The sequence below is a fragment of the Gossypium hirsutum genome, chromosome A11 (genome assembly GCF_007990345.1).
Source record: "Gossypium hirsutum isolate 1008001.06 chromosome A11, Gossypium_hirsutum_v2.1, whole genome shotgun sequence".
NCBI classification, from domain to species: Eukaryota; Viridiplantae; Streptophyta; class Magnoliopsida; order Malvales; family Malvaceae; genus Gossypium; species Gossypium hirsutum.
The window spans coordinates 112,047,286-112,119,374 of NC_053434.1; the positions used below are offsets into that span (position 1 = coordinate 112,047,286).

General features: G+C 32.6%; 5 protein-coding genes and 1 long non-coding RNA gene across 7 annotated transcripts; 5 read left to right on the forward strand and 1 right to left on the reverse strand.

Annotated features, from left to right (window-relative positions):
• Window positions 1-14,936: 14,936 nt before the first annotated feature.
• On the forward strand, window positions 14,937-18,262 carry LOC107887612 (zinc finger protein GAI-ASSOCIATED FACTOR 1). Of its 2 annotated transcripts, XM_016811865.2 has the most exons (4): window positions 14,937-15,496; window positions 16,219-16,615; window positions 17,079-17,572; window positions 17,756-18,262. In XM_016811865.2, the coding sequence occupies exons 1-4, from the start codon at window positions 15,322-15,324 to the stop codon at window positions 18,040-18,042; spliced, it is 1,353 nt and encodes a 450-aa protein (XP_016667354.1). In that variant the 5' UTR covers window positions 14,937-15,321; the 3' UTR covers window positions 18,043-18,262. The 2 variants fall into 2 exon arrangements, with proteins under 2 accessions (XP_016667354.1, XP_016667350.1); XM_016811861.2 differs by having other exon boundaries at window positions 14,943-15,496; window positions 17,079-18,262.
• Window positions 18,263-19,931: 1,669 nt separating this feature from the next.
• LOC107887623 (psbP domain-containing protein 7, chloroplastic) lies at window positions 19,932-21,892 on the forward strand. The gene is made up of 3 exons (XM_016811869.2): window positions 19,932-20,460; window positions 20,572-20,791; window positions 21,531-21,892. The coding sequence occupies exons 1-3, from the start codon at window positions 20,154-20,156 to the stop codon at window positions 21,835-21,837; spliced, it is 834 nt and encodes a 277-aa protein (XP_016667358.1). The 5' UTR covers window positions 19,932-20,153; the 3' UTR covers window positions 21,838-21,892.
• Window positions 21,893-23,239: 1,347 nt separating this feature from the next.
• Window positions 23,240-29,875, forward strand: LOC107887632 (acyl-CoA-binding domain-containing protein 4). Its single transcript, XM_016811880.2, has 18 exons — window positions 23,240-23,565; window positions 23,892-23,962; window positions 24,394-24,457; window positions 24,565-24,633; window positions 24,926-25,120; window positions 25,208-25,285; window positions 25,524-25,634; window positions 25,819-25,885; window positions 25,985-26,046; window positions 26,365-26,504; window positions 27,163-27,289; window positions 27,368-27,482; window positions 27,697-27,785; window positions 28,048-28,131; window positions 28,209-28,397; window positions 28,738-28,893; window positions 29,021-29,080; window positions 29,315-29,875. The coding sequence occupies exons 1-18, from the start codon at window positions 23,401-23,403 to the stop codon at window positions 29,498-29,500; spliced, it is 2,028 nt and encodes a 675-aa protein (XP_016667369.1). The 5' UTR covers window positions 23,240-23,400; the 3' UTR covers window positions 29,501-29,875.
• Window positions 29,876-31,731: 1,856 nt separating this feature from the next.
• Window positions 31,732-33,116, forward strand: LOC107955661 (protein SRC2). The gene is made up of 2 exons (XM_041079870.1): window positions 31,732-32,753; window positions 32,887-33,116. Exon 1 carries the CDS (start codon window positions 31,869-31,871, stop codon window positions 32,715-32,717), a length of 849 nt encoding a protein of 282 aa, XP_040935804.1. The 5' UTR covers window positions 31,732-31,868; the 3' UTR covers window positions 32,718-32,753; window positions 32,887-33,116.
• A 5,047-nt stretch (window positions 33,117-38,163) lies between these two features.
• Window positions 38,164-39,294, forward strand: LOC107904526 (uncharacterized). The gene is made up of 2 exons (XR_001686244.2): window positions 38,164-38,714; window positions 38,971-39,294. It is a non-coding gene; the product is annotated as an uncharacterized lncRNA (long non-coding RNA).
• A 270-nt stretch (window positions 39,295-39,564) lies between these two features.
• On the reverse strand, window positions 39,565-40,907 carry LOC107904532 (probable histone H2A.5). Its single transcript, XM_016830938.2, has 2 exons — window positions 40,296-40,907; window positions 39,565-40,000 (listed from the first exon to the last, which is right to left on the reverse strand). The coding sequence occupies exons 1-2, from the start codon at window positions 40,491-40,493 to the stop codon at window positions 39,767-39,769; spliced, it is 432 nt and encodes a 143-aa protein (XP_016686427.1). The 5' UTR covers window positions 40,494-40,907; the 3' UTR covers window positions 39,565-39,766.
• Between the last annotated feature and the right edge of the window lie 31,182 nt (window positions 40,908-72,089).

Here is a 72,089-nt window from a genome sequence, read left to right on the forward strand (position 1 = left end):
ACAAAAACATCACCTTATAAAATGTTTTGTTTTAAAACATTAATTTTGGTCTACGAAAGTCGAGAAAACAGATTCGGGAGTCGGTTACGTACGAGGAAGGGTTAGCACCCTCGTAACGCCCAAAATTGGTACCTAATTGATTATCAAATGTCTTTAATGTCGGAAATTTAAAAGTTTTAAGATGCAATCCTCTTTAAAATATTTTAGTTGTTTTAAAATTAGGGTCCACTTGTATCAAATGAATCAAAACATTACATCCAATAAGTTAGGAAGCAATATTTTTAAGACATTCGAAGCTAAACTAGCCCTTTTAGAAAATCCCTACCTTACAACGACAAGACGCCATATCCAGTAAGTTAGGACACAACGCTTTGAAGCTCTAAGACAGTTGCTCATATTTTGAAAACCTTAAAAACTTAGAAGGATGCTTGACTATTCGAACTCAACGAGAAAAGTTGCAACCCAATAAGTTATGACACTACTTTTCTCGAAATTTCCTTTATTTTGAAAACTTTAGAGTCTCGTTTTTAAAATCGATGCATTAGGAGCACATTAACATTATAGAACATCATACAAGATACCATATTATCTTAATAGGCAAGTAAAAGCATGAACTTAAACAAATTTTAAACAACAAACAAGGCAGATTTAAAGCATGTAAAACATACATACAAATATATACGACATACATTAAAAATGAATAAGTAAGCATATAAACATATAAGGTATACTCTATATATAGTTTAAAAAATAATAGACAAAAGATGATGCATGGCATACAATTTAACATAAACATGCCTAAAATAATACCAACATACATGTCAATTCTAAAATACAACTCTTAACAATAATTATAAATGATATGTAAGATTTAATCAACTAAACAATATCAAAAATAAGAGAAATACAAAGACAAAAAAAATGTATAAAAATAATTAGAAATAAGACATTTAAAAGTATAATATAAGAATGATAAAAGAGAACCCCTTTTTTAAAAAATACTTATATATAGATTATGTTATAAGGTATAATAGCTATACATAAAAATGTTCTAAGTATTAACAATACATTTATTTATAAGGTTTTGGAAATATATCATTAATAAATAATAATGCATGCTTTATAATAAAATAAAGGTAATGTAAAGTAATATAGCATAACATACAGTGTATAACCCAATTTACAAATAAAAATATATAATGATATAAATTATGAAAATATATAATACAATGTATATAATATAATACATAAAAAAATATCTTGAAATATAGTAAAATATAATATGTGATGAATATATAAATAGAATATAATATGATGAGGGATATATAAAATAATAATAATAATAATAATAAGTATTTTATATATAAAAATATAGTAACATAAACAATATATAAAACATATAAAAAACGGAATGAATATATATATAACAAAATAAAAATTTTAAAAAAAGTATAATAATAATCTAATGAATAATATATATACTATTTATATTACTAATAAATTTTTTAAAACAAAAAAAATATAAAATAAAAAGGATTAAAATTGAATTTAATTAAGAGATCCGTGGGTTAATTTTCGAAATAATAAATATTCTGGGCCTGATTGAAATGCGCGCTAAATTCAGAGGACTCATTGGGCAATTTCGCCCTAATCCTAAAACGACGCCGTTTCTCAAATACCATTTTAAAACTACCGTGAGGATTAAATTGAAACAAAATTAAATCCTTAGGGCTAAATTTGAAATAAATAAAAATGGAATTATAAATATTAAAAAATGCAAGAGGACCAATTGAGTAATTAACCCAATCCCCAAAAACACGTGGATCCTCCCCGGGTAATCGGGTCAGCGCGCAGATCCTTAAACTAAAAACGATGCCGTTTTAAGCTTATTGGGTTAAACCAAAACGGCACCATTTCGTTGGGGCTATATAAACCAAAACTTAAGCCCAAAATTCATTTTACACCGGTTTTTTTAAAAAAGGGTTTGAAACTCTCTGCAGATGGGAAGAGAGGGGTTCTGATCTTCAGCCTTCGGCCTCCGAGCAACTCAGGCTCGTGTGCCTCACGCGCCACCATACACGGTGATCGGAGGGTTAAACCCTCGCCCTTTTCGATGCAGATTTCGGTATATCATCTCTCCCTCTTTATTTTTATCTGTAAACTAAGCAAACTACATGTAAAATCATAAATAATAAAGTAGATCTGAAGAGGAAAATCACCTTTCTCAAAAAGAAAACTACTTTTTGTATATATCAGTAGTAAATTTTTACAATTGTTCGTAGAATCCTTGTGTACAAGTTTGAAGTTTCTCTCTATCCCTCGTGTATTTTTACTCTCTGTGTTTGTGTGTAAAAATCCCCCCTTTTACAAATTTGGAGAAAGGCTTTATAGCCTTAGGCTGTTATGTTTTAAGAAAGAAATCAAAGATTTCTTTCCATTTTTGCCTTGGTTTTCTGTCTTTGTTTCCTCTTTTGTTTGCAGGTAATCCACGAGAATCTCGTTCGATCACTGATGTTTGCGCGCTGATAGAGCCAACGCCGGATTCTAGCGTGTCTTGCGCGTCGATGGTGGCGTGACATCTGATCACGACGTGCTTGGTGGCATTGATTGGGCCATCGAATTTGCGAGAGATGAAAGGTCGTGTCGCTTAGAGTGCCTGAAGCTTCCAGAATTTCTTTGCGGCGCTGAGTTCCCAGGAAACCCTAGCTTCTGATTTGGAGTCCATGTGTTTGGGGCTCATTTGGGCCTGCTAAGATTTGGGTCACGATTTGACTTTGGGTTGGTGTATGTGTTGGGCCTCGGGTGTATTTGGGTCGGTCTGTTATGTTTAGACATTGGGCCCCACTGTTTGGGCTTTGTAACCTGGACTTTTATGGACTGTTAAAAATAAATATTTATTTATTTATTTTCTTTTGTTTTATTTAAGCCCGGTCAAATTTGGGCTATTACAAAAGTAATTCCTAAAATATCAATTTTATTCATTTTTGCCCAAAAATGTTCACCATTCAATTAGAATTTGACATGTGCCACAATTTTTTTTATTGATATCATTTTTCTATAAGGGTGCCTTTGTAAAACACTATAATTAAAACACTTCAACTTTATTGTTTCATCAAAGCTTTATTTTACTTTTACATAAATATTTAATAAAAATAGTTTTTACATGAATTTTCTTCTACCTGCGTCATGGGTGTGCCATAATATAATTATGTATGATTGTCTTCAAAATTATATAACCATGTAGATTAGGCCCATCTATAAGAATTACACTTTATCAAAAGAGATCCTTAATGATGATCAACCAAAACTTACTTATTAAATACGAGCTTAGTCCATTTATAACAATAGATTAATACTCAACTAATCAGTTTTGTTGCACAATAACATCTTCTAACTGCTTAACCAATTTCAACTAACAACTAGATGTTAATTTAATTACAGTTGAGACTTAGTGGCTTAAGCTCACTTGCTAACATTCTCTCGATTCCTGATGCAACACTCCACAATTGACCTGGTCGCCTGATTCGAGATGTGATACATCACATTCGTTGTTGAAGTAACTATGATCTTATTTCAATATTCAAAAGATGAATCATATGAACAAATTAAGTTTAATAATGCACTCAATGAGGTAAATGAGTTTTTAAACTTCTAAAAGCATTATTAATTCAAGTTTGGGTTCTAAGTAAGCTTACGAAAGCAATAACAAATAAGGGACCAAAATGTAAAATGGCTAAAATAGGGATCATGGCGCGACATTAAAGAATGCATGTTGCGACATTGAAGACAATTAACTTCTCGTGTCGCGACTTTATCAAAGAATTCTGCGACCTTGGAGACAATAGTTTGATGTCGCGACTTCAGCAGGGGAATGTTGCGACCATGGAGACAGTTTGCTCAAGATTGCATCATTTCTTACAAGATTACCAAGCATCAGTTCCATTTGGTTTAAAGTGACCCAAAAACTCGTCTAATCACATTATAGGGAAACACGAATTCCAAACACCATCATCGACAACCTAAACATTTATAAACACATGATTACAAATATATACACATTCATACTACATTCATGCATATACTCATTTACTTAGCATACAAGTAATCTCTCAATGATAACATATCATAACCAAAATGAGCAAGCATATCATCTTATCACTAGATTAATACATATACATATCACCAAACATATATGGTACATTCAAAATGCAAACTTTTCCTACAATAAGTACCAAAACAACAAGATGAACATAAGATACGACACTAGGTACATGTCACTTACTACAAGTATATCAAAAACTGCACAAACTTTGTTGGTTCGAGAATTGAGTCCTATATGCTTTCGTACACCTCGAGTTCTCGAGATCTAATGTTACTTGTGCACGAAAATAAACAAAACTGTACACTAAGGAATAGGGCTCAGCGGTACTAACATGATTTAAAGCAATAATCAAATATAAGAAAAATACAAAATATATTTAATATGAAGTCCAACTACTATCTAAACCATAAATAAGCTATCTTTGTTTCTTGGAATCAGCATATTACATTTGGACAATGCCTTAGATAACACATCTTGATGATGACCGATATACCATAATCTCATTAAGTTGCATTTGGACTAGACTTGGGCCTTAAACTACACTTCTTTTGATATTTTGAGTATCAAGCATTATCAAAATTAGCACATGAGACTTAGAATAGGAATATTACATCTGGACAAGGCCATGTAGCTACATTGCACTTTACATCAGAACTACTATTAAGGTTAGAAGAACTATAAGTTACTACCATATAACTTTTTATCTTAGCAGAATCTTTAATAACAACTAATTTGTAAAACCCATCACACTTTAGCCCTTTAAGCGACACTTTTTTGGAAACTATATCTTGCACTTGACAATGGGAGGGATAGAACTCAAATACCATTTGGTTGAAAAATAATGATTTAGATATAGAAATTAAAAAAGACTACCTACTATGTAAAATAGGTAAAATGTAACATCCTGAATAATTTATTTCTATTTCTGTAAATATCTGACATTAGTGTGTATCGGCTTTAGTGGTCAAGTGTTTTGGGTGTGTGTGTGAGGTCTTGGGTTCAAGTCTTATTTTTGCTAAATTTTGTTATTTTTGATCCAAGTATTACTCTTGTTAGAAGGGCTTATTTTAAATTATCTGTTAATTTATATTAGAATGAGCCTACTGGTTCGAGTGGTAAGAGGTTGGTGTGCTGGGGGTCTTGTGTTTGAATCTCTGCGTTAGCAAAAGTATTTATTTTTTCTCGGTTGTCTGATAGAGTTTCGGTTGAACTAAAATTCTCAGGGACTTATTAGTAGTGGGTTAGTGGGAGAGAAATAAGGGATATTGGTAATATCTTTTATTTTTTATTTTTTCTTTTGTTCAAAAATTCTCTCTCTCTTCCTAAAAAAATTGACGTCAATTCTTCTCCCTTTTTCTCTGTATTCCGTTCGTTTTCCTAGTCTGTTGAACTACTGACGAATCTTAGCATCTTGCTATTTTGTTTTCTTTTAATCATTCAGTAAGTCTTGGATTGTTAGAATCTTAACGCTTTTTGGCTAAGTGTTTAATGAGAGGGTTGTTTTGTTACTCTCGGTTTAGGCGAAGGACAGTAATTGGCTGGGGCTCCTACAGCGATTTGAGTGTTCGGGGTTTCTGTTCGCTAACGGTAAGTATTCGCATGTGTTGATTGATGTTGTAAGGCTTCGTTTGTGAAATAATCTCGATTGAGTTTTCGTAAGTGTTACTAAACTTAGACTTTGGAATGTCGATTTTTAGGTTCTGGAAGGCTCATGTTTGCAGTAACATCAAAACCGAACCAAGTACATACTTAAAATGTAAAAAATTAAGCTTCGAAGAAAGTTGAAAAACCACACTGTCGATGCTTCACGGGCGTCTGCCTAGCCGTGTGGTTGGCCGTGTGGGAGACACAGCTGTGTGTTTGACGAGGGCATGGCAGTGCGCAAGACACAGCCGTGTGGTGGCTGGAGTGCAGTTGTGTGGGCCACACGGGCTAGGCCAAGTTGGGCGTGTGGGCCACACAGGCATGCCACATGGGCGTGTGAGTTTTAGGCCAGGCCGTGTGGGTCGCACGGGCAAGGCCAATCTGGGCGTGTGCGCCATACGGGCATGTGGGCCTATATTTCTGAAATTTTCTCTAGGGTTGCACGGGTCATTCCAATCGACTGTGGGCCTATCGTAGGGTCAGTAACGGCTAACCAAACCCTATATTGTATGCTATGAGATTCTGATTGACTGATCTAAGTAGGATACTAAATGTATGTCTGACGGTATTGTTTAAGTATGTTTGTTATCTGTATATAAGCATATTGAGCATGTTTAATCTGTTATTTTTGTATCTGATTTCTGCATCCGTTTTGGGGTGGGATTTGTATATATGGAGTAAGTGTTCTGAAAGGCAACCTTCGCCTATATTTTGGCAGCATGGCTGCATATTATTTGATATGTGTCATAATGGCACAATATGGTATGTAGGGATAGGTGGGTGTTGTTAACCCCACATGGTGTGATAGGATGATCGGAGTTGGTGTGTAGGGGATGGAGGTAGGATTCCGTATATCTGTTCTGTATACCTATTCCTATTATCTGTATCTGAAAAGGGCGTAAATCCAAATCTGTATCTGATTGTATATGAGATTAATGTATGTATTGCATGTGTATTTTTATTGGGTTACACACTGAGTTTACAAAATCTCACATTCGTCAGTCTATTTTGTACATGTAATCGACAAACTTAAGCAGATCGGTGCGATTGAGCCTCTTAGTGAGCACGAGTTTATAAATGGTTTATGATTATGATTTTATTTTGATTTTAAGGATTATTTCTGAAGTTTTGTAATAATTGGACTCACCGGACTTTTTGGTTTAACTTTGGAATTTGGATTTTTAGTTTAACTTTTTACTTGCAACGGGTTTTTAAAACCATGGTTTTTATGAAATCAAGGGTTTTCCAAAATTGTGACAATTGATATAAGTGAATATGAGATATAAAACTGAAATGATTTATCAGATCGACTTTGTTTTCAAAACCTTTCTTTGTGACATCTCCAGATTCGGCCATAACGTCTAGGTCGAGTTTGGGGTGTTACGTAAAAACATTACCATTCACACATACATCTTACTAATGTGATTTATAGCACCTAAACCTAGGTACTAAGAATTATTGGACCATTTCAAGAGTTTAGGTGTAACACCTTTAACCCGTATTCTTCGCCAGAATAGGGTCATGAAGCATTACCGAATAAAACACATCATTCACATACATTTATGCATTTATAATCAATATTCATTCAACACATCCACATTGTCCCTTATAAGGTCCTCCGAGACCCTAAAACATTCTTAAAAGTGGTTCGTCACTAAACCCATAATATATGCAAACTTTGAGAAACTTATAAAATTTTCTAACATTTAAGGGTCACACGCCCGTGTGAACAGGCCGTGTGCCTCACATGGCTACTAGACACGCCGGTGTCACAAGTCGTGTGAAAACAGAGAATACATACTGACTTGCACCACACGGCCGGAAACATGCTCGTGTGCCTTGGCCATGGAAAAACTGGAAGGGTTACTAACTTGGGTCACACGGCCGGCCACACGCCCATGTGCCATCCCGTGTGCTACACACGGCCAGTAGACACGCCCGTGTGTCTAGGCCATGCCAAACTTATAGGGTATACTGACTTAATTCGAAAGGGTACCTCAGGGGACACACGGTCGTGTAACATGACTGTGTATCACACATGGCTAAGACACAAGCCCGTGTCTTTGCCCGCGTGGAAAAAAATATGCCATTTGTAAAGCCAATTTGCCACCCTTCTCTCATACACACATAGCAATCAAATTGGTGCCATTTCAATACATATTTTACCAACCAAAACATGCTATTCCATACACATAACATGCCATCTATTCACAACCATTTCAACTACTCAATTCCATATTCAAAAACATACCAATTCAATATGCCTAAATCATCAAACTCATATAACTTCTAAATATATTTTTATCACCTTTCCATCAACTAAATCATGCCTCTCAAACATATCAATTCCTCGTCTATAAATCATACCATAATATACCATTCCTTAAGCACTAATAACTAACCAAATAAGTAACCATTTAGTCATATGAACAACCATAGCAAACAATGCCAAAAACATAAAGCATTATATACATTACTTATATCACTTAACAAACACATAATTTAAGCCAGCTTAAATAGCCAAATACATACCAACATTTACAAGCCAAATCCCATGGCTCAAAATCATAACTTAAAAACACTAGCCTATAAATGTCATATTCCATATATACAAAGCTCTAAAAGTACCAACGAGATGATCGATAGTGTGATAATGTTTCCCGATGATCTCCGAGTCCGAGCTAGCTTCGATAATCTATAAAATATGGAAGAACACACAAAGTAAGCTTCAAAAGCTTAGTAATCCATATACAAATAAAGTCAACACATGAATAATTGCATATCAATTCAAATATGTTAAACATAGCTAATCACAATCAAATTCACAAACCTTTCTCATTGAACATATATTCAATGTCTTAATCAAGTTCATCAAATATTTCCCCTTTCCAATACTCTTATGAATTTTGTACGTACCTGAGTCACTTAGCTCTTTCACATATTCTTTCTTGACTTGACTTTGCCCGTTGAACCGTTCGGAATCATTAAGGATACTCGGAAATCACATAAGCTTGTACAATGCCATATCCCAAGTATGGTCTTACATGTTATCACATATTGATGCCACTGTCCCGAACATGGTCTTACACGAAATCGATTAACGATGCCAATGTCCTAGACATGGTCTTATACGTAATCACAATAAAATGCCAATGTCCAAGACATGGTCTTACATGTAATCACATCTCAATAACCTAATGTCACGACATTCGTATCCTATACTATTCCTAAGGTTTGTACGAGACTTTCGGATATCGTAACTTTATTGATTCTTGCTCGTAATTGCTCGTTCAACATTCATAACATTTCAATGACAAATAAACACATATAATTCAATTTAAAGGATTTATTAGCATATGAACTTACCTCGTAGTCAGAATAGAGGGACTGGATTGACTATTCAATAACTTTTGATTTCCCTCAATCTAAATCTGATTTCTTTCGTTCTTGATCTATATATATATTCAAAATTAATCCATTTAATCACTAACTCAATCAATTTCATCCACAAAACACATATTTAAGTAAATTTGCACTTTGGCCCTAAACTTTCAAATTTCTTACAATTTAGTCCCTATTTCATAAAAACACAAGTTACAACAATTTCAATTAAACCCAAGTTAGCTGAATTTCTATAGTCTCATTAACAGCCCAAATTTATCAATATTTTACACATTTAACCACACATTTTTATCTTTTCACAAATTAACCCATTTTATGAAATTTTACTAAAAATCACTTTACAAAACATGACAATCTATCATCAAAAATTCATATTTCATCATCAAACACCAAAGAACACAATAACTTATTAAAGTAAACTCTCAAAATCTTTAACAATTTCAAAAATTAAGACACGGGCTCGCTAGTACTCAAAGCAACGATCACAAAAATATAGAAATCATAAAAAATCGAGCTAAAATCGTACCTCAATCAAGTAAGGAGAGTGCCGACTATTTGAGCCCTAAAATGGATTTCTTCTTCTCTAAATTCGGTGGATGAATGAATGAAAATGATGAACATTTTCTTTTGTTTTAATTAAAACATAAGTTAATAATTAATTTACTAATTTGACCTCGATTTAAAACATTAATAAATCACATAATATAAGGCCATTAATGTCCACTAACCTTATCAATAGCATAATAACATCATGAGGACCTTTGGTTTAATAAACCATAGCATTTAGACACTTTAACTTATAGCATGCTACTTTTGTATTTTATGCGATTAAGTCATTTTCTCAAATTAATCACTTAAACGATAAAATTAGCTCACGAAATTTTCAATACTATTAAAATGATTTTACGACCTCAGATTTGTGGTTCCAAAACCACTGTTCTAATTTAGCTAAAACCGAGCTGTTACATTAGGTATAACAAGATAAACTTGAGGTGCTGAAACAACTACTAAAGATGATGATAAAGATTTCAATACTTGTATTAGTGTATTGGACATCAATATATAATTTCTATGATGTAAACCATACACCCTAACCAGTGAATGAGGTAGAAAAATAGGAGGACTAGAACCAAGCCACGACATTTCGAGCGAAGGAGAACCATAGGCACAAAAATGGGCTTGACCTTAATCGAAATAGGGAATAAAACCAATTGATGATTAAAATTTGGATTGAAATGATAAAATCATCTATCCACGAAGTGTCCTATCTGGCCACATAACTAGCATTGAAGTCTTAATCTTCGAAACCTCTTATAGCCTCTATATACTTTAAAACTTGAATTATAGTTGAATGGGTGATAATGAAGCATCCCAAGTATCCTTGAAGGGCAAGAATGTTATAATTCCAAGTAGAAGTAGTGTTGTGAGTAGTTGAAGATTGTTAAAAAGTAGTATTTGAAGGTTGGTAAACTACAACATTGCTAGCAGGGTTACTTAAGCAAGAAGATTAGATTGACAAGCCTCAGAATCTAGAAGTATGGTTGTAACACCTTGAAGGTCACAAGGAACTTGAATGGATGTAATCACAATGATTATAAGATCATATTTTGGTAGGAAGCCATTTAGAATGATTGTTATGTATTTATGATTAGAGATTGTTTTCCCACAACTAGCAAAACACTGATATAATGACTTCACCTTAATCAAGAACTATATCATGTTGAGCTCTCCCTTTCTTTGTTAATGTAGATGCCTCCTGTAGGACATAAGTTTGGATGTAGTTCTACTACTATACAATCGATCTAATGTAGCCTAAATGATGCAACATGAATTTTAACCAATGAGGTGAGGGAGAACACTACTACTAATTGAAGACAATATCCACAACACAAGAGCATTGCCTTGCTACTCAAAGTTATCAAAATAAGGATTTGGGACTTGTTTACCACTTTCGTCAATTATAAATATAGAAGGTGGAACATGAGAGGGATTAATGAACCTTTGTAACTTGTGTTTTTTTAATACCAATAGAACCTCTTATGACCATAACAAATAATTGGAATCATCAAGCACGTCATTTTTTTAGTGGTGAACAATTTTTCGTCCCCAATAGAGTGTTTACATCAATAACAAACTAATTCATATTAGATTTGGTGAGAGTAGAGGCAATTTATTCGAAAGTCATCTTAAGAAAACAACAAAAAATAAAAAGAAACTTAACAAGAATTTAAGAAAAATTCCAACATAACAACAAACTATTCAAGAACATGTAACTGAGTATCAAAGTCACAAGAAGAAGAAGAAGAAAAAGAAAACCAAAGCGAATTAGTAGATCAAGCAAAACCAAGAATTAATAGCTAATTGCAAATGAACCTATAGAACAATAGATTAATTCGATCAAGAGTATGCAGCAAATCAATCGAGTATTGGCTTTGATACCATGTACGAATTCCACTTAATCAATAGATAAGTACTATAACATATGTTTGGAAATTAAGGAAATGTAAAACAAAAAGAAAAGAAATCACAATTGATGATTTTTTTATGATAATCAACCAAAACTTAATATATATGAGCTTAGCCTATTTATAACAATAAACTAATACCGTCATCCTTTTTCAACAATACTAATATTTTGATTTTAACTATTAAGTACATTTGAAGCTCAAAAATTTGATCATAAAATAATGAAATCATAGGCAATTAAAGAGAGCTTTATTGTTGCTCTTGCATGGAAATTGAAGCTTAAGTAAAGTGATTGAGCTTAGACTTTCAACTCTTTTCGATTAAGCTGATTATGAATTTCATCCCTTTGTTTTATAAAAATTAAGAAGTTAGTTCTTCTACATTAATTTGTCAAAATTAGGTCATCGTACTTTACCAAAAAAAAAACTAAGTTATTCTAGTTGGGTAACATTGTTAAACCTTCTCGTTAAATCGCTAACATGAAAATCAACAATTCAACAATTTGTATGCAGCGAATTAGTAAATTATATTAGTAATTCGACAACTTATATGCAACAAATTAGAAAAAAGCACCGGATCAAATTCATGTGTTTACCAACTTGACTAACAATTTTTGTGAAGTACTAGGACCAAATTATTAGTAATTAAAGTAAAATGACTAATTTTTCAGTTTTTGAAAACTAGAGAGATGAATTTCATAATTACTCTCTTTTTAGGGAAAAAAAACTCTAGTAATTTTTAATAGGACATATGTGTATGTATATTCAGGATCATCAGAAAGATCCTCATGCTTGTGGATCTAACACCTCAGATTCTGTCTTTAAAGTACAATTCTACTTTCACTTTCATGCGATGGACAGGAGATTCGGCTTTCAATAATACAATGATAAGTTAAATGGATTTTAACTCCCCGTTAATGAATTAACATTTGTGTTCAAGTACGGTACGTAAGTTTATACATGGTTTCATATTAAGACGCATTTATCCATAAATTAATAAATAATTTTAAAATTTATTAAAAATAAATATAATTATCATATTTCTTTTCGGTAATACAATTTCAAATTCGCACGCTACACTACCACGCAAATAAACTTATTGATTGAATATTAGTATTGAACTTGGATGAACTTGTTTCAACCAATGAATCTACTACTCGAGTTCATCCATTATACTTTTAACAAGTATTATTTTATTGTTATTCAATAATAATATAATTTTAAAATAAAGAGAAAACCTATTTTTTACCACTCATATACGAGTAAATCATTGTCAAAACATTCACACAACTGCAATTTAAACCTAAATAATTGTTAAGGAAGGTAAACACTGACAAATGAAAACTTTTTTTTAATTATTAGATCATTAAAATTCGATTTTGCAAAAAATTTTAAGTTTACCAATTGACATGAATTAAAAAAAACTAATAAAGGAATTTATATTAATTAATATTGAACATTTTCCTAGGATATGTGTAGAAAAGGACTATTGAGAACGATGGCAGACAGATTTTTTTTCTTGCATCACAATTTAAGTATAAATTAATAAAACATAATAATATTAATATATTGTTAAGTCCCTCTCATTTATTTTCTTTTTCTTTCTTCAAAATTTATATATATACTAAATTACTAAAAATATTTCACGGCCACGTATGACACATCACAATCCCATCATCATTTAATTACTACTTCACCCCTACTTTTAAGCGAAATATGTAAAATACCCTTTGTGAGATCTGGCACCTTGGGAAGTACCCCTACGCCCCTAGGTGCACGTGAAGGTGAGAATTTTTGTATTATTGTGGGGTCCTTTTCGAGAAGGATTCAATCAGTGCACCCCCGTGACGGGTGAGGCTATTTTCGTCATTTCGCCAGCTCACGGCGGCTGCGAGTTTAGTGTCGGTCTCGTGGTTTTGGATCGAACGTAGGGGCTTTTCGGGAATAAAATTGCTTTTGTAAAATTATCGCCGGAAAACGACAAATCGACTACTTGAGGCTCTCGTCCGCCAACAATGTTTGAAATAAACAAGCTTGTGTGGCTCTTCAATATAACGAAATGTCTATAGTGCCCCCAATGTCCCTCTAATATTACTTTTTCTTTTGTTAAGTAAGAGAGAGGTTATGGCAATACTTTTTTTCCATAATCTTTTAGCAATTAAATTAAAGGTTTTTATTAATGAGTCAAAACACATGTTTTAAAGTTATCATATTAGATAAAATGAGGATATAATAAGTGTAATTATGAATTTAGGAAAATAAAAAAGTCTATATTCTATGATTTATTAGGATTTAATATTCGTATTTTATAATTTAAATCATTGACTTAAAAATTAGCAATTCAACTATCTATATATAAAGAATTAGCAAAAAAAAAATGAGCAATTCAACAACTTATAAGTAAAAAAATTAGCAAAAAGCATCGATTTGTTTTCATGTGTTTACCAACAATTAGACTAATTTATTAGTTTTTTATGAAGTACGATGATCAAATTTTGATAAATTAAAATAAAGAGGTTAACTTCTCAATTTTGGCAAAATGTTAAACCTCATAATTAAAATTCATCTGATTATGATATTTATTTTTATGTAAAATATTATTATCAATAATAATTTAATTAATTAATGAAAATGTAACACATTCGTTAGAAATTTTTGTAATGATGAGAATACTTTTTATTATTAATTCTATTACAAAATTGACATTAGAATAATAAAGTAATAGCTCTTAATAAAGTAATGTTGTTTATTAATAATATTGTTTATCATTGATTATTTTATCTAAAAATTTAATATTTTATATTTACTATTTTTCATTATTTTTAAAATATTTTATCCTCTCAATTATTTTTCAAAATTAATAGAAATATATACTTTTCAAAATAAAGTCTCATTTAATTAGCAAATACATATTTTTAAACATAATAAAAATATATATTTAAATACATTCAATCCAATTATAATCAAAATTACAAAAAAAATAATTTCAAAACCCATTAACAAAATAAAAGTAAAAAAAAAAACTTAAATCATCTAAATTTGTAAGTAACATTAAAGAAAAATAACCCATTAAGCTAATTACCCTAGAAAAACAATTAAGCTAATTATTACTTTTTGACGACTTCTCTATTTTGAGTTTTTAAGATATGGGAAGTATATTTAACATGATAAGCTTTTATAAGAGTAAATTAAATTCACAAAAAATGAAAAGTTTTGGGGATAAGGGCAAAATATTAATACCAAAAAAACCTAGTGCAATTTTCTTATAGCATTAGTCAAAGTCTTACATATATATATACATACTACCTAGTAGTAATATTTATTATTTAATAATAATGGTCTAGCCAGGATGGGTTGGTTCATATATATGTTCTTCACTTACATCTAGAGCTAGAAGAAAAAAAAAAACACTTTCACCACCAGAAATGAAGGAGAATTTCCTGGTTCTTTGTCTTCCTCTAGCTGCAACCAAATCCCAAGTTTCCTCTTTGTGTTTCTTTTGTTTTTTTCTTCCATTAATGTAAACAAATAATTAAAACCCTTTCTTCTTTATGTGATGAGCACCACGAACTAGGAATAAGAGAAAAGGAAAGAAACAAAGAGAGTCATTTGGAAGAAAGACAAAAAAGTTATTGTATTTTTCCATTAAAAGATCTCTCTTTTATATATATATATATTTTTTTTTCTTCCCCCTCTCCTCTCTGTTCAATGTCAAATATCACAGGTGATGGAGGAGGGAGTTTCTCTTCAGAAACTCATCACCAAGAACAACAAGTAGGAAACTTTCATGGAGGCTCAAACTCTTTGCTTTCAACTAACAGTAATGGCGGCTCCACTGCTCCTCCACCAGCTAAGAAGAAAAGAAACCTTCCAGGAACTCCTGGTATATAAACAAAGCTTTAACCTTTTCTTTTTTTTAAAACAAAAAAGGGGTTTTGAGATTTTCATTAACAGGTCCTTGAAATGGAGAAATAATTGTTTGATTTGCTTGTTTTTTCATTTGTTTCAGTCATAAGTTATCGTTTTTACTTTTACTACATAGCACACAATTCAACTTAGTTGGGGTTTTCTATTCTTTTTGGCTTTACATGCTTGATTTAGATTTTTTTTTTTTGACATTTCATGCTTATGTCTTACATATGTTTTTGGATCAAAAAACCAAAAAGGAAATGTTTTTTTTTCTTAGCTGGTTTTGGTTTCAACTGGGGCTGTTATGAAGAAGATCTTCTGAAATTTTGAGTACTTTTTTGGGAGAATAATAATAGTTTTTTGGAGATCTGTAAAAATGGTGAATTATTGAAGCTTTTCTTTTTTCTTGTATATGCTGTGGAAAGGGAAAGGGTTTCAATTATTGGTTGGGTATCACAATCATTGCTTAGCGAACTGTTTGCCTACCCTCACTTCTCTTTTCTTTTTCTTTTTTTCCTCCTTTTCTTTTGTTTTTTTAACTGCTTCTAGCATGGAATCAAAATTTTAATTTTGATCTTATGCTTTTTTACAAGATAGCGTTAATTTATGAAGTTTTTGAAGTTTGATGAGAGAATTGGCAAAACAAAAGTGACTGATTGATATTATGGTAACTTTGCATGGATTTTTATGTTACAGATCCCAATGCAGAAGTGATTGCTTTATCACCAAAGACCCTTTTGGCGACAAACCGATTCGTGTGTGAAATATGCAACAAAGGGTTCCAAAGAGACCAAAACCTTCAACTCCATCGACGAGGCCATAACCTACCATGGAAGCTAAAGCAAAGAACCAGCACCGAGATCCGTAAAAGGGTTTACGTCTGCCCTGAACCATCATGCGTTCACCATAACCCAGCTCGAGCCCTAGGTGATCTCACCGGGATCAAGAAACACTTTTGTCGTAAACATGGTGAGAAAAAATGGAAATGCGATAAATGCTCCAAGAAATACGCTGTTCAATCTGATTGGAAAGCTCATTCAAAAACCTGTGGCACAAAGGAATATAAATGTGACTGTGGCACCATTTTCTCCAGGTTTTACATATATTCAACTCTTAGTTTCATGCACTATTAACTACTCTTGTATATATAACTCTTTTGGTAAAAGTATAGTTATAGGATTACATTTTATCCTTTGAGTAAATTAATTTTTGTACGATAAATCAAACAACAAATTAGACACGTGAAAAATTATTAAAATTTTTAACAATAAAATTGATTTACTCTTTGATCTAACCTATAAAACTAAATGTAATTTAACTCCATGACCAAATGCTTCTTCACCAACTCTTTTGTTTATTATATATTCAAAGACTTTTCATGCAAAAAGAAAGATTAGTCCAGCATATAATATTATGTTTTGGGTCGATGAACATGAAGCTTAAATAATTTCCTTAATACCCAAAGACTCTCTTTGCTTTGAAGTCTTTGTTTGACGTTAGAATTGTTATTTTATTTTAAAGTGATCTCATCACATCAATATTTTTCCTTTTTGCAGAAGAGACAGTTTTATAACGCATAGGGCTTTTTGTGATGCCCTAACAGAAGAAAACAACAAAGCAAGCCGAGGACTTATAAACGTGGGATCAAATTTACAAGGCCAAGTTGTTGCTGCAGATCAGCTCATCTCTGCAATTCCCGTCAATAACAACCCCAACACGTCTGCCATCAATATATCTGAGCCGTTCAGCAATGACACCAAAAGCTCATTGCAGTCCTTAAACTTGGCGGCGGGAACCATGTTTTCAAACGGAAGCAGCAGCCTGTTTGGTGGAACAAAAGTCACCACTGTTCCTAATCCTTCCTCGACCTCTTGCTTGCAGCTGAACGGGAATTCATCGACGTTATTTGAAGGAAACGGTGGCCACCTTTTTTCTGGGTCAGCCTCCATGTCTGCCACTGCATTGTTACAGAAAGCAGCTCAAATGGGTGCAACTGCTAGCACGGGTAGTCTCAACTCTCCCTTGATGGGGAAAAGTTATACCACCACAGGTACCATGGCGCCACCATCGTTTGTTTCAATGCAAACCCATGAAAATAACAACAATAATAATCAAACACAAACACTAGGAGGGGCTGATAGTACTGGTTTTACCAGCCAGTCAGATTTTTTCAATGCAAATGGAGGGGTTGATCAAAGCTCAAGTGTTAACAACATGGGTGTGATGTTTTCAGGGATTTTCGAGCAAAACAATGCGTTTTTTAAGAGTGTAGAGAGCAGCACCCCAAGAACTACTGGTTTATCAGGTTTCAGTGCTGATACAATGACTGTAGATTTCTTGGGGATTGGGGGATCAAGACCAAGGAATCTACTGGAGAAACAGCATCATCATCATCATCATCATCCTCATCAACCGCAGCAAGATTTGGAGCAGTTTGGAGGAATTGGGCAAGCTAGACTGCAAGGCTTGAGCCATTTTCAACAACATGCAGTGTTGGAGAAACCAATGTGGAAAGTTTAAAAAAAAATTTAAAAAAATAAAAATAAAAATAAAAATAAAAGTAGCTAGCTTAGCTATATCTCCAATTAGAACTCTCCTTTGCCTGTAACTTCTTTCATCATTTTTCTCTTCTTCTTTTTTCACTCTTTCTTTTGAAGTATATTAAGATAAATCTAAATGTTCTTGCTAAAGAGCAAGATTATTGAGCACTTTAAATAAAATTCAAGCAATTTAGGCCTAATTATATATTCATATTTATGCACTAATAATGCAAACAGTGAAGGGTTTTGAAAAAAATATTAAGTTTAAGAATTAGCTTAGAAAAAAAATTAAGTTCACTTCAAATAATATTAGCTGAGTGCGGTTTTCAATATTTAAAGGTTGATCTTAGTTTTATCTCACCCATTTTTTAATTTATAATTTGTTGTTTTTTATGTAGTATGTAATATATATGGTATAAAGATTCAATATACCATACGATCAGAAATTTTAATAAAATAGAAAATATATAATGGTTATAAAAGAAATATTTATATATAAAATCACTAAATATTAAGTAAAAATAATATATTTTAAAAATTAAAAAAATATTATGTACGAGTTTAAATGAGTTCGAGTTAGTCATTTATAAATATGGATTAACTTGAATAAATTTTGAGGTAATATTTTGAGTAAGACCGTATTTAACAAACTATGTATACAGTTAATTAATATCATACATAAACCCAGATTTGATTCATGAATATCACAAAATTTTAAGCATAATGTCAAATTTAGCCTTTTGGTTAATTTTTTTTTCAATTTAGCCCTTATACTTTTTTAGCTAAATTTGACCCTCAACCTTTTAAAAAGGATCAAATTTAACCATCAACATTTCAAAAAGAGTCAAATGGTTGGCCTTTTAACAGAAACTCTGACTGAAACATTAACTTTTTAAACATGACAACCTACATGACAATCCACATGTTCTCCATGTTATTTTTTAAAATTTTTAATTAACTTTTTATATGCTTTTTGAATTTTTTAAATTTTGAATATTTGATAAATTTTAGATTATGTGGTGACATGGCATATAAGACAAAGAGTGTCATTTTAGCATGAAGTATAAGTGAACTGCCACGCAGGTTACCACATCAACATCGCTAAAAAATTAATGTTTTAATCAGCATTTCTATTAAAAAAATCTATTTGAATCTTTTTAAAAGGTAAAATGTCAAATTTAGTTCAAAAAAGGAATAAGGCCAAATTGATAAAAATATATATAAATATTGAAGGCTAAATTTGATAATATGTCATTTTTTTATCAAGAATTCCTTTAATTGAGAGTGTATTAAGTAAACATAATATTTTTTTTTTAGAACCAAAGCATCTTTCAAGTCCAGCTCATAGAAATTATTTTTTTAAAGTTGATTATTCTTCCTAACAATGTCATCTTTAAAGTTTTGAACTCGAAGATTTTCTTTTAAAAGTGCAATGTAAAAGTTGTCTTCAAAGTTTTGAACTCAGAAAATCTCCTTTTTAAAGTGAAATGTAAATTATGTAAGGCCACTTTTTTAAAAAATTAATTAACTTATATGAGCGTAAAGTTTAATTAATTACTGCATGCAAGCGGCAGATCTGAAGAGTTAAAAATCCATCATTTTCATGCATGATTTGCATTACCTTTCCCTTAGATATCGGCCCAAAAGAAAAAAGATAAAAACTTCTTTTTACGTTTTGCCTTTATAATCATTGCTACAACTTTTTAACCCTTTTTTCAAGTGCACGAGCAAGCAAAAGAGGAACCAAGCATGCCTGTTTAGTACCCATCAAGCCCAAATATCAAAATATTAAACCTAAAAGTAAAAAGGATCAAACTAGGCCCAAATTTAAATAAATAAATAAATAACAGTGGCCTTATTGTAGATTTTGTGGCTATGAACAACTAAACAAACCAAATAAAACGATAACCACAAAAACTAGATAAGCATTATCAACATTTGCTTGGGAAAAACAGAACCCAACATTTGATGCATGATTTGCATTAAGAAAACAGTAAAAATCCCATTTAATTACTCAATCTAAACGATTCAGACATTAATATTTAATACTTTGTATTGTATGCATCCCAATTGGACCCTCAAAAGTGCAAAATGGCATTGCAGCAGTATTTTCATGCTTGTAAATACGTCTCCCGAAACAAAGTTTACATGACACAATCATCCAACAATAGGCAAGGAAAGTCCCCGGCGGAGGAATTCGCACCGCTAGCCACCACATTCAGGCGGCGCTTGCTTGCCGGAGTCGGTTCAGCTTCCCTTGTAGCTGTTGGTGCAAATTTTGGTGGCTTAACAAGTTTCCTCCTGGGGTTGGTACCTGAGAGTGGTCGGAGTTTGAAGCTGGACGTGCTTTATCCAATAGAAGGATACAGTCGTCGGATTGAAAACAATGAAGGATTTGGTTAGTAAGTTCTACATAACCTGACTTGTTCCTCAAGTAACTTCGATTTCATTCGTGGGATTAATTCGTTAACTTGGATGTTGTTTTTGTGTTGAGATTTTTGAAATGCAGAGTTCATATATCCGGCGAGTTGGGTTGGTGATCAAAGGTTGCTATATAGAGCAGCTGAGAGATTAGAGAGATCACTTGATCCACTGCCTACCAATAGTCCGAAATCCGGTAACCGTCCCAGGAAGAATGTGAACGAACCAATCGTTGCATATGGTCCGCCTGGTTCAAGCGGGGAGCTGAATGTTAGTGTCATTGTTTCACCAGTTCCCCTAGACTTCTCGTGAGTACTACTATAATATCACTTCTATATTAATGCATACCTACCAATTAGCTAGGTTGGCTTTGTTTTAAATTGGAATGCTAGGTTGGGTTTGTTTTAGATTGGGCGAATATGGGTTTAAATTGATTTCAGTTTTGAAAATTTTGAGTTATTTTGGATTTGGATTATTTAATCAAGTTATTTAGGTTGGGTTATTTCAAGTTTTGTCATTTTAAATTTGACCATTCTGGTTTAGGTGATTTTAGTTTGAATCATTTGGAGTTCGTGTTAATTTGGATTCATGTTATTTAAGTCTGTCATTTAAATTTTTCGAGTTGTGTCATTTCAGATTTGATTATTTTCGATTTGATTTATTCCAAATTTGATTATTTTGGGTTTGGGTCATTTTGATTTGCGTTATTTTAAGTTTGGGTTTATTTGAATTCGGGTCATTCAAGTTGGCAAATTGCATTTTCAAGTTGGGTCCTTTCAAATTTAGATATTTTCTTTATTATTTTGAGTTCAAATCTTTTGATATTTTTGGGTTTTGATATCATTTTTATTTCAAATCATTTTAAGATTGTATTATTAACTTTTTTATAACTAAATTAGATTAGACTGAGTCTGAATTGGGCAGGTAGAGGACTTGCTAATTATTTCAATTAAATTTTTAGATTTCATCCAAGACCATTCCAAGTGAATGTGACCCTCTAACAGATTTACTACAATTTACATCTTGCTTTTCTTCTTTGTTTCATAGAATTGAAACATTTGGAGGGCCGAAAGAGGTGGGTGAAGCGGTGGTTAAAACGATAACTGGGCAACGCTCTGATGTGAAAGGAACGTTGATAGAATCAACAATGAGAGAAGATCCTAAGATGAATGTGAAGTATTATGAGCTAGAATTCAAGGTTGAAAGTCCATCATTCAAGCGGCATAACGTTGCCGTTTGTTGTGCTCGTGGAGGTAGGCTATTCACCCTAAATGCACAAGCGGCGGAATCGGCATGGCCGGAGTTGAAGTCGGCATTTTATAGAATTGCTAACTCCTTTAATCTCACCTCTTGACATGGAGTTTCAATTTAGCTTGTATGTCCTCCTAACAAAGTTTTTCAAGGATGAATAAAAAAAAAAAACAAAAATTTAGTAGGGCTGAAATTTAATTATATTTTTTCATAGATCAAAATATAAGTTAATTGTATATTAATTTATAATTTCATCATTTTTGAAGGGGCTAAACAAAAAATTTTTCACTTTTAGGGGGTAAAGTGAATTTTACTATATATTAATTTATAATTTTTTATTTATAGGAGGATTGAATTATAAATTTTTTATTATGGAGAATCAAAATGCAACTTCACTATATATTATTTTATAGTTTATTTGTTTATAGGAAGACTAAATTGAAAAAAATTGTTGCAGGGGTCAAGAACCTTGCCTGTCGCCGTTCAGATTAGCTTTTGAAGTTTTTTAAGGTTTTTTGATATCAACGTCGTATGCAATTGGTTATATACATGTAACTTGGACACAATAAATTTTAAACAAATCAATATTTGTCGAGTTAAATGATAAGAAACTTGAAATCTCTTAAGCAAAGTCTTAGATTTGAATCTTAAAGATGGAGAGAACAATGGTAAAAGAGTTTACTTTTCATTTAGAGATCTCACCTAACTTAATTTTAAATCTAATCAAAACTTAATGTAATTACTAGAGAAAAATAACAATATTTATTGGGAAACATTTAATTTAATATTTTTTGTGTTTTTGATGTATTATATTTTTAAAATTTTTTATATAATTTTTTTAATACAGGTGGATTGGGCTAAGTCTAAGTTTTAGCATTTTTGTTCAGGTCAAACTTGAACAAAAGACTCATTTTTCGAGTCGAGTCGGGCCCTAACATGTCAATCAAGCCTAAAATTTTGTTAGAATCCTACCCATGAACAATTCTAAGTGAAATTAGTGTATGCCTCTAATTGAATAATGATCGAGTCTAAAATATTTTACATTGAGACTTAAATTCAATTTTGTCCGACGACTTTATAATATAAAATCTTTTACTTAATTTATTTTATAATTAAATTTAAAAGAAGAATGTTCATGCCAATCGAGCTAAGACTCAATTGACAATTTAAATAAATTTTTACACTTTAATAGTTTGTTTTACGTGATTTTAATAAGTTTGATATTTGTGTCACGGATATATAACATTTCACGCTACCATATATTTTAATTATTTTACATTTTTTATCATATCTTAAATTATTCTGAATTTCATATAATTTATTATAGTAATTAAAATTAAAATTTAATTTTAAATTTATTTAATTAAATTTATACCATTACATTTTTTATAAATTAACAATGAAAACTGGGTTAGAGTATCAAATGAACTAATATAACTTAGACACGTTGTTAAATTGAGCTTTCAGATTTAACAAAATTCATGAGATTTAAACATTTCATTTAATGACAAGACTTGAAAAGAGTCAAGAGTGAGATCCAATTTTCCAAACACAACAGGCCAACTGCCAAAAAATACATCCTTTACGACACCTCCTCCTCACTCAGAAATCTGATCTCTCAGATCAAATCTAAATTACCTGCAAAACTAACAACAAAAGATCACAAATGGCGACGATGGCGAGGACAAACACTGGCCTCGCCTACCCCGACCGCTTTTACGCCGCCGCTTCTTACGCTGGATTCGGCGGATCTCCCAATTCTGCCAACAAAGACGTCGCCTCCAAGTTCTCCAACGAAGTTGCTTTGATCCTCTATGCCTTATACCAGCAGGTCATTTCACCGTTCTCATTCCTGATTCCTCTCTTCATCTTTGTTCTTTTTTTTATCGGATCTTGCCTAATTTCTAACAATGTCCCGTCTATCTTATTTCAGCTGAGGATTTCGCATGTTAGATTGATTATTTTTTATGTTTTGTATGTTGTTGTTCTGGAATTTTGAAGTGTAATTTAGGTAGATCTGGATTTACACTGATTTTATGGCAATTCGAATTTTGCTCTCTCGAATGATTTCGAATATGTACTTTAATTTATCATTTGAATTAGGAACCTCGTGTTTCATTACGATACTAACTTTCCGCATTATTATGTGATTTACAGGCTACTGTAGGTCCTTGTAATGTTCCGAAACCGAGTCCATGGAGTCCTGTAGAGCAAAGGAAATGGAAAAGGTCCGCAAGCTCATTTGCTGCTGTGTGCTACCTTTCTGGTGCTTCTTGTTGTTTGCATTCTAACTGGGATAATTTCTTATATGTATTTGCATTTCGGCTATTATAGTTTGCTTTGGTATGCTTAGAGTGGTATTGTTGTGATCTATTTGCTTAAAAACAACATTGATGATAATAATGTTAATTCATTGAGATCTGAAAGGGTAGGCCACAAAGTGGCGTCAATTAGACATGTCACTTGGATTTTTTAGTTGTCATAATATATTTGACATTACTGCACTGTTCTCATAGTTCATAGTGCTCAATTCTTGTGGAAAAAGTTTTGTTAGTTTATATTATCTAGTCTAGATTGGTCCAACTTTCTGTTGGCCATGTGTGCATGCTTTTCATGTATATGTAACAAGGGATTTAGATGCTTTTTATCATTTATACAGCTGGCAGCAGCTTGGAAACATGTTTTCTGCAGAAGCTATGCGTCTTTTTGTGAAAATATTGGAGGTATGAGCCAATAACACTTTCTGGTTTAGTTGTATATTTATAGGAGTCCATTCAGCTTGATATTATTGGATTCTATTTTACTCCTTGTTCTTTGATTTCTTGTTCAGGAAGAAGATCCAGGATGGTATTCAAGGACATCTAACTCTGTTGAGTCTGTTAGGGACGTACAAATGAATGTAAGTAAGCTGTTATTTTCTCAGTTTTGGTTATGTGATTTTACAGTTCCCATGTTTTATTAATTTCACTGTTTGGGTTGGTTGATTACCAATCCAATGGCATCTAACTCTGTTTTTGAGCTTGTTCTCAACTTTTGAAGAAGTTGGCACTTGGCATCTACATTATTGTTATGTCCATCTCTACTTAAAATTGGAATGAGAGAAGCCAAGTTGCTTTTGGCAGGTGCTTGCATTTAGGCTTATTGTTTCCTGTACTCACTTTTACCTTGTCAACTTGTTGGCATGTTCATAGCATAATTCGAATGGTGAGCCTATTATTGAGAATGGGAATTCTTTTGCTAAGACAAAGACCATTTCTGCTGAAAATGGAAGCCTGATGGAAGCTCAGGACAAAGATATTGTATTAGAAGGTCTCGGTCCGGTTGTTGTGTATGATCAATGGGTTTCGCCTCCAATAAAGGGTCAACGCCCTAAAGCCCGATATGAGGTATTGGCATCTTTGTCATTTAAAATTCAGTCCTTTTTTCTTCTTGCCTTTTTTCCTTATCAACAAAATTTCACTCTTATTTGTTAGCATGGAGCTGCAGTTGTTCAAGACAAGATGTATATATATGGTGGAAACCACAATGGTCGTTACCTAAGTGACCTTAATGTAAGTAAATCATCTGCTTCAACATGCAATAGACATGCTTCATGCCATTAATTATTTTTGTAATATCCTAAATTCCTAATAATTCTGTTTATTTTTGGTTTTGGACCTGGAATGAAATATTACTAAATCGTAATTCTCACTTTCCAGGCCATTGCTGGTAATTCTAATATAATAGCATAGTCGCATATCAATAGAACCATACATGATAGGTTTCCCCCTGATATGAGGATTGGTACAGGTTCTAGATTTGAGAAGTTGGACTTGGTCAAAAGTTGAAGCTAGTATTGAATCTAAGTCAGAGGAATCACCTTCTCCAGTAAATATAGCCCCATGTGCTGGTCATTCATTGGTTAGTAGAAAACCGAGTTTCCTTTGATTTCTCAAAACCAAAGTTCTCTAATGATAAAGTGTACATTTCTTTAGAATCTGTTTGCTTAAAGTTCTTGTATTCTTGCTGCTTATCCTTCTGCAGTTATAATCATTTAACCTTCTCTCTCTCTCTATATATATATCCCATCTATTTTTCCTCATAGATCCCTTGGGAGAACAAGCTTCTGTCAATTGCTGGCCACACAAAGGATCCTTCTGAAACCATCCAGAGTACTTGTTTCTGCCCCTTGTATCTACAATTTGAGGATTCCACTATTCTTTCTTGTTTCTTTTGATGTCTTATTCTATTGTTCTGTATTTTTATGGCAGTTAAGGCATTTGATCTGCAAACTGGTACTTGGTCAATATTGAAGACTTATGGCAAAGCACCGGTATCTGTTCTTTCTCTTAACTACCCTTCTTTTAGGGGGTTCCTGCTAGTTGCAGCTAGTGGCTGGTGGGATTAGCCTTTCTTGCTTGGTTGAATATGATATCTAAAAAACTGAAATCCAAATGCTTAGCAGTGTTGATTGCTGGTCGGTGCTTTGCTGAAATTTTATCAGCATATCAGTACCGTTGAACAAAGGCTGTAAATAGAACTTGTGAAGCAAAATTGCTGATTGCATATGTGTGCTTTATATAAACTTGTGGTAGTGTCCTTATTTTTTGCAAATTTTTCTTTCCCAATATGTGTCTGATTTTCCTTGCAGGTCTCTCGTGGAGGTCAATCTGTGACCCTTGTTGGATCAACCTTAGTTATATTTGGTGGACAGGATGCAAAGCGAACACTTTTGAATGATCTACATATACTTGACCTAGAAACCATGACCTGGGATGATTTTGATGCTGTGTAAGATTATTTTTTTGGCAATTTTACTCATGCACTATCCCCTCACACCTCTTTTTGGATGTCTGAATTCTTTTGTTAAAGATGTGCAAATGGTCCTTATATAGCCTTTAGCATTGAGATTGTAATAGAACTGACATTTGCTGCTTTCCAAATCTCAAAAGCTGGCTTTGAATTAGGGGTTTCATTGCACAGCACAATCGGCCTGATCCACTTAATTTTGACCCGATTAAGGTTCACTTATCATACTGTCTAAGAATCTGATGTCTGAATCTTAATTTGGTTCATGATATTACCTTGTGATCATTTGTAATCAGGTCTATTTCATTTCAGTTAAGAACTTAATATTTAAATTTCAAATAAAAAAAAGTTCTATGAAACTGATTTGAAGTTGTCATCCAAAATTATTGTACTTGCTTGAGTTCTACTGTTCTAGCATTAGAGTTGAGCTTAGTTTCTATAATATCAGTATAAATCTAACCTGTTTTCAAGTGAGCTGTGTACCTTTATGAAGTTAAATCCCACATGATATAATCCTTATATTGCATTTTTACTTTGGGTTGTCTTTTATACGCCATCATTTATAGATTGGAAGAGTGTCATTTTGAAATTTATATTACTTAATAACTAGTAATATTTGTTTATCTTCATTGTCATGCAGGGGGGTACCTCCATCACCTCGATCTGATCATGCTGCTGCGGTACATGCAGAGCGGTACCTTCTTATTTTTGGTGGGGGTTCACATGCAACATGCTTCAATGATTTGCATGTCCTAGATTTGCAAGCTGTAAGACAAGTACTCTTCACTGTTTTGCTTGTGATTGAGAAATTTGTATATTTATCTTTTATGTATTTGGATTTGTAGATGGAATGGTCAAGGCCCACACAACAAGGTGAGATACCATCTCCCAGGGCTGGTCATGCAGGTGTGACCGTTGGGGAGAACTGGTTTATTGTCGGCGGTGGAGACAATAAAAGCGGTAAATGTCTCACTTGAAAATGAAATAGAAGATTATAACTGTTCTTTAGATGACATTTCCAGTACATATTTAGTTTTAGCATTATTAAACTGTCAAGTGTCTCTGTCTCATGTGAAGATAAGAAAAAGCTTAGTTAGATTTGTTGATTGCATGGTAAAGCTTTTTTAATTTCTGCTCCTCATTCTTCATTGTTTGTCCAATTCTCATCTTGCAGGTGCATCAGAAACTGTTGTCCTTAACATGTCAACCCTTGTTTGGTCAGTTGTCACATCAGTTGAAGGACGTGTTCCTCTTGCTAGTGAGGTATTTTATATTTTACAAATGCTTGTAGCCTGTAAAATGCTACACATGTGGTAAATCTCTGCTGGAACTTTTCATCATCTGTATATTGCTTCTCTGCAATAAGGATGTAATATTTTATGAAGTCAAGGACGAAAGTTCCTCTTTTTTCCATTTATTTTGCTGTATGTAGTGCATGTGGTAACATTAAATGATATTAATCTTTAAACATCTGGTTTCAATGATTGGAATTGCAAAATTGCTTTCTAATTGTCTCTTATTGTAGGGCTTAAGTCTGGTTGTGGGCTCCATTTCTGGTGAAGATATACTTGTATCTTTTGGAGGATATAATGGGCGTTACAACAATGAGGTAGAACAATTTAGGCACTTTATGCACAACTTGGTCATTTTTATTCTATTTGATCATGTTTTCTTTTTTGTTGTCAGGTTAATGTTCTCAAGCCAAGTCACAAGTCGACTTTGCAATCAAAGATAATGGAAGCCCCTGCTCCTGATAGTGTTTCTGCTGTGCGAAATGCCACAAATCCTACCAGAGATTTGGAATCTGACTTTGAAGTTGGTCAAGAAGGAAAAATACGAGAAATTGTTGTGGATAACAATGACTCGGAGCGCATGGTATGTGATATTTTGATAGTGTATTTGACACTCAATTTCACATATATCTCGAATGCCTTTACATATCTGATATAGTGGATCTAATATACTTCATAACATTCATAAGCAACATCCGAAATTTTCTTTTTTCTTCGATAGAACTTCTATCATGTCCTTACGTTACAAACTTATAGCAAATAGCTGGTTTATTTACAATTTATATACTCTTTTATTCTACATACTAACTTTTTTGACCATTTATAATTTAAGAAGTAAGAAGTATTGAAGTTTAAAGGTGTTCAGATCATATTTACTGTGTTGTCAATTTATCTTCTCCACTTAAAGTTTAGAGTATATGCAGAAATCCAAAGGTGAGGAGACTAGTGAGCTCATTATAGCAACACTAAAGGCGGAGAAGGAAGAACTAGAATCATCACTCAACAAGGAGAAATTGCAGTCTCTCCAGCTGAGGGAAGAACTAACCCAAGCTGAGACTCGAAACACGGATCTGTACAAGGTAGTTTTTGATGTGTGTGATGGCTGGTCATGTAGTTCTTTCACTGTTTCTTTTGTAAGTTTGGAGACAGTGATGTATATTAGCTTAAAGACAATTTTCTCTCACTAAATTCCATTTTGCATTTTAGGAACTCCAATCCATACGTGGTCAACTTGCTGCCGAGCAGTCGAGATGTTTCAAATTAGAGGTATATAAACATTTAAATCCAGAGAACAATGCCAATGCTTACGGTATACTTTTGTCTGGTGCTTTAAAATGAGAACTTAAAAGCAGTTAAGTTTCACAAGTAAATCATGGCGCATTTGCCCAACCTTGATGATAGTATGAATTTATTTTCTTCATACGACCACTAGTATGCCTCCAAAGCACTGACCTTTGGTCGTTGTAGGATAAAAGCCACTAATTGTCTTATATTACTCAGGTTGATGTTGCCGAGCTGCGACAGAAGCTTCAGACTATGGAAACACTACAAAAGGAACTCGAACTCCTGCAACGACAAAAAGCTGCATCCGAACAAGCTTCCTTGAATGCAAAGCAAAGGCAAGGGTCAGGTGGTGTATGGGGTTGGCTTGCAGGAAGCCCTCCACAAAACGCTGACGATGCCTGAAAAGCCGAATTAAACAGTGATTTCTACATTTATTCAAATTGATCAAATTTTAGGTGAAATACATACATTTTTCTAGTTAATCAAAGTTCTTTCTATGATGGGAATAAGATATCTAGTTTTGCCCAAATGACCCATTGGGGTTTTTTTGCATGAATACATGTCTTCATAGATTCTAGTTTCAGTTTTATATATAGTTTTCACATATTGCTGTGGATGCAATACTTTTTCTTTTAGTCGAGGGTTGTATCAGAATTTGTATTTAAAGTATACGTTGGTTGAGTGAATATAGGTTTGCGGACAAACTTTGCGAGGATGGTTCTTTTTATGTAATATTGAATTTCAGAAAAAAAAAACTATGATGGTTGGTAATTGATATTTTTATGTGTTACTATATTTGATTTGTTGATAGGGGTGTGCATTTGGTCGGTCGAGCCTCGGTTCTGATTTTTAGTTTTTTTAAAGATTTAATTATTTAAAAAGTAAGAAATACTGTTTGTATCGCAATGAATTTGTGGAAATTTGATCTTGGATTAAATTAATTAATTAATGGGGTTGGATTATTTTATAGTTGGATAATTAATTGGGTACTTTAATTGAGTTAGGTTATTTATTAAAATTAATTAATTTGACTATTTTATGTTTAGTGATTTAATTTTTTATTTAGATTTAATTAATTTAATTCTATTTGGGTAATATAATTGGTTTTATATTTGGGCTGGTTACATGGTTTGTATATGGATAATTGGGCACGTATTTAAATATCGGATTAACTATGGATAGTGATTGGATTGAGTTTTTATTTAGTTTAGATATTTAAAATCTAAAACGGACTGAATAATGAAATAAATTAAATTATTTCAATTCAATTTTAAGAAATTATTCCGTTTAAATTTACAAATAACTTTATTTATGACGTCATTGATGAGTGCCTTAATCGTTAAGCCTAAAGTTAAGTAGAAACAGATTGCTTCTATCTTCTCATCGAAGTATGTTACCCTTCTAAATACACGTCTAATACACGTTACTCGCAAAACGAAATTACTCTCCGCTCTTCAAATTTAATAGATCATGTAAATGTAGTTTAGATTTTAAATCTACTAAAATGAATACAAGCAAATAAATTCCCAACAATCTCAATATTATAATTATACTTTTAGTGTACTCTTGTTCATAAAAGTTGGAAGTAAAAGCTAAATGAAGAATTAATGAAGTTGTTACTCTATAACTTTAAAAAATAATAATAAGAAAATTAAACGATTCAAGAGTTAGAAAAATGAGATTAATTCACAAGTATCGTCTAAATTTTAAATTAATAACAGTATTTTAAAATATTTTAATTAATTCCTTAAAATATAAATATTATATTAATCAAATCTTGTATTTGTCTATTCATCAATTTAAATATCAATTTGGGTTTAACATTAAGAAACATGATAGGTAGTGTCAACAGATTTATAAGAGAATTATTTTTCTCTTTTTAACATTTTAACATATTTTTAAAATGTTTTAGGTCATATTTAAAGAATTTTATTTACACAAAATTGAATAGTGAATTTATTAAGAAAAACCTTACTCGAAGGCTCAGTTCGAAGTTTCGTTCAAAAAGTTAGGACTTGGATAAAAATATAGACTCAAAAAATAAACTTAGATAAAAAATTAATGTCCGTTTTCTAAATGAGTTAGATCTCGGGTAAACTTCTTTCGGCCCAAGCCTAATCCAAATATGTAAAAAAAAATTTGCTACTATTTTTTTACTTTATTATTATTATTTTGCTACCATTTTACTATTATATTACTACTATTTTATTGTTGTTGGTTGAATATTGTATAACTCTTATTCTATTATTAATTTTGCTAATATTTTAGAGATATTTTTTGTTAAATTAAATTTATTTTAGTGTAATTTAAATATATATTTTTTATTTTTTTCTATATGTTGAAAAATATTTATTTTAATAATTTTAATATATTTAATGTATTATATTTTTAAATTTATTTTTATATAAAAAATAATATAAAATTTTAATGCTAGCCGAGCTAAGCTCAAATTATGAAATTTTTATTTGAGTTGAATTTAAACAAAATTTTAAAAATTTTCAGGTCTAGCCTAAATGAATAAAGAAGTTATGTAGTACACGTGGCGAATGTATAATGTAGTTTCCCCCGAAAGCTGTAGCGCTAAAAATCACCCTTTTGAGTCGGTTTTTAATCACCCTCCCCTCCTTATTTATGCCCTTTTTCTGTTTTCCCTTGACATCCATTAAACTCTCCTTCCTATATTTATCCTTCTCCATTTTCACCTTTCTCTCTTTCATTTTCAATTTAATACGCCAATTTTCATCACCCCTTTCTTTCAATCTTTCTAAACATGGAGTTACGACCTTTAGAACTGCGTGTTATTTCTGCTAAAGATATCAAAGACGTCAATCTTTTCACCAAGATGGACGTATACGTCGTAGTTTCTATCAACGGCGATCACCGCACGGCTCAAAAAACTCCGGTCCACAAGGAGAGCGGTTCTAACCCCAACTGGAATTGCACCATGAAGTTCACCATCGATGAAACCGCCGCCCATCAGAACCATCACAACCTCGTCTTCCGTTTGAAATCCAACCGCGTGTTTGGGGATAAAGAAATCGGGTCGGTTCAGGTCCCTATCAGGGAATTACTTGATCAAGAGAATGGGAACGGGAAAGTGGATCACCAGCATGTAAGTTTTAGTGTTATGTTGGCTAATGGAAAAACCAAAGGTGTATTTAATTTCGCTTACAGATTTGGAGAGAAGTTTAGCATGCCTGCTCTTCCACCGCCTCCGTTTCCAGGGGCTGGATCGTACAAACATGGGGGTAAGCCGGTTATGGCTTATCCACCGCCGCCGACTGGTTATCCAGGGCCGAGCTCAGGGCATCCTAAAGGAACGTATCCGCCGCCTCCACAAGGGATGACAGGTTATCCTTACCCTCCACCTGGTGGATATCCGCCGTACGGGTACCAACAGGGTCCGGTTCCGGGATATGGGTACCAAGGATATCCACCCCCTCAGGGTGGATACGGTTACTCACAAGTGCAGCAACCGCAGAAGTCAAAGAAAGGAGGAATTGGGGCAGGGTTAGGATTGGGATTAGCTGGTGGATTATTGGGAGGAATGTTGATCGGTGATATGGTTGATGATGCTTACGAGGCTGGTGTTGAAGACGGGCTTGATTATGATTACTAATCACCGTTTTTTTATGGTTTTTATTGTTCATTTGCTGTGGGTTTCTTCTTCTTTTTTTCCTTTTTAGATTGTTGAGATTGTAAATGTTGAAAAATAAATCAATGCTTTTTTTTTTATTTTTGTTGTTTGCTAATTGAAATGTTGTTTGTGTAATGATTTTGTTTTTTAGTTGGTGGAGGATGAACTTGTTCTTTAATGTACGAAAAGATCATCGAAGGTATCGCAAAATAATACTGAAGTTGAAAGGATCCTTTGAAGGTAGATCGAATGAAGATTGTTGCTTTTAATCTTTTATCTCTAACAAATGCGTTGGGGGGGGGGGAGGTGCTAATCTCCCGATCCTAAACAGAGTTTAAAATTTTATGTAAATTTATTCATATTTATAAAAATTAACTGAAAGATGCCCATATTATATTTTAAATATTTTTTAAAAATATTTTATATTATATTATTTTAATATTAATAATTTTATTTTTTATTTATTAAATTTTTTATATAATTATCTTTAATATTATTATTTTGTTAATACATTTTAAAATTATTTTAAAGTTTATATTAGAGTAATTCTATATATTTATATAGTTTTATTTTTTTAAATGTATTATAAATTACATAATATATAAAAATAACATAATATAAAATATTATAAATTTTAAAATAGATAGGATTGAGTTAAAAGTCTTTGAATATTTAAGTCTTTTTAACGTGTTTTAGTGCATTCAAAATTAAATCTTCTTTTACGTTAACAATAATAAATCTCAATTGATTTTTTATCAAATTTTTAAATGATAATATTGTTTGGACTTTTTTACTTAGACAATATAAAAATAATATTTAAATACCAAAATAGCATTCCAATACCATTATTTATGAAAATGAGATAGATTGAATAGTGAGGGTTGGAGGGAGATAGGGTAGCGGCACCGCCATTATTTTCTCACTCAATCATACCACCATCATTAACATATGATTTGTGATATATATATATATATAAATGGTGGAGGCATATGGATGACGACATCAATATTGGGGTGTTTCTCACACTTGAAATTTATGTTTGAACTCAATTTTTTGTTTCACTTTAAGGCATATATAAGCCTTCCTTCACGGAGATGGATGGAGCTTGTGTTGGAAAAAAAAAATTGTAGAAAGCTTGTTGGGAAGAAAGGAAACATGTATTTTTTAAAATATTAATTTTTTTTTGTTTTTTATTTACTTTACAAATGGTTCCATTGTGTTGATTTTATTGAGGAAGTAGGTATGTTTTTTGTTTTTTAGATGCAAATAACATATCGTCCCATTGTGTTTAATTTTTGTGAGAATTTGTTTTGTAGAAAGGGTGGTGGGAAGAAAGGATGCAGGTATGTTTCTATTTTTTTTTTACATTTTTTTTGTTTCTTATATACTGAAATGGTATGGCAAAAAATGTGATTTTTTTTTATTTTTATTTGTAATTATTTTATATATATATTTTACATGTTTTATATATTTTGTGTTGAAAAATTATTGTTTAATGTTATTTGAATTATATAGATATAGAGATTGCATGTTTAATTTTTCATATGTTAATGTATTGAAATTTAAAAAGCAATAAAGTGGTTGTGGTTTTCATAGTGGATGTAATTTCATTATTGCTATTATGGATGTAGTATGTAATGCATAATAATTGTTGCATTTTTTTCTTAAAATCACAATATTCTTAAAACATTATATTTATATATTTTAAAATTGTATTTATTATTCTAATATTAATACTGAGTTTTATCTAATTTCTAAAATAAAAATTTTAATTTACATGCTTAATGTATTTTTTTTTTGTATGTTCTTATACTCGAATGTATTAATGTATATATTTTGTAAGAAGAAAATAAAATCTATAAAGTCTTTAACTTTATCAACACAAAGTATTTGACTTAATCTATTTAAGTAAAATCGTGGAATAGTCATTCAGTAAAAGGGGTGCTGAATGATTATTCCAACCTCTTCCCCAAATGATATCTTTTTCTTTCTCCTAAAATATCTTTTTTCGGGCCTTGAAATCAAATAAACATAAAACAAAACAAAACTTGAAATCATTCAACATAGTAAAATTGCAAAAATAAAGAGAGAAAGAAAGTAACAAGAATGATCCCATAATTCAAGCCATTTGAGAACTGTTAACAAAGAAAATTGCATGATGGTTGTATTGGTTTTGGGTATTTTTCTTCTTAGTGATAAAAAAAAAGCATGGATTTTTAGGTTTTGGTACTTGATTTGGGGCTTTTAATTTAGGAAAGAAGGAAAGAGAATCACATATTAGAAAATTGTGGTTATTGAAGTGGTGGAAGAAGGTGTAATGTAGGTGAAAGCTTCAAAATGTTTTTGTAGGTCTATAGTGTTATGGATGGATTTAAAGAAAACTAACAAGCGAATCGAAAGGAGGGGTTGATATAATCTAAATATGAAATTTTGAGCAAGAAAGGACTATGGTCGATGGCTGCCCATGACGTTTAGTGCGATGGTGAACTGTAGTTTATAGAAAACATGATGAAAGTTTTTCTATATATAATAAAATGAGGAAGAGTGAGAAAGGTGAGAGAGAGGAGAGGTAAAATAATTTATTAACTTATACAAATTTAATAATTTATAATTTATATATTTTAAAATTTTAACATTTTATAGATATATTTTTATTTTAAAAAATAATTTATAATAAACTAATAATAAATTAATATCAATAAAATATTATTTTAATTATTTGTTTACATATAATATCTTAAATATCTTAAAACAATATTTTATTTAATAAATTTGTAAATAAATTAATACTTGTAATAAGGGTAAAATAATCTTTTTCAAATCAACCAAACAATAAAATACTATTATAAGTATATTCTATTCAATCAACCAAACAACGTAATACTCATTACGTCTCTATTTCATTTCTACCCTATTCTATTTCAACGAACCAAATATGCAGTTAGTAACTACAATTACTTCCTTACACCATCAATCTATTTAACTCCTTAACCTTAAAATTTATATCATCTTTTTAAGAAAAACTTCTTTGGTTTGCTGCATTTTCTTTCGATATATTTCAGTTCATTGTAGAATGCGGCCATGTCTAATAACTCTATCAAAGAAAGCAATGATTTCTTCATTTAACGTTACACCAATATTGCAATTCAACAATGCCTAGATTGTATAGGAAGGAGCGTGCCCATGATGCTGTCTCGACAGAAGTGGATGGAGTGGATTAGGGCAGACAGAGAATGCTCACCAGCACAACAGCAGGCATGATCGTCGAGGGAGAGACCGGTGTTTAAAGTTTTTGAAAAGTGTTTATGAAAAAATTAAATTTAAATTTTAAATATTTAGTATTGTTAAAAAGTGTTTTTAAAAATAAAATATTTATTAATGTTATAAAATGAAAAATATGTATTTAAATAATGTTTAAATTCATTAATATTATAATATTATAATAAAAATATAAAAAAATTTATTTATTATAACTCATTATTAATATGTTAATATATGAAATATAAATTTTAAATATTTATAAGTAATTAATATTAATTATTTGCAAATTTTAATTTGAAAAATCCCTTGATTTGAACTTCATTCCAACATTGATGTTACTATTGGTGAAACAATAAAACTTGTTTTACAACCATTAAAACAACAGTATCGTTATAGCTTTTTGTTTGACGAGAATTTAGACAAAATTAAGAGAGTTTGCAAAATAAATTTAAAATGTAAGTGAATCAAAGACATAAATAAAGAGAGAATTAACATACAATATTTGTTAACACAGTTTGAATTTCTCAATTTTATATTTGTGAAGTCTCACTTAGAAAATAAACTTATTTACCAATTGTTTGTGTCGAAACCATTTTTATTTTGCAAAACGGGGGTCGACTTTAAAATAGAAAATGGAGTCGACACCAACTTTTTTTGTTTAGGTGTGATCGGACTACTTTGTAAAACATTTTGTTTTATTAAAATATCAATTTTGGCCTACGAAATTTAAGAAAACAGGTTTGGGAGTCGGTTATGTATAAGGAATGATTAGCACTCTCGCAACGCCCAAAATTGGTACCTAATCGATTAATTAATGTCCTAATGTAAAAAATTTGGAATAATTTTAAAAATACAATCCCGTTTAAAAGTGTTTGAGTATACCTGAATTGGATGCTAAGATTCTCTTGTTCCAAAGGAATAAAATGTCACATCCAACACGTTAGGATACGACAATTCAAGCCGTCGAAACCAAGGTCATCTCATAATTTTTAAAATTCATGCATTGAAATTGCAAAAAAGGGTACACGGTTATTTGGTCAAACGGTAAATCGAAACCCAGCACGTTAGGGCACGATCTCCCGAATTTCTAAACACAAAATATTGCCTTTAATTTAAGAAAACATGGATGAAATTTCAATAGGATATTCAGTTATCCGGTTGAACGAAAAATCGAAACCCAGTACATTAGGGCACGATTTCTCGAACTCCCAAATACGAAATATTTCCTTATGTTGGGAGGTTTTTTTTTGTAACGCGGGTAGTTATAAAATGAATGAAAATAAAAATAATTAATGCATAGAATATAAGGTTTATCATATAAATGAATTTTGAAAAAAAAATATTATGAGCTGCAATTTAAAATTAATGCTATACAAAAGAATTTAAAACCAAAATAAATACAAATATAATGTCAATATGTACATAAAAATAATGATGTATGCCCATGCCAAATCTTAAACAAATAATGTACATGAAGTGAAAAACTTAATAAAAATAATATATATATAAAATAATAATGGATGAGAGTGTTTAAAAAACAAATATATGGTAAAATAAGATCTTTAAAAGAAATAAATTGTATATAAGTAAATTCTTAAGAAAATACAAATATGAAATAACATGAGATTGATAGTGTACGTAGACAAAGTTAATTCTAATATAAATTTTGTGTATATAATAATATATAAAGGTGATCAAATTAAATATCATACATAATTTTAAAACTACATTATATGAAAGTTTTTTTTTAAAAATAATAAGAATAACGAAAAATAATAGTAATATTAAAGAACTACTATAGTATATAAAAATAATAGTATAATAATATTAAGAAAAAGAATAATAAAAATATTGAATATAATAGCAATATATATAATAATATCAATAACAAAATAGAAGATAAATAATATTAGTATATTAATAAACTGGATAGTATGCTAATATTAAAATAAGAGTAAAAAAAAGTTAATGATGACTGACATAAGGGAAAAAAAATGGTAATCATAATACGATGGTAATAATGGTAAAGAATAAAAATAAAATAATAATAATGATACAGTTATGACACAAATTAAAACCATAGTAATAACAATAATTGAAATGATACATAATAATAATAAATTTAAAACCCATATTAATTAACCGTATAATAAAACGACAAAAAAAAGTCAAATTGACTTGAAAACCGAAATTCTGGGGCCAAATCGAAATATAAAAAAAGAAAGGATCTATTTGAATGACGCGAATAACGTGGAGGGGCCGAATAGGGAAATATTCCCTACCCTCTAAAACGCACCAGTCAATAGGGACCTACTAGAAAATGAGGCCAAATTCTAGGGATAAATTGAAAATAAAAAGAAAATGAATTTTAAAAAAATAAAAATGCGGGAGGACCAAAAGGGTAAATAACCCATAAAGAGAAAACACGCGGATCCTCCCCAAGTCGGGTCACATGCGCGGGTTCTGCCCCTAAACGGCGCCGTTTTGGTGACTGGGCTTATAACACAAAACGATGCCGTTTTAATACCCTTTAAAAGCTGATTTTTTTAAAAAATTATTTTTCTCCCCAAATTTCAAAAAAAAAACCTCACTTTTCTCTGGAAGTTTTCAGAATCCAGCCACGGGATCGGAGAGCCGTCGTCGCACGTGCCATTATCGGTGCCGCCGTATACGGTGGCTGGAGGTGCGAAAAATCCCTCTTTGCCGGTGAAACAAAAGGTAAACTCCCCATTTTTAATATTTTAGTTTCGTATAAATGAAAAAATCTAAAAAAAAAGAAAAAAATGGTAGAAAAATAAAACAAAATGAAACAGAAAAGTAAAACCACAGTAAAATCACATTGATTTCTTTTTAAATATTTGTTGTACTTTGATTTCTCTGCTTATATTAGTCCAAAAGAAAGGGATCCCCCCTTTACAACATCATATATTGGCTTTTATAGCCATTTTTACACTCTATTTTCACATGTTTGCAGGTACGTGCGCAGGTATACCACTGACGTGGCGTGGTGGAGCAGTGCACGACACGGAGAGGCGTGCGACGTGCGGTGCCTGGAGACTACCTTGGGTGCGGCGGCTGAAGGTGTTGGCTGCTAGGGTTTCAAAGCATGTTTAGGTTGTGGGCTTGGGTATTGAGTTAGGGTTTTTTATTTTGGGCCTGTTTAGGATTAGCAATTTGGGTTATAATTTTTGGACTGGTTTAATTATTTTGGACCATTGTTTATTGGGCTCCGGGCGAAAATTAGGTCCTACAGTTTGCATAGCCTATTAACTTAAATCCAATATATCCTTTACACAAATAAGTACTTATACTTCAATACCAACCCTAATTGTACAAATCATTCTCTCCAAATACCCCAATGACTATCTAATAATATTTTAATAGACTTAAAAGCATTAATTTTAAAATTGATTTTATCCATATATTATCTTCAATATTTATCTAATAATAGCTTTCATAGATAAATTATTTAATAGAAAACTTTCATACTCATCTAACCACCTTAAAAGTGTTTGATTTAAAAATTTAATAACAGGACGATAATTTTATAACAAAACAATAATATAAATAATTAAAATATAACATTTTAGATATAAGTGACTAAAATATAAACTAAATCAAATAAAAATAACTATTTTAGTAATTTACCCAAAGAAATAGAACATGAAAGATGGGAAACAAGAACATTTCCCTTGAATCCTACAATGACATGAAAGGAAAATTAAAAAAAAAACTGTTGAATAAATATATTTACATAATCTTAATTATGTCTAAACCTTATTAGAAGATTTAGACTTAGAAGACTGGTCCTTATCAAATGAAGATGATGCTTTCTTAGGTAACAAAACAGCGTTAATGTTAGGAAGAACTCCGCCACTAGCAATGGTTACTCCTTGAAGAAGCTTCCCCAACTCCTCGTCATTTCTCACGACTAACAGCACGTGCTGTGGGTTGATCCTATTCTTTTTGTTATCACGTGCCGCATTCCCCGCCAATTCCAACACCTGCTCAAAAATATGAAACTATCAATTTTTCGTTTACGAAAAAATACACCGAAATGGTAAAATCTCAAAAGCTAACTTTTAGGATCTAAGCATGAATATCTATCACTAAAATATTGATTTTCCTTTTTTTTCCAATAAAAGGAAATTGAGACTTCGTTAAAAAAATACGCACAAAATTCACAATTACAATTTTCCTTTGATTCCGACATTTTCTCATTTATCTAACCAAAATAAAACTGCTGAAAGCAGATCGAGAGGACATGACAATAAAAGGTTGAGAAAAAAGATCAGACACCTCAGCAGCAAGGTACTCGAGGACGGCGGCAAGATAGACGGGAGCACCGCCGCCATAACGCTGTGCATAACGGCCTTTCTTGAGGTAACGGGCAATCCGACCCACTGGAAACTGGAGTCTTGCCTTTGCCGACTTAGACACCGCTTTTTTCCTATCTCCCCCTCTCCTACCTCCCGCTGTCGTTGACGTCGACTCCATTACAGCTTAAAAGACGTTAATTTACTTTAAAGAATAAAAAATTTGATTCAATTCTGATGAACTTCTTATTTGATCGGCGAAGAGGAGTGCGAAAAACTCTTTTTAGTTTCTTTTGGTTGAGATTTTTTTTTGAATTGTGTGAAGCGAAAGTGATAGTTGATTGCGGGCTTTTATAAATGGATGTGGCACGCTGGCAATCCGCAGCTGCTTGATTTAGGCTATTGAAAGGTGGATAGTAGGTTTTGATCCGACGGTTGGGTTCTGTTCGTGATGTATTTAGATCTTACGATCTGGGATTGCCTAGTGTTGTGATTCTTGTGGTTGGCCCTCTTGACCTAGGTGGAGATTATTTGGGGCGAAACCCAATAAATTTGTTTATTATATACTAATTTTTTATGACGTGCAATGCACGAGTTGTTCGTTTATTTCATAAAAAATTAGGTATTGTTTAAATATTAATTTATTATTAATTAAAATTGTTCTTGGCATAATATTTGGAAGATATAAATAAATTCTTAAATTATTTTTATATATGGGAAAATATTTGATAAACTATTAATAAAGTTTTTAAATTTCATAATTAAGGTTAGAAGTTGACAAGTTTCTTATAAATGTATAATAAAATGTTTAAAAAAGTAAGAAACATCAATTTTTTAAGGTTAATTATAAAATAAAAAAAATTTTATTGTTAGTTTATTAAATATTAACTCATTTATGTATATATATTAAATCAAAAATATTAAAATGTTTGAAAATAATGTTAATAACGTTTTTAAAAAAAATATAATCAATAATCTTTATTTCAACATCGTAAATGTCTTACCTAAAAAATAAAATTTTAAAAAATAATGTTAGATATAAAGTAGAATTTTAAAAACTTATTAGTGTTGCATGTTTTAACTTAAAATCATTTTATAATTTTTATATATTTTATAATTCAATATTTTTATATAATTTATATAATTTTCATGTATTTTTAATTCAATATCATGTAATAATATTTTTAACCCTGTTTGTAATTTATTTTGCATGAAAAAGCTCTAGTTTAACTATCTTATTAAATAACTATAATTGTTTTAATGTTTTTACCATTTTAATTAATTTTGAACATAATTAAGTAAAAATGAATTTTATTTTTAAACACTTAATTTTAAATAATTAAGAATGTTAAGATAAATAATATTTATTTTTATGATAAACATTAAAAGTATTTTTAATATTAAGATAAATATTATTTATCTTTATGATAAATATTATATTATATTTTTTAATGTTGAACTTCAAACTAAAATTTTAAAGGATGAATAAATAATATTATTTAAATTAAATTTTGAATTACAATTGGAAATAAAAGAAATTAAGTTAAAGCTTTCCTAGCTTAAAAATGAGTAACAAGAGATGAAGAAACAAATGCAAACTTTAAAACATGAAATTCCAGAAGATAGTTCTTTCGAAACTGAACCCGAGCCAAAAAATAATACACAAGAATACATGATGGTTTTTACTAGAGTATCCATCCAAGGATATTTGATTAAAATAAATCTTATTATAAACAATAGATCTCAATTGGAAACGATAACCCTTTTTAATACAAGAGCAAATTAAAATTGTATTAGAGAATTCCAGCAAAATATTATAACAAAACATTATAATCTCTTAAAGTTGCAAATGGTAAAAAAAAAAAACTCAAAATTACCTACAAAATTCCTGATGCTGAAATTGGTAATAAAGGTATCAAATATCAAACATGTTTTTAATGGTAAAAGATATTATTCAAGACATTATATTAGAAACTTCATTTATATATTTACTCAAACCCTATAATGTAACAAATCATTCAATCTCCACCAATGTTTTAAATACCAAGATAGAATTTCCTTTTATGGAAAGTCTCAAAATAAGAAATCTCAACCTGTTAAAATCTTTGTTCATTCATATTGCACAAATCAACAATTTTATTAATAATGAACAAAAGCAAATTTCTTTTCTAAAAGAATAAATATATTTTTAAAAAAATTAATTGAACAATTAGCAAAAAAAGAATGCCAAAAATGAATAAACCAAATTATAGAATCAATAGAATCAATAATATGTTCTGATATTGCTAATGCCTTTTGGAATAGAAAATAACATGAAGTAACATTACCCAATGAAGATGATTTTGATGAAAGATAAGTTTCAACAAAAGTCGGGCCAATGTAGATGAATAAAGAAATGGAAGAATTTTGTAGAAAAGAAATACAAGATCTTCTCAATAAAAAATTAATCAGAAGAAAGTAACTCTCCTTGGAGTTGCTCCTTCCTCTATGTAATAAAAAATGCAGAACTCGAAAGAAGAACGTCAAGATTAGTTATTAATTACAAACCTCTCAATCAAGCTTTAAAATGGATTAAATACCCAATCTCAAATAAAAAAAGTTTTATTGCAAAAGCTTTACAATATCAATATTTTCTTAAATTTTGACATGAAATCAAGATTTTGACAAATCCAAATAAAAGAAGAGGAAATATATAAAACAACATTTACTGTACAATTTGGGCAATACGAATGCAACGTAATGCCCTTTGAATTAAAAAATGCTCTATTTGAGTTCCAAAGAATTATGAATGACAATTTTTATCCATATTCCTAATTTACAATAGTATACATTAAGGCCTTTTCTAGAATTGACCAAATTTTTTTTATTAATTACAAAAATAACCCACTTGCAAAATCATGTACGAAAATAACTTGTTTGCTACAATAAACCTCGGTGCCGCTGTTGCCATTGAGGGCACCACCCCTAATAAGTGCCCAATCATTGGCCAGTTTAAAAAATAATAATTTCCTTGGGTGTTGTTGTTGCTATTGGCAGCACCAATAAAAATATGCATACATATCATGCTAAAATACATGTATTTTGAGGGGAAAAAAAGAAAAAAAATTATATTTTAATAGGTGCTGCCATTGCCATCGACGGCATCAACATTTTTATTAGAAAAAGCATGTCAAATATTTTTTTGGTGCCACTGTTGCCATTGGCGGCACCGGTATCAGTAGGTTAGAAATTTGTTTTTTTTTGTTGTCGACCTTGACATGGCGGCACCGGTGCCAATTTGTCAGAATTTTTTTTTGTATTTTTTTCAGATTTTCTTTTGTTCCTACCTTGTTTTTTCAAAAAAAATTGAATTTTTGTGTGCCACCAGGCTCTTTGGTTTTACTAGCCCCTGTATATACTGGTTTATGTTGAACATTGTTGTAATTGTTCAACCGAAAAAGAAAAAAAAGGAGAAAGTTTTGGTTTAGTAGAAGAGAACATAAATTGTTTTGAAGATGAATAACCCAATGTTTTTGGTGTACGTTATTTCAATTAAGCAATTATGGATGGTGACTTTGGTTGGGTATTTCAAGGTCAGAAGAGAGTAGAGATGAGATTCAATAAGACTGAAGAAGACTGAAGCTGGAAGAAAAGAGAAGAAAGATAAATGCAAAAATAGCTCTCCATTATGGAAGGGCGATGTCAAAATATTCTACAAGTTTCTAGTTTTCTCAGATCCATGGAAATGTACGGAGATGGAACTGATAGATTATGATGACTTGGGCACTATGATTGCAATATGGTGCTTGACTGGGAACGAGAACCCCCAACCAATTGAGTTGTTCACTTAGTTAGTTGATGTAGAGCCTATTGAAAATGTCACTTCAATAAGTCAACATCACAGGTTTGACTTTGATCTTAATGTCGAATAGACAAATCAATTAGGCTACAAAGGGACATCGTAACAACTCGAAAATCCAAAATATGGTGGGAGTTCGTATAACAAACCTATTTTAGGTTGGTGATGTGCACCAATGCAGATGGTGAAGCAGGATTCGATAATGATAGGGATTCTATCACGATGTTGAAGAATATAGTAACCTCAATATGGATGTGGTCCTGACGATATCGACGATGAAGGCGAGAAGGGTGAAGATGTACCCCTCATCGGTCAGCAACTCAAATCATGGCATTGTTATAGAGAATGACCCTGAGGCCCACATGTTTAGTGTAGATCCAAATGCAGCGCATGCACTTGAGTTCCTCGAGTATGCTAATATAATACTTGCCTACCGCTTGACGGAGAATTCGGAGTTGGAAGAGTTGTTCATAGGGTAACAGTTTGAGAAAAAGTTGGATTGCATATTTGCCATCAAGCGGTACAACATAAAGATGTCGGTGGACTACAGAGTCACAAAGTCTACACCAACATTATATGTTGGGGAATGTTGGAAGGCTGACAAAGGGTGCAACAGGTAAGTTTGGGTTGCATTTATAAAGAAGACTAAATAGTGGACAATCCGAAAATTGGAGGGGCCTCATACATGCACTTCTGGACATATAGCGCAAGACCATTTCAAACTAGATGCGAAAACAATATGCAACTGCATCATGTTGCCAGTGAAAGACATGCCCACCATTCCTGAACCGATCCCGATTGCTGACATGTAAGCTCGATTCCAGTATAGGGTGCCACATAAAAAGGCATAGTAGGCTAAACAAATGGCCATAGAACAGTTGTACTGTGACTACGATGTGTCATACAACGAACTTCATGGGTGGATATCCACGATACAGGAGTATGTAACCGGTATTATCATCGACTTGCAGACACTACCATGTTACGGGACTGACGGCCAACTACAACTAGAGAGAATAATTTTCTATTATATGTTTTGGACATTTGATCCATACGTTCGAGCTTTTCCCCACTACAAGCCGCTTATGCTGGTTGATGAGACCTGGTAATATGAGAAATATACGTAAATACCAACGTTGGTACTCAACTAAGGGCATGAATTCAAACAAATAGTACTGTACCTGAGGCTGTTTCTCGAACTGGGTATTCTATAGTGCTATATATTGTTGATTTTCCACAACTCAATTATTTCCTTTTTTTCCCCTCTTGTTAATCCCATGGACATAATCAAATCTATGTGGAACGTCCAGAACATATTGTCTGTACCCAAATTATTGCAGAACTCAATTGACATTGGACCACTCCACCATTGAGAAGTTTAACACCAGCGCCTTGATATACCACACATTTGCATGTTTTTGAACCCACGATGGAATGACAACTACAACATATTGTGTGGAATATAACATCTATATGAACTGCATAATATTTAACATGATGTTAGTTACACGATTCAAATAACATGACCAAATTAATTAAATAAAATAAATATAACTTAATTAAGAATATATATTACATTATTGTCGATGCGTATGCCTCTATCATCTGACAATAGATAACAGTGTCTTAGACTGCCCAATACCCGGAGATGTTACTTATTTGAAAACGAAGCAAACTTGTTAGCACATATTTTAAAAAAATAACAATATTTGTGGTTCAAGTTTACAAAAAAAAAAACTATTTACAGGTGGCTACATATGTGGTTGGTGACCCACTAATGCTAGAAATGACATCTAGTATAGAACCCAGGACTGTAGTAATGTCAAACAACCAAATATATCTTGTGTGTTGTGCCTTGTTGCTTGACAAAGCTTTCGATACAACGTCTCCAATATTGTCGAGCCCCAACTGTAAGAACGAGTCTAGTACAAATTGGCCAATAGAGGCAAGTACATAATGTGAACCTTATTATTATTTGCGTCCAGCATAAGTAATCACCTATTAGTTGCAATACATACACTCGAATAGTGCACATTAGCTCGAACTCAGTAGCACTGCTAGATAAATCTTGGAAATTTTTATTCAACCAGGAAAATTTCAAACTGGTGAATCTGAATTTCCTATCACTAGGGGAGCATCCAAGCAACTGGTAGCATAGGTTCGAAGGTTTGACCACTTTGCCTGGACCCATAACCATGTCATCGTCAGCTGGGAGTGCAAGTTGCATCGAGACGTCTTCCAAAGTGATGGTGCACTCCCAACACGGTAGATGAAAAGTGTAGGTCTTCGGATGCCACCGCTCAACCAAGGCGGATATTAAGTTTGCCCTCAAGTCAAACATTTGGACCAATGCAACTGATCCAAATCCTGACGGCCTCCAAGTACGACATAATTTGTTCGTCTAGACGTACCTTGGAAAATGGACTCGCGATCTCAATACTCGATACTCATCCTGTCCATATCATATAACCGATTTTTGTTAAATTAGCTGAGTAAATATAAATTATACCGTAACTCTATAATTATACATATAATCTTTAATAATAAATATGACAAAATTTTACTATCTCATTTATCATCAAAGCAGTGTGACCGACTGCTTGGAGTAGATAATTCATACTGATATTTGTATAAAATTTTTTTAAAAAATTAATCAACACTAAAAAAATTTGATACAGTTAAACATTATATTATAATAATTACTTTAATATGACATACACAAATTACAATAAAAAAATTAACAAAACTTAAACCTATTAACTTAAGATAAAACCAACTCAACAAACTCAACACTTCAGGTATTTGTCAAATAAAAACCATGCAAAATTTGTTTTTGACCTCTAATTTTAGGGTAGCATGTGTGCTGGGTAGGGGACTAACTAAAAAAATGGGGGGCAATTTATAAGGGGAAGGTCGTGAGAGCGGAAAAAAAGAAGGAAAAAAAGTTGGCGCGTTCGTGAAAAACCTTGATCGTAAGCTTTTTCATGTCTTTTTACGCACGCGCCAGCTTTTTTTCTCCTGCCCGTCCTTTTTTTCCCCTTCCTTTACTTCCCGTCTCACGACCTTCCCCTTATAAATTGCCCTCTATTTTTTTAGTTGGTCCCCTACCCAGCACATATGTTACCCAAAAATTAGAGGTCAAAAACAAATTTTGAACAAATTTTTTTTGGCAAATATTTGAAGTGTTGAGTTTGTTGTGTTGGTTTTATATTAAGTTAATAGGTTTAAGGTATGTTAATTTTTTATTGTAATTTATGTATGCTATATTAAAGTAATTATGATAATATAATATTTAACTGTGTTTAATTTTTTGAGTGTTGATTAATTTTGATTTTTTTTGCGAACGTCAGTATGAGGTCTCTACTCTAAGCTGTCGATCACACTACTTTGATGATAAACGAGACAGTAAAATTCTGTCATATTTATTATTGAAGATTATATGTATAATTATAGAGTTGCAGTCTAATTTATATTTACTCAGCTAGTTTAACAAAAATTAGTTATATGTTATGGACAAGATGAGTATTGGGTATTGAGATCGGGAGTCCATTTTCCAAGGTACTATTTTCCAAGGTACTGTTTAGACGAACAAATTATGTGTACTTGGAGGCTGTCGGATTTGGATCAGCTGGATTGGTCCAGATGTTCAACTTGAGGGAAAACTCAATATCCGCCTTGGTTGACCGGTGGTGCCTAGATACCCACGCTTTTCATTTACTGTGTGGGGAGTACACCATCATCTTGGAAGATGTCTTGATGCAACTTATGCTCCCAGCTGACAGTGACGTGGTCACAAGTCTAAGCAAAGTGGTCAAACCTTTAGCCCTATGCTACCAGTTACTTGGAGACCCCTCTGGTTATGGGAAGTTAGATTCACCAATTTGAAATTTTCTTGGTTGAATGAAAATTTCCAACACTTATCGAGTAGTGCCACTGAGTTCGAGCTGATGTGCGCTGCTCGAGCATATATATTATAGCTGATAGAGGGTACTTATGTTGTACGCAAATAATAATAAGGTCTATATTATGTACTTGCCTCTATTGGCCAATTTGTACCAGACTCGTTCTTACAATTAGGGCTCAGTAGTATTGGCGATGTTTTATCGAGAGCTTTGTCGGGCAACAAGGCACGAAACACAAGATATATTCGATTGTTTGATCTTTCTGCAGCTTTGGGCTCTGTACAAGATGTCATTTCTAGCATCAGTGGGTCACTAACCACATATGTGGCCACTTGTAAATAGGTAAAATAAATTTGTAAACTTAAACCACAAATATTTGTTTTTTTTTGGAATATGTGCTAACAAGTTTGCTTCGTTTTTAGATAGGTAACATCTCCTGAAATTGGGAGTCCAAGACACTCGTTGTCTACTATTAAATGATAGAGGCGTACACCAAAGACAATATAATATATATTTAATTAAGTTATATTTATTTTATGTTGATCATGCTATTTGACCTGTGTAACTAACATCATGTTAAATATTGTGCAGTGTAACACCCCTTACCCGTACCGAAGACTGGGACCAGGTACGAGGCTTTAGTAGACATGTACTTAGACATTTTCGGGAAATACAGGTTTAAAATTTTGTTTCATTTTGAAACCGATCAATTAACAACTTAACATTCCTATTATGGGCCTACGAGGCCATAGTCATACATTGCAAAAGGTCCGGGACTAAACTGAGGACCTAAGAAAATTTTAAGAAAATTTCTTAACTAATGCCTCACACGCCCTTGTGAATACATTACACACGTCCGTGTGCTTTGGGACACGCCCGTGTGCTTTGGTCCTCTACCCATGTGGAATTAATTAAATTTATTTTCTATTTCGAACCTACAGGGGTTTTCACATAGCCAAGCACACGATCGTGTCCCTGGCCCGTGTCCTTTACACAGCCGAGACACGCCCGTGTGGTCGCTCGTGTCCAAAAACTCGAGCATTCTGTTTATGACGTCAGCATACCTTTAGGGGCACACGGCTAAGACACACGCCCGTGTGCTAGGCTGTGCCCTCCACACGATTGAGACACACGACCGAGTCTCTACTCGTGTGTTTACTACCATGCATTCTGACTTAAAATTTTAAATGCAGGGGACACACGGCCATACCACACGCCCATGGGGCGATTCGTGTGTCACACAAGGCCTAGATTCATGTGTCTACCCGTGTGGACCTTATTAGGCTATTTATCAAGCCTTTAGTCACCCTCCAACATCCATTCTCACTTATGGTTTCCACAATATATAATAAAGCCTGATTATAAACTCAAATGACCTCGATAAACCTCATTGTATGTAAGCCTCATTTCATCGATTTTACACATGCTAGGTTAATTCCCTTGTGTTAAGGATTTCTATACTTTAAGAAACATTCAAGATTGGCTCATTATTAGAACTCATTGCAGATCATAGCTTAGCCATCCCATGTGACTTGGTCATGTTATATGCGTTTAATTGTGATACACTACGATCAATCATCACAATAACATCTGAACACAAACATGCACAACTTTGTAGGTCATACCCTACTTCAAAATGAGCCAATTCCCATGGCCATATACAGGTAACCATGAATACTTTTACATGCCTTCATTTTGGCTAATCAAATGACACATATAAAAAAATGAACAAAAGCCCTATACATGCCATTAAACAAAATAAAAGTGACTATATACCAAAGCTGGACTAGTTGATAGTGTGTTGATTCTCTGACTGGCTTCCAATCTTTACGAGTCCTTGAGCTCTGTAAGACAGGGAAAAGAGAGGGGTAAGCATTTACATGCTTAGTAAGCCCCAATAACTGGAAGGTAAACTTACCAAGTAATTAGCATACAACCATATTTGGCAATAAAACCAACAGACATTGAATGATTTCCCTATCACATGCACTCAATTTACAAGTTAGTCACATAACAATACACCATATAATTAATCTTAGATGAGCTCATCATTCAACATTTTCATATATTCATATAACTCATATTAGTCCCGTTGAGTTTCATGGAGATCTCGATGGATTATCCATTTACCGCTAGGTCGTAAAAGTGATCATATCATGTATGCTCTCCTGCGAACCCCACATCATACGGCGGGATTACCAGTCCAGGCTAAATCACCCCGTATTATAAACTCATGGAGTGATGTCGGGATTACCAGTCCAGGCTAAATCCCTTATAGCGACAAATACCCTTAATGAGATCGGATCTGAATTACCAGTCCAGGCTAAATTTAGACCCTAATCAGATTACCCATCCGGGCTAAATCCAAAATGCACATATATTCTTCGGGAGGCTCGATCACCCAAGGAACACCCTTCCGGGCTAGATCCTTTTCTATATTTGAGATCAGTGGATTACCCATCCGGGATAAATCCTTTTTTGCAACATATGTAGGATCTCAAGTCGTGTAAGCCATGGTTTATCTATCAAATTTCCCTTTTTAACTTCAACCGGGACAATTGTCAACGTATCATTATTAGGGATACATTTCATGGTTTTTTATGCCATCATCAGTGCAATTATCATACATTTATAAAACATGCATTTGGGCTTATTAAGAGTTTACTTTAAGTTATTTGAACTTACCTGGTACTCGTCTCGGTATCGTGTTTCACTTATTTTGAAACCTTTTGTTTTCCTTGATCGACCTCCGAAATTTGTTCTCCGGGGTCTATAACAATAAAAATGAATCTTTAGCACCTCACATTATTATTTTCGAGTCTAAATTTCACCCCGGACAAAATGATCGTTTTGCCCCTAATTTTCACATTTTTACGATTTAGTCCCTAAACTCGTATAATGAAATGCATGCAATTTCTACCTTACCCAAGCCTAGCCGGATGTTCTTTCCTCTTATGGTAGCCCACATTTTCCATTTTTTCACATTTTACCACACATTTTACTCCTTTTGCAAAAAGGTCCTTTTAAGGGTTTTTCATGAAAATCACCTAGAAAAAGATGTTTAACACACATCTAACTTTCATATTCCTCCATAAAACAACAAAGAATAAACATGTCATGCATGGGTCACTTTGCAAACATGAACCCTAACTCAAAATATGGGTAGAAATGGAGAGAGTAAGCTACTAGGATTTCAAAAATACGAAGAACATTAAAAACGGGGCTTGGGAGCACTTACTATTGAGCTTGAAAATGTTGAAAACCCTAGCTATAGAGGCTTGAGAATTTTGGTGGACAAGGGAGAAGAATGGCTATTTTTTGGCTTATTTTTCCCATTTTATTTAATTAATTAGCCAAATGACCAAAATGCCCTTAAGCATTTTCTTTCAAATTTAATCCATACATGCCCATTTTTGTCCAAAAACTTAGAAATTGGGAAAATTTATCTTTAAGACCTTCTAATTATTATTCTAAAGCAATTTCATGCAAATTGCTTCTAGAATCCAAGTTTTGTAATTTATCCAATTTGGTCATTATTTTCCAATTAGACACTTTACTCATAGAATTTCTTCATGAAACTTTAGCACATACATATTCACATATTTTAATCCCATAATAATCATAAAATAAATATTTCAACGTCAAATTTGTGGTCCCGAAACCACTGTTCTGACTAGGCCATATTTCGGGATGTTACATGCAGTTTGTGTGGATGCCATATTCCACACCAGATGTTGTGGTTGACATTCCGTCGTGGGTTCAAGAACTTGCAAATGTGTGGTACATCAACGTGCTAGTGCTAAACTTCTCAATGGTGGAGTGTTACAATGGCGATCGGGTTTTGGGACAATTTGGGCACAGTCAAATATGTTTTGGACGTTCCACATAGATTTGATGATGTCCAAGAGATCAAAAAGAGGGAAAAAGAAAGAATTGGACTGTGGAAAATCAACAATATATAGCACTGTGGAATGTTCGATTCGAGAGGTGGCCTCGATTACAATTCTATTTATTTGACTTCACACCCTCGGTCAAGTACCAATGTTAGTATTTATATATATTTCTCGTATAACCTAGTCTCATCAGCCTGCACAAGTGACTTGTAGTGGGGAAAGACCCGAACACATGGATTGAATGTCCAAAACATCGGGTGGAAAATTCTTCTTCCTAGTTGTAGTTGGTTGTCTGACATGTAACACGACAATGTCTGCAAGTCGATGATAATACTTGGCACCTACTCTTGCATCACAGATATCCACCCCTGAAGTTCGTTGTATGATGCATCCTAGTCACTGTACAACTGCTCCATGGCCATTTTTTCGGCCAACCATGCCTTCAAGTATGACACCTTATACTAAAATCGGGCTTGCATGTCAACAGTCAAGACTGATACAGGAATGGTGGGCATGTCTTTCACCAATGGCATGATGTAGTTGCAAATTATTTTCTTATCTAGATTGTGATGGTCTTGCATCATACGTCCGGAAGTGCATGTATAGGGCCCTTCCACTTTTTGTATTGTCCATTGTTGAGTCCTTTGTATTAATGTAGTCTGAGCCAGCCAGTTTGTGACTCTGTAGTCCATTGATATCTTCATGTTGTACCGTTTGATAGCAAATACGCAATCGGTCTTGTTCTCAAATTGTTGTCCTACGAACAACTCTTCCAACTTTGAATTCTTCGCCAAGCGGTGAACATGTATTATATTGGCGTACTCGTGGAACTTAGGTGCATGCGCTGCATCTGGATCTACACTAAACATGTGGGCCCTAGAGTCATTTTGTATAACAGCACCACGACTTAGGTTCCCAACTGATGGGGGTGTACATCTTCACCCTCATTGTCTTTATCATCGATATCATTTAGGGCCACATCCATATCAGGGTCACTATTGTAACACCTCTCACTCGTCCTAGTCATCGAAATCAAGTTATGAGATGCTATAGTACAAACTAGAACAATTATAAACAATTAACAGTAAAAAGTTTAATTACTTTAATTAATTCAATCATGAAATATCATTTAATTTTTTTCTTGAATCTTATATGAGCTTATGTGAGCTCTAGAGTTGACAAGAGAACAAACAAAGATCAATTTGCAACATTTTAAAAGTAAAGATAATAATACAAAATAGGGGTCACACAATCGTGTGGCCAGGCTGTGTAACTCTCTGAAGTAGTATGGACCAAAATATAAAATTTCAACAAAAGTCACACAGCTATGTGGTTGGTTTGTGTAACAAATTGAGATCATATGAAAAACTAGGTGACTGTAACGCCCCAATTTTCGAAAATTCTGTGAATGTTGGCAAAATTTCATGCTTTGATATTGTCATTTGTGAGTGAAATTATGAAATAGGACCTATGTGAAAATGTTTGAAAATGCTATAGGCTAATTTGTAGTGGCCAAATAAATAGTAGTGCAAAATAGGAGGATTTGCATGTCAAACCTCCCATTTTACAAGAAGTGGCCGGCCATCATGTTGTTGAAGACAATATGTGCACTTGATATCCATAATTTATGGTACAAATTGATAAAAAATTGATAATGGGTTAGGTAAATGTTCCATGATGGGCATGATAAGCATTATGGGCATTTTTATTGGAATTATGGCATGAGTATGGCACAAATATTAGTATATCATTTATGTGTCATAAAATGTTGAGTGATAAGAATAACAAAAGGAAGTAAAGGAAGGTTTTTTTGGTTCATTCTTTGTTCTTCATAGCCGAATTTGAGAGAGAGAGAGCAAATAGGGGAGGAAACCCTTGAATATTCGGTCACTAGGAAGAGGAAAATTGAAGGTAAGTTCTTGGTACTTTGCTTCTATTTTGATGTTCATGGGTTCTTCTTGATTCTACCTTAACTCTTGAAGCATATTTTGGTTTTTGGTTGTGTTGTGAGCATTTGGTCATGAATTAAAATGAAGGAAATGGTTGTTGTTTCATGTTCTTTTGATGAAAAATGGGAGACAGGTGAAGTTGAGCCAAACAAATGAGCATGCATGTGCCTTAAATGCTAAGGGAAAAAAAATCGGCTAACATGTTGTACTTTAAAATGATGAAATGGAGATTATACTTAGGTAAAATCATAGATATGTGATGATTTATTGGTTATATACATGTTTAAATAACATGCATGCAAGTTATGTGTGAAAGAGTGAATTTGGTAATAAATCTGCTTGGGATAGTAGCAGTAACGTGACTTTGGAAAATCACCATAAATTGTGGGAGATGAATTAGAAGCTGAATAAATTATGTAATTAAATCTTGTTGAGTCTAGTTTCAAATGAAATAAACGAGAACATATTTTGAATTCTTTACAATTAGAAATTTGATTCGTAATGAAGAGTGGTCAGATTAGTCAAACAGTGAAACATGGGAAACTTTAAGAAAAATCTGGTATTGATTGGCCAAAACAAAAATTCTGAAAATTTTATGGATAGAAGATATATGAGTCTATTTTCAGGAAAAATTAACGGCACTTGATTTGGAGTTTCGTAGCTCCAGTTATAAATGGTTTAGTGACTGTTGCTCAGGAAGACAACTTGCAGTGAAATTATGATTATGTGGTAAACATTGACAAAAATTTGTTAATGAGTTGCTTATTGATTTCTTATAAGCTTACTATGATCTGTAGGTGTGGTTGGCCGAATATTGTAAGGGGTTAATACATAGTTTGTATTTGAATAGTTAGATTAACGTGTTAGTAATCCAATTGTAGGCGGTTCGTGTGTGGATCTCGTCAGCATATCGTCGCAAACAGGTGTGTAACTAACACCGTCTTATAGACTAGATCGGCACAAGCCGAAAAGCCGAAATGCCAAAAAGCCGGTATTTTGAGATGTTGCGAGTGTGTGAATGCTCATGAGATTAATAGTTTGATGTATATGGTAAATTAAAGTGATAAGACTGCAGAGTGCGTGATTCTGTGCATTTCGATATTTTTGGGCTTAATGGGCCAAAAACGAGATAATGGGCCAACGGGCCCAAATTTTTAAGAAAACGCGGTAAGTGTTTCTGATCGTACGTAAATGGCTATGTTATGTATGAAAACCTTAAGAATAGTTAAATTACTTGAATACCCCTATGTATGCAAAATTACCATTATACCCCTAGGGTTACTTTTGACTGAAAAGCATGACGATCTGATTTTGTATGATGTATGCCATGATTATATATCTGTTGCATGGGGACTTGGGTTATACTATGGAGGAAGCATCCTGGTGGCTATGCCACAATTATCTGATCTGGTGGCTCTGCCACATATATCTGTCCTGGTGGCTATGCCACAATTATCTGATCTGGTGGCTCTGCCACATATATCTGTTCTGGTGGCTCTGCCACAATATCTGTATCTGGTGACTTCGTCACAATATCTGGTAGCCTCACTGCGATTTCTGTGGTGTGTAGCGGTTGGGTGGGTCGAGTAGTCTCCCCACATGGTGTAAGGCTGGTACGGGGGTGTTATGGATGAATCTGGGTTGGGTTTCTGCATAAACATGTAATATCTATTTTGTTCTGTTATGGGTCTATGGGCTTTATTCTGAATTTCTGTTCTGGGCTAAGGCAAACTTATTCTGTTTCTGTGGGTTGAGCTGATTTAGACTATGGTTGGGTTATTTTACACACTGAGTTTTCCCAAACTCACCTCTTATTTTTCATCCACGTAGGTAAACCCCAACCATAGTGGGCTTGGAGCTGTGAGGGAATTCGGAGTGGCCACACGTTTTGCAAATTCCTGTTTTCTTCCGGTGAATTGGACATCTTTTATTTTATTTTTATGATTTGGGTTTTAAGTTGTAATAAGGCCGCTTAATTATTTTTGATGGTTTTAATATGTATTACTAAGACATGTATTACTTATTTTAACTGTTGAAATTGGATAGCTTTAGGGCGCGTTTTCAAAAACAACAATTGATTTCAAAATAACATGACAACAAGCAAAGCTTCCGCAATGAAAGTATTTTCCAAAATTAATCACTTTTCCTAAAAATGACTTAATCAAATCGGTTTCCTAGAAATATCCATGACGTTAAGGTGTGGCAATGGCGGTATGCATGTCTAGGACTGGATCCGAAGGGAGCTTGGTACTTAAGCAGTCCGATGGACTCACCACCTCTTTTCCAGTTTCCTATCTGGTGCACAGCTTCCATTCACTTTAACCTATAATGAAATTATCTTTTAAAACACTAAGTAAGTTTTTCTGGATCAACAATATAAAATGTTTTGAACGCTTCAATGTGGCATGTCGGATCCAGTCATAACGTCTGGGCCGGGTTTGGGGGTTACAGTGACCAAATCTCTAGTACTCACACAGTCGTGTGGCTAGCCCGTGTGACAATCGGGAATATGTGTTTCTAAATCTACCTATTTTCCAGTGAGCACATGATCGTTTCACCTGTCCATGTATGACACACGACCGTGTATCAGCCCGTGTGGTGTAAAAATTTACCTTTTGGTTCAAGTTACCAAAACCAATCTTTCAAATAGGTCAAGCATATACATTTATCAACTTTTAGACTTGTCCAAAACATACCAAAACATTTCAAAACATATCATATAACAACTCTAATCATCTAACCAATATGTCCTAATGGCACCATCACAAATCAAGTATTACAAAACATTCTAAGTCATTAAACTCAATTGATACCATTCATGCTATTCATTCAATTCAAGCAAGCCATTATACATAAATTACCATCATATGTTTATACCAATTTCACTCTCACCATTCACATCAAATTACTCAATCCTTGCACATTTGAATTTGATCATTCTTAAACTCCAAACATAGCTTACGGCAAAGCCATCAAACATAACTCAAACATCAATATAATACATCCAAAACCAACCAAGTTTCTTGATTTAAACACATGGATACTTCAACTACTACACATGTACAAGTGAAGCTCTAAATAAATTTCATCTACACATCCAAAATGGACATATTATACAGATAATTTAATTACCATTCAAAGTAAACACATCTTCACATCATAACCTATACACATGCCACATAACCAAAACTAGAACGAATTAAAAGTCTACCGAGACTAAAGTTGGATAGTGTGAGCTCTGGAGTGATTCGAAAGACACATTCCGCAAAATGTCATTACAGAAATAGAAATCGAAACAGAGTAAGCATTACGAATGCTTAGTAAGTTCTTAGGGACTAAAACAATAAGCTCACCTCAGTTATAATTAATATAATGTATTAGCTACTATACGACTTTTCTGTTTCCATATTTAACAATAATAGGTTGATATCATCAGATGCAAGTCTCAAGTAATTCAGTTTATATAGAAACATGTATTCAATTCAATGTCATTTAATCAGTATCATTAAATATTTATATGCTTCAGATACATTATTCAATCGTCATACAACATATTCAATTTATACAATTTAATCCAAATCAATACCATTCCATCGAACCATTGAGCATAATAAGCAACATTTACATCATTCCAATTTCATTTAACCATTTCCAATCACAATATACAATATCAATCGGACAGTTTCTTTTAACTTTAGCCATTTAAAGTATATAAATCATTATGAAAAAATATTTTCAACTAGCATGGCACAACACAACAACTTCAGCAAAGTGAGATTTAATATAACATCAAAATTCTAACTCTCAAATGGTATTAAACCAAGTTCAACTGATACACTTCACATACGAATTTCAATTCATTATTTTCCAATAACGATATTACAATTCCATAATTCATATATTTTATACTACCCGATGAAACATCGTAAAAGACTAAATACACAAGTATAAATCACGTCAGATGCTCGTCCGAGCTAATCATATACATCAGTGTCAGGTTACTTGTCTGGGATAAATCTTTAAAGACACAATAAATAGCCTGGCCAGGGTTGTAAATACATGTAACGTTACCCGCCCTGTAATGACCCGATAGTTAGGGGTGACCAAAAGTGAAGCTCGAGACTCCATTCCCATAAAAAACTCGTAAATATATTTATTAAATATTTACGAAGTTATTTTAGTAGAAAATTAAATTTTAGATAAGTAATTTGTATGAAATTAGGTGTTATTAAGGTGCAGGGACTAAAACGTGTAAGGGTTAAAAGTTGGATTATAGATTGAAATAAATTAAAGGGACTAAAGTAGCAATTATACCTTTGTTTCTTTTAAAGTGGATGGTCAAGGATTAAAATCATTAATATTATGTTATTATATATACATATTATGATTAAGTTAACTTTAATGTATGTATATAATAATAAGAAGAAATAAAATGAAAACATAATAAAAGAAATAATAAAGGTGGAAAGAGATGATTGCATGCAAATTAGAAAGAAAGAAAAGAAAGAAAAAAAGAAAAAAGGAGACGCACGACTAGGGGGTTTGGAATTCAAACTCAAAATTGGTTAGTGCAATTTAGTCATTTTCTAGTAATTTTTATGTTTTTGGAATCCCGATGCTTAGAGCTACCCGATCCATGTTGCAATTTTTAATATTGTTCAAGATTGAGAATGTTACCATTGTTAATTAGTTAGATCTTTAAGGATTAAATTGATAGGTTTTTAAGTTAGAAGTGGAAAAGGACTAAGTAGTGAAGTTAATTATTAATTTTGAGCAATAGGGACTAAATTGACAAACAATTAAAATTAAGACGTAGAATTGAAAAATAAGGAGCTAAATTTAGCTTAGAGTGAAATTAGTATAAAAATTTGGGGTTAAATATAGATATTAAAAGTAGTCTTGGTTGAGGGACTAAATTGAGGGTTAAGCAAAATGTGGCATAAAATCTGAAATCTAGTAAAAAAAATTGAGTTGTGTATTATTAATCTATTGTAATTATTTTATTCTGTAGCGAACATCATTCTAAAATCCTCGAGTAAGAAGAGGAAAGACAAGGTCAACGTCGAGTAGCTCGGAATATATGGGTTGTGTTTCTTTAATTCGAATTAAGTTATAAACTATTACATATTGCATTGTTATGTATGGTAAGCAATTGAGGTGAGTACTTTTGTACTTTGGGATTGAATTGAATTCATAGTTGATTTGAAATGGACTAATTTTATATATTATGAAATGTGTTAATTATGTGAATATTAAATTGACTATATGTGATAATGTGTATATATATATGAGAATGGGACATTGGACGTATTGAAATGTGAAATGAAACCCTATTAACTATTTCGGGCTAAGTTGGATATAGATGGCGTACCATAGGATAGGAAGAGTTCAAGGATTTTTTCGACCTCGAATAGATGAGGCGCTAGGGGCCAATTTGCTCTAGTTTAACCAATGAGGTACTGGGTGTCAACTTATATAGCGTTGAGCGTAGTTATTACTTCGTATTTATCCGATGAGGCACTGGGTGCGAAACTGGTGTGTTGGTTGGATCTGTGCATCCGTCTGAGTCCGAGTCGTGTTAATAGGAAAAATTAAATGATAAAATTTATGTGTTGATATTGAGTTGTCAAGGATGAGAAATGAATATGAGATGGGAAATGAAATATGAAATGATGAAATGGGATATGAATATATGTATTAAACAAAAAAGATGAATCATGTCATTGCATGAGTTGAATTACCAAATGCTATATATGAAATACCATTTATATGTGCTTGAACATGTGGAGTTTAGTGGATGTAAATAAAGAATGAGTAAATTTGTATTATTGATTTGAAACATATGTGCATAACATTTCTTGTTGCATTCTTACATTTTGATTACTCATATCGAGTTAAATTGTTTGGATTATAGAAATACCACTGAGTTATACTCAGCGTGCAGTTTTGTTTTCCATGTGTAGGTTAGGTACTTTTCAGCTTACCATTGACTCAACATCCAACAACAATCTTGAGCTCATGTGTGGTGATGTTTACTTTGTAATGGCATGTACCTAGGAGGTCTTTTGGTCAATGTTGTTGATATGTGATAATATTTTGGTTTTCAAGTGAAATGATAGTCATTTGTGTACATGTTTGTGGCTGAAGCTATGTTTTGGTATGTTGCCTAGTTTAATGTTTGGCATGCCTTTTAGCTTAAATCTTGATAGCCTAAGTAGCTAAAAGCTAGTTGAATATTGGAAAAAAATTGGTATGAATGGTTGATGCATTGTTAATATGTTTGGTGATGTAAATTGTGGCACCAATGAGGGTACATTGGTTAGGCACTTAAGATGGTTGTTTTAGAATGTTTTGAGCATGTTTAATGGTGTTTTGAATAGGTTAAATAGCTAGTGAAATAGTTGCTTAGTGTCTAAGTAAACACAATTTGATAAACTTGAGTTTTAAGGCACATTTAAGTACACACGGACCTATGTCACACATGGGCAACACATACGAGCGTGTGCCCTGAGCGTGTTGAAAAATAGTATAGGTGCAGTTTCCATACAGGCTGACACATGGCCTGCGACATGGCCGTGTGAGATTAATTCAAGAAAAACATGGCCCAAGTTCACGAGCGTGGGAAATAGCACACGAGCGTACAGGATAGTCGCATACCCATGTTATGAGCCACACGATCTGGCACACGGCCGTGTGACCCAAGTCAATAAGGTACACGGGCAAAGGCACGGGCTAAGAATTGATCGTGTGTCCCAACTTTGAAAGTCACACAGTTTGGGGCATTCTACACAGCTGTGTGACCCATATTTCTAGGTATTTTTGAGATTGCCCTAAAACTTTCAGAATTGTTTCAAATTAGCCCCTGTTTGTTTCTAAACTATTTTTATGGTCCCGTAAACTTGTATTAAGGACTGTAAGAGTGTTTTTACTCTAATTTGGAATGAAATAGCAAACCTAAATTAGGTGAAATAGGTCATTCCACTAATATCACCGAAAGTAGATAAGCAAAGTATAAACCAATACTCTGATGCTAATAATTGGAATAGTCTTGTTATGTATCCAACTTCTAGCTTTCAAAAGGCAACAAATAGTGATAAGAGTGTAGACAGTGGAAGACCAAGTTTAGTATTGCATAGCATGACTCATTATTCAATTGTATAAAACACTAATATGGAAATATTAAATTAGCATGTATTGCTCCATGTATGATGTGATGTAAATAGTTAGCTTGCAATTTTATTTTACTTATGATGTAATTAAATGTTGTGAATTTTTAGTAATGCTCGTGACCGTAATCTGACGACATTGAGGGGTTAGAGGTGTTACACGCCCAGGCTAAACCTATAAAATGACATCAAGTTAGTCGTTCGAGCTAAACTTGTGTCACATGTATCTTCAAGTCCGCAACAAATTTTAGATCTTAGAATCATCGGAAGTCAACATGTAACCATGTGTACGACATATTTATGAAGTTTCATCGGGGTAATTCATTATATAAGTTCATGCTATACCATTTTAATTTAATAATTTCTCACTCTTTTGTATTAAATTATAAACAATCCAAAGTTCACCAAAACATATATTATATATTTAACATTCACAATATAATATACACGAGGAATCAGAATATAAATACACCATATGAACTTACCTAGAAAACGACAACTACAAAATGTCAATGACTAATCTGTAATTTCTCCTATTTCTTAATTAACTTCCAATTGGTTTAAATTCTGATCTATAGTAATTCATTGTCAATTATTAGTGCCAATTACCTTATAACATCCTATACAAGGCATATGGAAACTTAATTTCATTTTACACAATTTCCATAATTTTTATATTTTATTCAATTTAGTCCCTAAAATCGAAATAGCTATATCTTTAAATTTTGAGCTTGGTTTTACAATACGATTTCATTTTCATTCTTGTAAAACCCTTTAAATTCAATAATTACATAAAATTAATACAAATTTTGAAATATTTACACTTTAGTCTCTATGTTCAAAAACTAACAATTAAACTTTACAAACTAGTCCTTTTTTTTCATTTCTAAGCTTAATATTTAACAATTTTGCACCAAAAGCTTCAAATTTCAACTATGGAAATTTTTATAAACTTTAACAGTTTCATGATTAAAAAAATATTCTCAAGCTCAAAAATGGAGTTCAGGTTTTTTGTTTGCTTTCAAATAGTGAAGAAGAAATGTCAAAGATGATGGCTTTAAAATTTTACCTTTTTACATTGATTAAAATAATAATAAACTTTAGTTAATTTAGTTTAAACCTTGTGTAACTTAATATTATTTGGTGGGTGAAAGTTGTCATCCTCCACTATTTAGCTTATTCATAATGGTCTATTTACCATTTTGATCCCTTTGATTATTTAAAATCTATAGCGATTAAGTTTTACCACTTTTACAATTTAGTCCTTATATAATAATTAATTATCAATTCGGCGAAATTACCTATTTGAAAATCAATCCATTTATATAATAACTCTATAAGTATTTAATAAAATCATTTATGAGCTTGATTACAGTAGCAAGGTCCCGATACCTCATTTATCAACACCACTGACTTTAAGGTTAAAACACTTGTACCTCAACTAGCTATCCAATTAACAATTTCATCAGGTCAAAATTTAATATAATACTATAATTAACTCGTAAATATTAATTAATAATATTTACCAACTCGATCATCGGAGAACGGGGTTCCAAAACCACTATTTCTAGCACCATTGAAAGTTAGGTTGTTACAACTATATACTTCAACATCATGATTAGAATCCCCATCATTATCGGATCCTTCCTCACCATTTGCATTGGTGTGCATCACCTTCGGATGTATCTTTAGACGGGGACCCAAGATAAGGTTTTTATATGAACTCCTACCATAGGTTGGATTTTTGGGTTGTTAGATGTCCCTCCGTAGCCTAATTGATCTGTCCATCCGAAATTAAAATTAAAGTCAAACCCTTGATGTTGACTTATTGAAGTGACATTTTCAACAAGCTTTACATTGGCTAACTGAGCGAACAACTCAACTGGTTAGTGGTTCTTATTCCCAATCGAGCACCATATTGCGATCATAGTGCCCAGGTCATCATCATCTATGAGTTCTATCTCCGTACATTTCCACGAAATAATCTTGACATCACCCTTCCACAATAGAGAGCCATTTTTGCACTGATCTTTCTTCTTATTTATTCTAGCTTCATAATCTTATTGAGTCTTATCCCTACTCTTTACCGACCGTAACCTTCTATAATTGTTCCATCGTAAAGAATGTACACTAAAAAATTGGGTTATTCATACTCAGAACATTTTTTGTTTTCTTTTCTACTAAACAAAAAAATTTGTCTCTCTTTGTCTCTCTTTTTTTTTCTTTTTCGGTTGAATAGTTACAACAATGTTCAACGAAACCAATATATATAGGGGCTGGTGCCACCAAAGAGCTTGGCAGTACAAAAAAATCATTTTTTTGAAAAAAAACAAGGCAAGAACAAAAATATATATATATATATAAAAAAGCTCAATGTCACCAATGATAATGACACCAAAAAAATTCTAAAAATAATACATCAGTGGCACCAATAGCAACAACGACACAAAAAAAATCAATTTTTTTGACAAAAAAAGGCATTAATACCACCCATGGCAATAACGAAACCAAAATAATATCTGACATGCTTTTTAAAAAAAATAAAAACGTCAGTCCGCCAATGACAACGATGACATTTATTAAAATATATTTTATGTTCTTTTTCCCTCAAAATATGGGTGTTTTAGCATGACATGTACGGGTATTTTTACTAGTGCCACCAATGCCAACAAAACCCAAGGAAAAAAATATATTTTTAAGCTGGCTAATGATTGGGTACTTATTAGTTATGGTGCCGTTAATTGCAATGGTGGCACCGATGTTTACTGTAGCAAGTAGGTTATTTTCGTAATGAATAAAAAAGTTTGGGTCAATTAAAAAAAGCCTTTACATTTATGTTGTACTAGTGTTTTTAGAAAATCTAGAAAAACATTTCAAACACTTATCCATTTTTATCAAAGTTATAAAAAAATAATGGTCTAGTAGTATCTAAATCCAAGATTAGTCTATTCTAAACAAGAGTAAGATTTTTAAGTCATTATATTACCCAATGGATCATTACTCCAATAGAAAGATCTATAAAATTTTCCAACAAATTCTCAAATTAAATCCTTAATAAAGTCCGACTACAAAGGTTCTTAGGTAACTTAAACTATGTCATAGATTTTTATCTTGATCTTGGCAAATTATGTACGCCTTTATAAGAGAGGCTCAAGAAGAATCAACAACCTTGGACAAATGTTCACACTAATATAGCTACCCAAATAAAAAAACAAATCACTAAACTTCCTTGTTTACATTTAGTTGATCCAGCCGCCCGCAAAATAGTAGAAACAAATTCTTCTAAGATAGAGTATGGTGGGATCTTGAAATAAATTAAGGGAGGAAAATAACAAATAGTCTAGTTTACAGCTAGTTATTGGAATCTAACTCAGAAAAACTATAGTACAATTAAAAGAAATTTTTTATCAGTTTTTTGTGCTTTACAAAATTTCAAAGTGATTTATTAAATCATAAATTTCTTTTACGAGTTTATTGCAAATCTACAAAAGAAGTTTTACAAAAATATTACCTCAAAATAGATTTTTGCAAGATGACAATTAATTTTGAGTATATTTGATTTTGAAATTGAATATACCAAAGGAGAAACTAATTCTTTACTTAATTTTCTCATTAGAGAATTCCTTCAAAAATGCCCCCAAAACTCAAAGACGAAGGAAAAGTAGAAGAATCCTCTCCAAAAACAACAATATTCCCAAAACCCATTAAATCATGGTATGAAATTTGCCTGTAATAAGAAAACGAGAGATCATTATCTTCATAAAAAACCTCTAATAATGCATCCCTCTAGAATGCACAAGACCCAAATGAAATCAGTTCTTAAATGAAAAAATGGATCAAGTCCATCTCTCAATCCCTAAAAGTGGCATTAGTCATAGTCCAATCCAAAAAGGGCTCACCTGAAATAAATTGCTGCTAAAGCAGCCAAGATTTCAATAAACAGAGAGATTATTTTACACAAACCAAAATCTCTAAAAAATATTTCAAAAGAAACATCTCTTCAATAGGTTTTTTTCCAAAAGAAGTAGCATTTTTACAAACAGGTACACAAAAATCCTCACAATATTTTACAAACAAATGTTTTGAAAAAAAATTCATTATGGAGGAAGAATTTTTTGAAAAACCTCCACATATTATTATCGAATTTATTTCAAAAGATGACATTTTAAGCCATTAGACTCGCAAAAAAACCCAACAATATTATAAAAACATACTAGTTCAAACTGGATTTGTATTGTTCAAACACTACACAAATCTAAATGATCTTAACTTTATTACTCTTTCGACAACCCAAATAATTAAAATTCTTAAATCAAGAGATTAGGATGAAAACCCAAACTATCAAAAGAAATTCCCAACCAAATTCACCACTAAAACATACAACTGCCCATATTTTACATACTAAGACTATTAAACAGCCTGGTACAACGCATTCCTTATCAACAACCAACATATGAGACATTCTTGGTTCTTATATTTCAAGTATGACACCCAATTCAAATTCCCAAATAGGTTTCAAGAATGGTGGAACTAGTATGGACCATCTTCATTTGATATCCTACTAGCAAAAATCCAAAATTGATGGCCCAAGTTCTTTGACAAATTCCAGCTAGAACTAGATAAAAAATACTTATACAAAACAATCTATTTCTTTTTAAAATTGTGTATTTCTTGGATTTTTTTTCTAGAATTATCCTTATGAATAAGATCAATACATGGGAATCTCATTGTTAGTTCAAAATTTCAGAACAAAACAGTGGGACAAATTCAATGATGAAAATTATGATTCCAAGTATTTGAATGATTTTTTCAACAAAACCCCAATATTATGCAAGTTCATTGCCATGGACCAAACAATTGCAAAGTTTCTTCAAGCCAAATCAACTGTCAGCGCATTGTTAACTCAGGCCAAAACAAAAAAGGAATACAAAAAGCTTATGGATGAGATGCTCAACTCAATGGATTCTGACTCAGAAAATAAGAAATCCTTGACATCTTCAATTAAAACGGTGGATTTTGCATATGACACCACAAAAATGAGAATCACCAAAATTAGAAAGAAAAAAAGAAAAAGTTTGCAACCTTCAATGTAACAGCCCGATTTAGACCCTAATCAGAACGGTGATTTCGGGACCACGAATCTAAGTCAGAAAAATATTTTAAAATTATTTTCTGTGTTTATTTTGTGTGGATTTATATTTGTGAAATTTTCGTGATTTAATTTTGTCGTTTAGCTACCTGATTAAATAAAAGGACTTAATCGCGTAAATTGAAAATTTGATAGTGTAAGGTATAAGGGAAAAATAATTAGTGGCTTTCTAAGTTGGGCATTTATGTTGTAAATATCCCATAAATATATTGGTGGGATGGTTTAAGACTTATATTATATGGTTTTTATATTAGATCATTAAGGGTATAAAAGTAATTTAGACATTAAACTTAATATATGTTATAATAACATAAAATAAACTATGTTTTTATCATTATATCTTGACCGAAACTAGACAAAAAGAAAAATAAATAACAAAGGCTAGGGTTCGACCATCTTTATAGTTTAATCAAGGTAAAAGTTTAGCTCGGTTTTTGATAATTTTTACGTTTTTGATATCATTTCTTCGAGTAATTTTGATGAATATTTTGAGTTATGCCATTGATGAGAGTTTGTGATTTTTGTTGTTTGATGATGAAAAATGGAACATATGTTCTAGATTAATATGTTTTGTATTGGAGTTTTTGATGATTTTGAGTAATTAGGACTACATTGCAAAAATAATAATTTTAGGGACTAAAATGTGAAATTAATAAAATATATGGGCTTGTGTAGGTATGGGTACCATTCGGCCTAACATGGGTGCTTTGAAATTTTTTGCATTTTGTGTTTTGTGCAATAGGGACTAAATTGTAAAAATTGTAAATGTCAGGGGTAAAATGATAATTTGCCTATTTATGTGTTTTTGGACTAAATTGAATGAAAATATGTTTTAATGAGCTTAATTTGAATATGTTTAGATCAATAACCAAAGCAATTGGATTTGGACCAGGGAAAAACGAAAGTTGTCGACTAGCAACCCCGTCCCATTTTACGACGTCCGACATAAGTTTATAAGCAAATAGACGTACCAAACTTTAATTAAATGTGAAGTTTATATGCTGAAGTAAATTATATCATTTGTTATGTGTAAAAGCCAAATGTGTATAGGCAAGATAACTATGTTCATGTATTTGTTTCGATCGAGTTATGATGTCTGAAAGCCCCGTATGAACATTAGGAATAGTTAGGATACATATGTCATGACATAGGATTCCGAAATCTGTGTACGAGTAAGACCATGGCATCGATATGTGATTCCGATATGTGTTTACGAGTAAGACCCTGTCTGGGATAGTGGCATCGATATGTGACTACATGTAAGACCACGTCTGGGACGTTGGCATTGTACGACTTGTGTGATTATCTGAGTGTCCTATCCGATTCTGAATAGTTCATCGGGAAAAGGTAATTGTGTATGAATATGTAATACGAGTTAAACGACCAGGTAGGAATTAGTTGTTTGGCTATTAATGATAAGGTAAGTTTGTACTTGATATTGTTTTATTCATGCATATTTGATGTACGTGATAAGTTTTATATTTATGATTGATCGTACTTGAAAACTAACAATTATCACGATAAAGGCAAGTGCACCTATCGAACAGTAGTATAGCTTATAGCAAGACTGAAATGTCGAACCCACAAGAACTAAAAGTACTAGTATTAACCTTCTTTTTATTATCTAGCCTAAAAATAAGGGGATTTGCTTTATCTAAACTAATTAACTAAACTAAGAATGCATAGGAAATAAATTGGAGAAATACTTTTGGGAAAATTGATTGATTTAGACAATACCTAAGGAAGAATCCACCTAGACTTTACTTGTTATTTGACTCTAAGCTAGACGATTTATTCACTTGACTCGATCCGTAGAAATCCTTAATTTACATTATTATCTCTCTCGAGACTAATAACGTAACCCTAGGTTGATTAATTGAAATCTCTTTCTAATTAAATCCCTAGTGTTGCATTAACTCGATCTATGGATCCCCTTATTAGGTTTGACCCTAATCCGGCAGATTTATGTCGCCCTATGTCTAGGGGTGCAATCAACTCCGCTTAATTATGCTAGATCTACTCTTAGACAGAGACTTTTGCTCCTCTGAATAAGCACATCAATACTTGAATCAATATCCTGGAATATTAAAGTAAGAATTAAGAACACATAATTAAGAATAAACCAAGTATTTATCATAAATTAAGAAAATAATAACAAGATCCGTCTTAGGTTTCATCCCCCTTAGGTATTAGGGGATTTAGTTCATATGTGTAAAAGAAAACATCTCAGAAGAATAATGATAACAAAACATGAAGAAAACCCAAAAACCCCTGAAGGAAATTGAAGGGAGATCTTCAGTCTTGAAGGATAATCCAGCTTCTGAGATGGATCAATCGGCTTTCTTCGAGTAATTCCTTGCCTCCTACTCTGTTTTTCTTTTAGGTGCCCTTCTAGGGTGTTTATATAGGCTTTAGAATGCTTCCAAACCCTCAAAAGTGGCCTTTTCCGAATAGAACTAGATTTGGGCTCGACAGGGACACGACCGTGTGACACGCCCGTGTGAGGTGGCTTAGGCCGTGTTAGAGTCTGCTAAAAAGACACGGGTGTGTGGTCTACCCGTGTAAGGAAGTCCAGGTCGTGTTGATTTCCCATGTTGACCTGTTTTCTCCGTTTTTGGCCCGTTTCTCGCTCTTTTTACTCTCTTATGCTCACCTAAGTATAAAACATGAAATTAAAGGAGTAGGAGCATCGAATTCCACAAATATGATGATAATTCATCCATAAATGTGCTAAGCATGGGATAAAAATATGTATAAATTATGACTTATCAAATACCCCCACACTTAAGCATTTGCTTGTCCTCAAGCAAAATCTTCAATTCATAATTAAGAAATTCATTTTTCTCAACTTATAATTCCTATCAATAATATCTCAAAATAATCCATAAGTAATCATACATTGATAATTCAACTAGGAGAACATCAAAGTTTCAAACATTCCAAGCTGAGCATTTTATCACGAAAACATAGGTGTCTCACCTTATCTAAGTAATCGCCTTTGATTCAAAATATTACAGGGTTTAACATCCTCACTAAAGATTCACTCAAATCACTTGAGGTGTTTAAGGACAACAAATTTAGCACTCAACAATCAATATGAAAAGTTATTACCACAGGCTTGCATGAAAATCAAATTTCCACCACTATATATTGAGATGATACATCAATCAAAAGGTTTTTAAAGGGTTGTAACGTGGCTTTGGTTCGGGGGTGTGGACACAAGCTGAAAGGGAAGGTTAGAATCGAGATTGAATTGAAAAATTACCTAACTAGAAAAATACTAAAACTGACAAATTACATTCCTAATTAGATGATTCTAGAATTGAGCTTTTCTTCATGGATAACATCGTTTTAATCCAAGCATTACATAATTTCGTAATATACTAGACGACAAATCTCAATTGCATCAACTTCCATTTTTTTAAGAACAAATCAAGTAACATAGAACTTTTCTAACTATCAAAAATAAAACATAGCTAAGCAATTTATTCAAATCAAATCTTGACAAAAATAGGGATCAAATTAATTGAGGGGATTTCAACAATAATGGGTTATGGGTTAATATTGAGGGTAAATCAATGAATGACTTGTTAGGCTCAAAAGCGTTCACTAAGGATTAATTATGAAGGTAGACTTTTATGGAGTGAGTGGGTTAAACCTAAGTGCCTTTATCATCTCGACATATCAAATCAATGGTGTGGTCTGGACATGCATAATCGAAGCAAGTTCTAGAATAACAAATCAATATTGGCGCACTCATAGCAACAATAAAAGTGAGCATGAAAGAAATAATATATGCTCTAAAGGCTCAAGATCTCACAAAAATTATGGCTTTTTGATGTTAATCCTGTGAATTTCAACTTCAAGATAATACCTAAACTTGGGTAAATAACCTATAAAAAATTTTAATTCTCAAAAATCAACTTATCATGTTTGGTTCTCTAATTTCTTAAAGTTTAAACAATCAATGCATAAATGCCTATGTTTTAATTCAAGACATATCAATAAAATCATAAATTAATGAAAATTCATTCTAATAGTGATATGAGTGAGCCACGTGAGAATAAGACACTATTCAGGGATTTTTTAGATAATGATATAAATAACCCCCCCACAATTAAAATGCATATTGTCCTCAATGTATAAAGATAGATTTACTGAAAAATATAGATATAAGATTATAAGATAGGGAGAGAAGTGAAACTTCCTGAATGTTAAAGGAATCCTTGAATTAGAGTCATGGAAAGTAATCGGCTAAGGCAAGACTGAGATTTGGAGGAGGATACTCCGGTGGTGGTAGAGGTTGTTAGTCCACAAGTGTTGTGCCAAAAGAATATTATAACTAATGATAACTATGGTCGTGGTCGAGCAGGGCATGGTAGTCGTGGAGGACCTTTTCCAGTGGAGTTGCAAATTCCTAAGTAATAACTGTGATAACTCTTAACGAAATGGCCGAAAACATAAATTGCTTAATATAAATTTTAAAACCTAAAGATGAAGTAAAAATAGTATTAAAGAGAAATAGGATAAAAAGTAATTTAAAAAGATAAATAAAGATAAAAATAAAAATAAATAAAAGATGAATAGTAGGGGTTTATAAAGATATTGGGGCACACGGCTGTGGGGCACGCCCATGTGCCCTTATTTCAGCCCTTGTGTTTCGTGGTTTTCAATTTTGGGTGCGTCTAGAATTCGAGCCACGCCTGTATTCTTTGGGCGTGTTGGTGCACACGGCCGTGTGCTGCTTCGTTCGCTTCTCCCACGCCCGTGTCTATATGCGTATGCCTGTGTTATTTTGACAGTTTCGACCACGGGTGGTGGGCACGGGCGTGTTGCACGCCCGTGTTAATTTCTTAGTTTCAACCACTATTTATAGGCATGGGCGTGTCGCACGCCCGTGTTGATTTGACAGGATTGCCCACAGCCATGTCGCACGACAGTGGCAGTGTATCGAATCCCGTGTTTTGGGAAAAAATTTGCTCTATTCTCATACGACCGTATCGCACGGTCGTGTCGCCGCCCGTGGTATGAGCGCGACCTAAGGTACACACGTGTGCCTGGCCGTATGGATTTGGAAAACCTCTGTTCAAGGACTCAGTTAATGATTTAGATGTTAAAAACTAAAATTTAAAGAAATCAACACTGTTAGTGCTCGGGTTGCCTCTCGAGAAGCACTTATTTATAGTTTAAGCTCGACTTATCTCGATTTCGCATAGTCATGGTGGTTTAAGGAGTTGACACTCCTCATTCTTGCTATCAATCTTATCAAAATAAGGTTTTAGATGAGAACTGTTTACCTTAAAAGTTCTGAATTTGGAATGAGCTACTTCGACTGTACCGTATGGGAAAATGTTAAGTATCGTAAAAGGGATTGCTCCATTGGATTCAGAAGTGGTAATGTGAGGGTCTGCCGCATCTAATAGTACTTTGTCTCCAACCTTAAGTTGATTTGATAAAACCTTAAGTCCGTCATGGCGTGGTTTCGGTTTATCATGTGTTCTCAGTTCTGTGTACGCCATTCATCTAGTTCCTCGATTTGTAGCCTTCGTTCTTCATAGATGGGTCCTTTGTTGTTACTTGAACATGGCTCATTTATGCTTTTCAAACGTGTTTCCTGAAAAGAAGGTTGCACCACATGATCAGTATTAGTAGCATAATTTATACAACCACCTTCAATATTAGATGTGTTACTCGAATTACGAGCTTGAAGAGTGATTGTTTCATCACCCACGCGAAGTGTGAGTTCACCTGTACCAACATCAATGATAGTTCTAGTAGTTGCTAAAAAGGGTCATCCTAAAATTAAAGGCACCAAATCAATTGGGAATATAAATTTGTCAATTTTAACAAGTACATCTTCAATAATACCCCTAGGAAATC

Coding starts and splice junctions, on each gene's coding strand:
- LOC107887632 (XM_016811880.2), top strand. CDS start 23,401: ATGGCGACGATGGCGAGGACAAACACTGGCCTCGCCTACCCCGACCGC. Junction 24,458..24,564: donor TTTTTGTGAAAATATTGGAG/GTATGAGCCAAT, acceptor TTTCTTGTTCAG/GAAGAAGATCCAGGATGGTA. Junction 26,505..27,162: donor TGGGATGATTTTGATGCTGT/GTAAGATTATTT, acceptor ATTGTCATGCAG/GGGGGTACCTCCATCACCTC.
- LOC107887623 (XM_016811869.2), top strand. CDS start 20,154: ATGGCATTGCAGCAGTATTTTCATGCTTGTAAATACGTCTCCCGAAAC. Junction 20,461..20,571: donor TGAAAACAATGAAGGATTTG/GTTAGTAAGTTC, acceptor TTTGAAATGCAG/AGTTCATATATCCGGCGAGT. Junction 20,792..21,530: donor CCAGTTCCCCTAGACTTCTC/GTGAGTACTACT, acceptor TTTGTTTCATAG/AATTGAAACATTTGGAGGGC.
- LOC107887612 (XM_016811861.2), top strand. CDS start 15,322: ATGTCAAATATCACAGGTGATGGAGGAGGGAGTTTCTCTTCAGAAACT. Junction 15,497..16,218: donor AAACCTTCCAGGAACTCCTG/GTATATAAACAA, acceptor TTTATGTTACAG/ATCCCAATGCAGAAGTGATT. Junction 16,616..17,078: donor TGTGGCACCATTTTCTCCAG/GTTTTACATATA, acceptor TCCTTTTTGCAG/AAGAGACAGTTTTATAACGC.
- LOC107904532 (XM_016830938.2), bottom strand. CDS start 40,493: ATGGAGTCGACGTCAACGACAGCGGGAGGTAGGAGAGGGGGAGATAGG. Junction 40,001..40,295: donor TCGAGTACCTTGCTGCTGAG/GTGTCTGATCTT, acceptor ATTTTTGAGCAG/GTGTTGGAATTGGCGGGGAA.
- LOC107955661 (XM_041079870.1), top strand. CDS start 31,869: ATGGAGTTACGACCTTTAGAACTGCGTGTTATTTCTGCTAAAGATATC.